At 45.9% G+C, this 63,818-nt stretch overlaps 2 protein-coding genes across 2 annotated transcripts in view; both read left to right on the top strand.

Moving 5' to 3' along the window:
• Nucleotides 1–7,993: 7,993 nt before the first annotated feature.
• On the top strand, nucleotides 7,994–44,078 carry syne3 (spectrin repeat containing, nuclear envelope family member 3). Its single transcript, XM_068595517.1, has 18 exons — nucleotides 7,994–8,027; nucleotides 11,874–12,031; nucleotides 12,812–12,984; nucleotides 13,366–13,675; nucleotides 15,632–15,787; nucleotides 16,603–16,962; nucleotides 21,583–21,719; nucleotides 25,655–25,829; nucleotides 27,749–27,931; nucleotides 29,046–29,189; nucleotides 30,175–30,309; nucleotides 30,858–31,019; nucleotides 33,842–34,014; nucleotides 34,514–35,201; nucleotides 36,276–36,419; nucleotides 37,823–37,987; nucleotides 38,741–38,791; nucleotides 41,264–44,078. Exons 2-18 carry the CDS (start codon nucleotides 11,888–11,890, stop codon nucleotides 41,441–41,443), a joined length of 3,480 nt encoding a protein of 1,159 aa, XP_068451618.1. The 5' UTR covers nucleotides 7,994–8,027; nucleotides 11,874–11,887; the 3' UTR covers nucleotides 41,444–44,078.
• Nucleotides 44,079–51,656: 7,578 nt separating this feature from the next.
• clmna (calmin a) overlaps nucleotides 51,657–63,818 on the top strand; it is a 41,175-nt gene continuing 29,013 nt past the window's right edge. The window contains exon 1 of the mRNA XM_068595510.1: nucleotides 51,657–52,026. Coding sequence (XP_068451611.1) covers nucleotides 51,942–52,026 — 85 coding nt within the window. The 5' untranslated portion in view covers nucleotides 51,657–51,941. The remainder of the gene's footprint in view (nucleotides 52,027–63,818) is intronic.

Raw genomic sequence — 63,818 nt, 5'->3', positions numbered from 1 at the left:
GTTCCTTATTAAACATCAAGCTTGTGATTGAACTGTTCTGAAGGCCTTTCACTGTCAGCACTCATGAGCTGCTGCTGACATTAATGAATGTTACAATGGATCTATCAGGGTATATTAAATGTTATTCTGATGAACTAAGTATGCCTTTGATTTAGAAACATTTCCATTTTGACAGTTCTTTCTGCCGGTAGTTTTCCAGGGCGATGTTTCAGGTTTTAAACCCACCATTGGAATGCTAAATGGATATATCATGAAATTGCTTGGGAGGGTTTTCAGTAGGGTGTTGACAACTGGTTGTTTCAAAGACTCCAATCTTGCCACACACCAGGGCTGATGGGGAGAATGCCTTTCCAATTCAGCCTTTTTAGATTTGCTCATCACACGGGCAAACTGCTGACAGCGAGCTCGCTAAAAATCTTGTATTTCTTGTTCAAAACAGTGACCATTTCTACAGCGTTGGTGTGTGGTGATTGGGGATAATTAGGGTTGAACTGATCTCTTGCTTAGAGCCTTGAGGGTCTAGAATATTCCCCTGAATTAAACCTTCAAATCAACGCATAAACATGTAAGCTGTTTTTTTAGTACCTGTTTTAACATCATACACCAACACCAATATGTGATGATGTCACAGGCTCAGAATTAACACTCTCTGGCCCAGACTTGTGCAACACATTCAATTATAGGGGTCACCTTCACAAAGCCTATTAATAACACTGGTGAGCAACAGTGTTGATATCATTGTTTGGCGTTTAATCAATGTGCATCAACTGTAATAACCGTAATATATAGTTCTGCTCTAGACCTCTCATAGAACCTACAGTGCAGAAATGAACATGTGTGTGTGCACTGCACCTATACTTAACAACATCTATCTAAAAAATAAAAAGATTCAACACATATTCACATATGTATTAGTACAATTATGTATTCCCCACACAATTCTTCTATTAGCTGCTTTTACAGGAGTGCATCTATGTTTCCTTAGCCTTATGTTCCCTCTGCTCTGTTCCCTCAGCCCTATGTTCCCTCATCCCTATGTTCCCTCAGCCCTTGTTCCCTCTACTCCCTCAGCCCTATGTTCCCTCAGCCCTATGTTCCCTCAGCCCTTGTTCCCTCTACTCCCTCAGCCCTATGTTCCCTCAGCCCTTGTTCCCTCTACTCCCTCAGCCCTATGTTCCCTCAGCCCTATGTTCCCTCAGCCCTATATTCCCTCAGCCTTATGTTCCCTCTGCTCTGTTCCCTCAGTCCTATGTTCCCTCTGCTCTGTTCCCTCAGCCCTTGTTCCCTCTACTCCCTCAGCCCTATGTTCCCTCTGCTCTGTTACCTCAGCCCTATGTTCCCTCAGCCCTATGTTCCCTCTGCTCTGTTCCCTCTGCTCTGTTCCCTCAGCCCTATGTTCCCTCAGCTCTATGTTCCCTCAGCTCTATGTTCCCTCAGCCCTATGTTCCCTCAGCTCTATGTTCCCTCAGCTCTATGTTCCCTCAGCCCTATGTTACCTCAGCGCGATGTTCCCTGAGCTCTATGTTCCCTCAGCCCTATGTTCCCTCTGCTCTGTTCCCTCAGCTCTATGTTCCCTCAGCTCTATGTTCCCTCAGCTCTATGTTCCCTCAGCCCTATGTTCCCTCAGCTCTATGTTCCCTCAGCCCTATGTTACCTCAGCGCGATGTTCCCTGAGCTCTATGTTCCCTCAGCCCTATGTTACCTCAGCGCTATGTTCCCTGAGCCCTATGTTCCCTCAGCCCTATGTTCCCTCTGCTCTGTTCCCTCAGCCCTATGTTCCCTCATCCCTATGTTCCCTCAGCCCTATGTTCCCTCAGCCCTATGTTCCCTCAGCTCTACGTTCCCTCAGCCCTATGTTCCCTGAGCTCTATGTTCCCTCAGCCCTATGTTCCCTCTGCTCTGTTCCCTCAGCCCTATGTTCCCTAAGCCCTATGTTCCCTCAGACCTATGTTCCCTCAGCCCTATGTTCCCTCAGCCCTATGTTCCCTCTGCTCTGTTCCCTCAGCCCTATGTTCCCTCAGCCCTATGTTCCCTCAGCCCTATGTTCCCTCTGCTCTGTTCCCTCAGCCCTATGTTCCCTCAGCCCTATGTTCCCTCAGCCCTATGTTCCCTCAGACCTATGTTCCCTCAGCCCTATGTTCCCTCAGCTCTACGTTCCCTCAGCCCTATGTTCCCTCAGCCCTATGTTCCCTCAGCCCTATGTTCCCTCAGACCTATGTTCCCTCAGCTCTATGTTCCCTCAGCTCTACGTTCCCTCAGCCCTATGTTCCCTCTGCTCTGTTCCCTCAGCCCTATGTTCCCTCATCCCTATGTTCCCTCAGCCCTATGTTCCCTCTGCTCTGTTCCCTCAGCCCTATGTTCCCTCATCCCTATGTTCCCTCAGCCCTATGTTCCCTCAGCCCTATGTTCCCTCAGCCCTATGTTCCCTCTGCTCTGTTCCCTCAGCCCTATGTTCCCTAAGCCCTATGTTCCCTCAGCCCTATGTTCCCTCTGCTCTGTTCCCTCAGCCCTATGTTCCCTCTGCTCTGTTCCCTCAGCCCTATGTTCCCTCAGCCCTATGTTCCTTGAGCTCTATGTTCCAGGAGCCCAATGTTTCTTCAAACTCATGTTATCCCACCCTACATTAACTCAACCCTATGTTCCCTCATCTTTATATTCCCAGGTCCTAATTTTTCCAAAAAGGTGTCTTTTTGACGCTCCAGGAGGCGTTTTTTTTTGGTGTAAAATCTGGTTTATACCATTCTGGATGTTCATAGTTACCATCAAAATATCTTTTAAAAGTGTTTTTTTTTTGCAGATATACATTTTTTTTCCAAGACTTTGCTGAACAAATACATACAATAACACAAGTATTGTAATTTATTTGGGGTTCCTACGATGACTCAAACAGGGAAAAACACTCAAACAGGAAAGGAGGTCTGGAGACAACGTTGGTTGCACAGTTTTCGAAAAAGAAAAAGAAACATGCACTTTTATTAATGTCCTTGGGGAAATTCTTCTCTGCGTTTGAAGGAGCAGTGCCCTGTGAGGCGACGGGTTAAAATATGTTTTTCCTTCAAAAAATAATTGGAAACTTTATTTGCCTGCTGATACGGACGCTTCCTTCTGTTCCTCTTTTTTAACCGAGGATGAAGACCGACCCAGCTTTTCAAGAACAGCGTTCCTTAATTTCATTGTCTTCTGTCTCAGATCAGGTGGTTAACTTTCACACTGATCTGTAGCTTTAGCTTTTAGCTTTATCCTGTTTGCATTGTTGAATTGTTTGACTTCCTAATTATAAGCCTTCTGATGTTTCTCCCTGAAACCACTTTTTTGTCTTTACAGAATGTGATATTTCTTCAGTGAGTGCAGTCGGTGACAGAGTGGGCTGCACGGCAGCGCTCACAGATTGACAGAGGAGAAGCAGGGGGGCGGATCCGAGTCAAGGGTCAATTGCAGCAATTAGCATTTTACCAGACTTTATTTCGGAATTCTTTGCACTCATCTAAATAAAGCAATCAGCAACCATTGTGGCTTTCTTTTGATAGGCCACACGGTCATTACAGTCGCCATAATTCCCCCTCGACAGCGCGCCACTTTTTCTGTCATAGGTCTAATTACTAAATCATAGACAAAAGAAATCATAGCATATTCATTACTACAGTACACGCTACGCTTTACATCTTATTCTCTCTCTCTTTCTCAGTCTCTAGCTATATATCATTCTTGCAGTATTAATTAGCTATTTTTTTTTAACATTAATACTATCTATCTTCTGTTTAAGCTCCATCCACTTCCACTTTAAACACTGCACACTCCTCGTACATCCCTAAAGAGTGCAGAGCATTTGCATGGTTTTCTTTTGGCAGGAGAAAAAGAGATGCAAATGTGTTCTATGCATGAAAAAGTCCCTTTAAGAGCCAGTGAGGCACAACCTACAGCCCTGGGAAGGAAGCTGATCGAGTGTGATGTTGCTTAACGTTCTGAAAGCTTCCGACAGCATCTCATGGCCCTTAATGTGGAACTGCAGAAAGACACAAACAGGTGCCCATGAATATGTATCACCTGGATACACAAGCTTTATGCAAAAAGGAGAAGCTACTCCCTCTCTGATTTATAAGTCGGTAGCAACAGTCATCACACGAGCTGGGATTCATTCCCAAATAGAAAATACTGACATTTTCCCCGACCTGGTTAACAGGAGCCTTCGACGTTCAGTTTTGTTCAGTTCTTTTTGTGTGTGTTATTTTTTAAGTGAAGCAGTATCTGTCACAGTATGTTTGCTTTTTTAGTTTGAAAACGCACAATTTCACATTTTCTGATAACTGGAGGAAAGCTCAAGGACTGTAATTGGGAAAACATATTCTCTGATAAACACAAACAATGATCTTTCACAGCAATGGAATTCCATGAAAAACCAAAACCAACAATGTGTTAGTCCTTCTGTTATTTGTTTTTGGCTTCCACCCTGCTCTGTGGCTCCTCGCTCCAAGCCCATTTGTCAATGCTGAAGATAGATATCAGTTTAATATTTGGAATATTCATTTATTTTTTTTTCATTTGGTGATTTCCAAAACAACTTGTCCCCAACCGTTCTTTGTTTGGGACTTTTCAGAGGGCCACAGTTTGTGCTCTACTGGGTATTTTGGGCAGTAGGACGGTGGATTCAAATAAACTACAGTGTGTGTGTTCACGGTAATGAAGGAAGATGCTCTTCAGGGCAACGGTGTGGCTCACTGGTGAGTTTTAATAGTTGTTTGACAACAATAGAGGTCTTTGGCACAGAAAAAGAAGATATAAAACATTTGGATACACACATAATACTGAGAAGAGGTCAAAGGTCATTGTGCAGGAGTCAGTGAGCTGGACATTCACATCCGACCCAGAGGGGGGTCAAACTCGTTTTAGTGAAGGAGCCACATGCTGCACATTGTGATCTCTAGTGGGCCGGACCAGTAAAATCACAGCATAATAACGCATAATTAACGACAGCATTTCTCTTTGTTTGAATCATTGGTGAAGGTTTTTAGATGATAAACTCTATTTTAAAGTCTTTCAACAATAAACATAAAGACCAAACATTCAGACATCAGTCCTCTTTTTATCGGCCTGGCTCTCCTCTGCAGGTTCCCTCGCTGTGTGACGACACTTTCATGACGTGATCCATGTTTAACATTGCAACACAATGTAATATCTCTAGTAAGATCAGCGCTCACGTCATTTGTGACTGTGGATCAGTGGTTAGCATGTCCGTTATATGAGCAGAGGTTTAAATCACAGCTCTGCTAGTTTTATATATATATATATATATATATATATATATATATATATATATATATATATATATATACATATATATATATATATATATATATATATATATATATATATATATATATATATATATATACAGAATAATAATATATGTATATGTATATATATGTATAAATATATATATATATATAGAAGAAGAAAATATATATATATAAATATATATACATATACATATATATGTGTGTGTGTGTGTATATATATACATATATATATGTATATATATATATATATATATATATATATTTTTTTTTTTTCTTCTGTATGTTTCTGTATGTTTGACACACCTGCAACAGACCAACAACCAAGAAACAAACCAAAGTCAACAACAAACATTTCTAAAACAATTAAATATTTTATTCAAAACTGAAGTAATTCTTGTGAACAGTCATAACTAACTAAAACTATCACTGACATACGGCAGCTGAAATCTCTATTCAGATCCAACTTGACCTGACACTCGAGTTTGGATGCATGCCAGCTGCAATTTGAATGAGTTGTCTGTTAGGACGGTTTGGGATTTCCATAGATAGAAAAAAGGAAGAAGACGATTGTGAGTGGAAAGAGAGGGAGGGCCGTCGCGTGTTGGGAAACACAAAGATGTCACATGGCATACTGTTTAACTGCACATTTCTGTCTTTGTTTGAATTCATTCAGTTTACTTGAAGGGTAAACTATTACTAGCTGTGTGTGTGTGATGTGTTTGTACACCTGTCCACGTGAGCTCAGAGGGAAAACGTTTGTACTACACTCTATTTATCTGCCGGCTTTAGTAAAACAAATTACTTCAAGTTTGCACGCCAAAGATATGACGATATTGAATTAATGGAGAAAATAATCAGTAGATGAATGCATAAAGAACTTGATCATTAGCTGCAGCGGTTCAAAGTGAGCTTCGGCTCAACATAAAAGCTCTGCTTTTAGTTGAATGCATGAGTAATAATAATGTTATGATATATATATATATATATATATATATATATATATATATATATATATATATATATATATATATATATATATATATATATATATATATATTACAGTCACATGGGACAGTGTTCTATTGTAACTACATGAGTACTTCTACTGAGGTAAAGGACCTAAATACCTCCACCACCAGTAAACTGAATCTGCACTCTCAACTGTAAAAGTGAACAGGTCACTAAAGTGCAACTGAACTGGACTGTGACAGTTTGTTGCCCCCTAATGAAAGCAACACACTTAATGAAAGCAATTCAACTGTGGTTTCATATATTTATAGAAGGACTGTAAACTGATATGTAATCCTGTAGTATCCATTGTCGGAGCATGTGGTCAATGGGGATACAAACGTTCTTCTCCATAAAGTATTTACTGTGTGTTTCCAATTCAAACCCTGGATGGATGCTGTTGCTGTTCTTTCTCCCAATAGGAAGAGACTCCTGCAGTTTGAACCTGTGACGTGTGTGTGCGCCTCTGAGGCGGCAGCTGCCCTGGATTAGTTCCTTCCTCTGGATCAAGCTGGTCTGCTGATGAGTTCATGTGCTGCCGTAGCACTGGAATACTCTCCGGGAGGGTTTGACGTGAACTGTCTGAACTACTGAAATACAATACAAGTTGAAATTAGATTCAAAAAGTGCTGTTATGCGTGCTTTGCATGAATAAATGTGCTCAATTAAAGCTGTTGTGGTCCCACAGCAAGACTCACTCGTGTTTGAAGTTTGCCTGTTCTTCTGTTTATGTTGGGAGTTCTTTCTTCTTCTTTTAGATGTGACTGTTAATCACATCTGGTTGAAATAATGGCATGAGGCAAATACATTTGTTTACAAATCACTGAAATGTCTTTATTTCCCTCCTTTTCAGGAGAGGACTGAATTACAAGATAAAAAAGCCCTTATAAGAAAGCTGGTTGCTCTTACAACCTCATCACAAAGTTTCCAGCAGAACTTCCCCTATTGGATATTAGATGTTTAGTAAAGAAAACATATATTGTTTATTTGTGAGGACAAACACTTAGTAAGGTACCTGTGTAATTTTACACAAGTTGTAACCCATAACAAAGTGTATAAGCATATACATTATATGGACTATTATGGACTTTGGGGCTATTATGGACTTCAGTGAATCATTGTGCCCATAAGGGACATTGTTCATAGCTGAATACATTTATCAATCCACAAACATGACGTATATGTATTTATAAATCCTTAATAAGAATAATTTGTGGTAAAACCTGTGAAAAACCCTAATAATTGGAAAATGCCTTACCTTAGTGAAGCTTAGCATTGCTGTGTTCTATCCCTAAAGGTGCGATATATTTTGACAATGTTATCTTCGATTATTTATTCATCATCATAATTAGTTAATTCAAACATTAAATTGGACAGTAACGTACCTTTTCATCCTGTATTTGAAGTAATGTACACCCACAGTGCCTGTTCAGTATTTTATTTAAAACGTTAAGGGTTATATATGTAAAACGCATTGTATTAAGTTTACTCATAACTTCTATTAAGTTGCTCTTAATATTTATTTTTTAGTAATAAATTAAGGTTGTTTCTGTTATAATGTCCTGTCGTGCTGTAATTTCCCAGCAGCCCTGAAGGCAGCATGAAGTGTGTCGCTCCAGCCGCCAGTGCCCTGGGCTCTACTTCCTGTGCCGTAACTTCACTGTACACAACACGGGCGGGCAGCGTTCACTGTCGAGGCAGCTCCCACCTGATGAACACGAAACCGTAAGTGTTTGTGTGCTTGAAAAGCCGTACTTGACCAACACAACTGCACCGTTGTTCTGCTAGCTTAACGATAACAGGCCCGTATCTGTCCACGAGCGCGGAAGCCTCTCGCGCTCGCGTTAAACTGGACGTTGGTGACCTGTGGAGGTCCGGGTCCGCGGCACGGACCGGTCTGTTGTCTCTGTTGAGGATATTTACCGTAAACCAGTTACACTGGCTCTTCAGCTATAGGTTAGCATAGCATATAGATGGTAAATACTGGACTGAAGTTATAACGAGCACGGTGAGCTCACTTTCCACGACTAGTAACCCGAGTGAGCGTAACCGCGGACGGCGGCACGTGCGAGTCAACCGGATTAAGGTTGAGGTTAATGCGCGAGCTGTCAAGCGGAGGAAGGAGGGGCGTCACTGCTTCTTCCCCTGTCACTGGTCTGCTTCTTCCTCTGTCACTGTCTGCTTCTTCCTCTGTCACCGGTCTGCTACTTCCCCTGTCACTGTCTGCTACTTCCCCTGTCACTGTCTGCTTCTTCCTCTGTCACTGTCTGCTTCTTCCTCTGTTACCGGTCTGCTTCTTCCTCTGTCACTGTCTGCTTCTTCCTCTGTCACTGTCTGCTTCTTCCTCTGTCACCGGTCTGCTTCTTCCTCTGTCACTGTCTGCTTCTTCCTCTGTCACTGTCTGCTTCTTCCTCTGTCACTGTCTGCTTCTTCCCCTGTCACTGTCTGCTTCTTCCCCTGTCACCGGTCTGCTTCTTCCCCTGTCACCGGTCTGCTTCTTCCCCTGTCACTGTCTGCTTCTTCCTGTGTCACCGGTCTGCTTCTTCCTGTGTCACCGGTCTGCTTCTTCCTCTGTCACCGGTCTGCTTCTTCCTCTGTCACCGGTCTGCTTCTTCCGCTGTCACCGGTCTGCTTCTTCCTCTGTCACCGGTCTGCTTCTTCCTCTGTCACCGGTCTGCTTCTTCCCCTGTCACCGGTCTGCTTCTTCCGCTGTCACCGGTCTGCTTCTTCCCCTGTCACCGGTTTGCTTCTTCCCCTGTCACCGGTCTGCTTCTTCCCCTGTCACCGGTCTGCTTCTTCCGCTGTCACTGTCTGCTTCTTCCTCTGTCACCGGTCTGCTTCTTCCTCTGTCACCGGTCTGCTTCTTCCTCTGTCACCGGTCTGCTTCTTCCTCTGTCACCGGTCTGCTTCTTCCCCTGTCACTGTCTGCTTCTTCCTCTGTCACTGTCTGCTTCTTCCTCTGTCACTGTCTGCTTCTTCCTCTGTCACTGGTCTGCTTCTTCCTCTGTCACTGTCTGCTTCTTCCTCTGTCACTGTCTGCTTCTTCCTCTGTCACTGTCTGCTTCTTCCTCTGTCACTGTCTGCTTCTTCCTCTGTCACCGGTCTGCTTCTTCCTCTGTCACTGTCTGCTTCTTCCTCTGTCACTGTCTGCTTCTTCCTCTGTCACTGTCTGCTTCTTCCTCTGTCACCGGTCTGCTTCTTCCTCTGTCACTGTCTGCTTCTTCCTCTGTCACTGTCTGCTTCTTCCCCTGTCACCGGTCTGCTTCTTCCCCTGTCACCGGTCTGCTTCTTCCCCTGTCACCGGTCTGCTTCTTCCTGTGTCACCGGTCTGCTTCTTCCTGTGTCACCGGTCTGCTTCTTCCTGTGTCACCGGTCTGCTTCTTCCTCTGTCACTGTCTGCTTCTTCCTCTGTCACCGGTCTGCTACTTCCCCTGTCACTGTCTGCTTCTTCCTCTGTCACTGTCTGCTTCTTCCTCTGTCACTGTCTGCTTCTTCCTCTGTCACCGGTCTGCTTCTTCCTCTGTCACTGTCTGCTTCTTCCTCTGTCACTGTCTGCTTCTTCCTCTGTCACCGGTCTGCTTCTTCCTCTGTCACTGTCTGCTTCTTCCTCTGTCACTGTCTGCTTCTTCCCCTGTCACCGGTCTGCTTCTTCCCCTGTCACCGGTCTGCTTCTTCCCCTGTCACCGGTCTGCTTCTTCCCCTGTCACCGGTCTGCTTCTTCCCGTGTCACCGGTCTGCTTCTTCCCGTGTCACCGGTCTGCTTCTTCCTGTGTCACCGGTCTGCTTCTTCCTGTGTCACCGGTCTGCTTCTTCCTGTGTCACCGGTCTGCTTCTTCCTCTGTCACTGTCTGCTTCTTCCTCTGTCACTGTCTGCTTCTTCCTCTGTCACTGTCTGCTTCTTCCTCTGTCACTGGTCTGCTTCTTCCGCTGTCACTGGTCTGCTTCTTCCGCTGTCACTGGTCTGCTTCTTCCCCTGTCACTGGTCTGCTTCTTCCCCTGTCACTGGTCTGCTTCTTCCCCTGTCACTGGTCTGCTTCTTCCTCTGTCACTGGTCTGCTTCTTCCCCTGTCACTGGTCTGCTTCTTCCCCTGTCACTGGTCTGCTTCTTCCCCTGTCACTGGTCTGCTTCTTCCCCTGTCACTGGTCTGCTTCTTCCTCTGTCACTGGTCTGCTTCTTCCCCTGTCACTGGTCTGCTTCTCAGGCTGTCAGCGTGATGGCACATGTGCAGCTTTTCTTCTGTTTACACAGGTGTTGCATACTTGGAGAGAGAAGTTATACATTAGTACAACAACTATCAGGTGCATGTTAGCTGTTGAGCCCACCTGAGCACATTTAGATTATTACTATTTTTAATAATAATAATAATTGATTTTGTTAATTGATTGTGTTAATGTTCATTATTAGAAAACACACAACTTTGACTTGGATATAATGCTAAAGCATAAAGAACATCTTTGTTGTGTTCCACTGAGAGCAGGGAGTTTCTCCTCCATGTGACCAAGTTTCAAGAGTCTGAGGCAAAACAAGGCAAAAGAAGGAATGTTGTGGTCGTGGGGAGAAATGAGTCATGCGGAAAAGCGTCCCAAGCCTCCTGGGTTTTATTTCCCTCTCAGAAATGCTGTGGTTCTTTGTGCTCCCCTCCCTGCAGACGTTTAACGGCTCTTCCCTGGCGTCAGACCCGTTGTGTTGTCAGAGTTTCCCCTGCAGCAGACTGCCCTGAGGGCACGCTGAGGCTGCCTCGCTGCTCTCAAAGCAGGCAGGGATTCCTGCAATGGTTGTACTGCCATGTTCTTGGAAATGCACAGATCAAGATGAGGGGACAGGTTATTTCAATTTCTTCCAAAAGTATGATGTACACCCAGTATGTGTACAGGAGGTCTGTGTCGTAGAGCGGCGTGACCAGTCCAGGCTTTTATCATAGAAACTACAGTTTTGTCAAATCTTTCTTTTAAACTTCACGCTCCCTGTTTTTAACACAGGTTTTTTGTTAAGAAATTTAACCTTTTACAAACTGTGTGCGAAAATCCTTCCACGCCAAGTCCCAGCATGCCCCATTCAGACAATCTTTTGGCATAAAATATGTTTTGAATCGAACAGAAACAACACATTTTTTTTGTCTGAAACTCCTTCCTAACAGGACAAAGCTTTGTTTTATTGTGATTTTTGTTGCAGATTCTGATTCTTTAGGTCCTAATTTTTCCAAAAAGGTGTCTTATTGACCGCTCCAGGAGGCATTTTTGGAGAATCTTGTTTATATCATGCTGGATGTTCATAGTTACCATCAAAGTATCTTTTAAAAGTGATTTGATGTTTTATTTTTTACAGATATACATTTTTTTTCCCAAGACTTTGCTGAACTAATACATACAATAAACACAAGTATTGTAATTAATTTGGGTTTCCTACAATGACTCAACACAAGGAAAAACACTCAAACAGGGAAAAGGAGGTCTGGAGACAACGTTGGTTCCACAGTTTTCAACGGGTTAAAATATGTTTTTCCTTCAAAATAGAATTGGAAACTTTATTTGCCGGCTGATACGGACGCTTCCTTCTGTTCCTCCTTCCAGCCCAGGCACTGGACATGACGCAGCAGGAGCAGCAGGAGTTCATGGAGAGCCTGGAAGCGGCCCTCTCCTGGATGCGGGCCATCCATGAGAGGCTGAAGGCCAACGACAACACCCAAGGGCCCCTGGATGCCCTGGAGGGCCGGCTCAGGGAGACGGAGGTGAGATAGCTCCCTTACTGGCCCTTCACTTGGGACCCTGCTGCAGTGTGCTTTCTGCTCTTTGAGCAGGGTGCACTGTCTGAGGATCCTTTCATTAAAGAGGTAGATATGATACAAGTGAATTAAGAAGGCATGGACACAGATACATGAGAAGGTGCATTAAACAATTATCAATACGATAACATAATTATGTAATCCTTAAAGGCTCTGACAATTTTAAATCCGTAAAAACTATTTAAAAATTCAAAGTATTATAGTTTCTTGGTTATAGTGAATAATGCACAAGTACATTGAACAAATAATGCTCCTAAATGTATAACTTCACTATCTTCTTTTCAGTCGTCTACAAACTGTTTACGGTCACACCTTTGTTACCTTATTGTTTGTTGCTCCTTTGGCCTTTAATGCAAGTTCCACAAAAGTTTTGGTTAAACATTCTGAAGTGGTATTTTTGTTTTGCTCATAGAAGATGATACTTTAATGAACTTCTTCAGGAAAAATGTGTTCAACATACGTGATGAAAATTATATTAAAAAGTTATCTTGTGTCAAAGATGCTTGGCAGGAAGAGTGACAGATAAGTAATGGGGTTAATGGGAAATGTGCTCTTCTTTTTGAGAAGTATTAGCAGTAATGAAACACGTGTGAGGAAGCTATTATTAATCATCACATTCTAATGAGTTCCCAGTCATTTTACCACATGAGAGTTTTTTTAGTACACTATGTTTGCATTTTAAATATTGACTATCATGATATTCTCTGTGCTCGACTGAATATGTAGAAGATCCATCAGTCGGAGCATGAGGGCCGTGTGAAGATGGACATGGCGCTGGTGGCAGCTGAGAACCTCCTGCAGAGCGGAGACAAAGAGCTGAGGACCCAAACCCACGCCAAGCTCAAAGACCTGAAAGGCCTGTGGGAGGACACCAGCACCTACATCATCCACTGTCACAGGTGCTGCCCTACTCACTGCACACCGTGTGTGTGTGTGTGTGTGTGTGTGTGTGTGTGTGTGTGTGTGTGTGTGTGTGTGTGTTGTAGGTATTTGACACACCTGGTTAGTTTGCCCTGAGGTCTTCTTTGGCCTCATTCCCAGTTAAGCTATTGTTCTGTGTTGAGTACCTTTTGCATGTGGTTTCAGGTAATTGTTGCACACCTGACAAATATTTGTCACTTTCCCCGAGTCTGATGTGACATAATAGAAATAACTTGTTTTGTCCAGGCTTTTAGTGCCTCCACACAGGGGCTAAGCTGGCTAGCAGCTAGTAGCACTAACAAAGGTAACAGTGTTTACCTGAGGAGGAACTAACTTTTCTTCATGTGTCTCACACCCAGTCGCATAGAGTGGGTGTGGCTCCACTGGGGCGAGTACCTGAAGGCCTACGAGGAGTTTGAGCTGTGGCTGACGAGCCGGCAGCGCGGCCTGGACGTCGCGGTGGAGCTGCAGCTGGGCGTGAAGGAGAAGCTCTGGCAGGTGGACCAGCAGAGGGTGGTGGCGAGCGACATCCACGGCCAGGCGGCGCTGCTGGAGAGGCTGCTGGACGAGGCCGCCGCGCTGCACAACAGAACCCAGGACCCCAGTGTGGAGCCCCAGGCCCAGGAGAGGCTGCAGGAGGCCTACAACGACGTCAGAGACAGAGCCGAGGTGAGGCGCTTGTTGGTGGAGGGTCATGGTCGCCGGTTGAAGTTGGAGGTCTTTTGCTCAACTTGGCTTCCAGCCCCTGATTTCTTCACGTTATGCTGATGGCTGCTGTAGTAGATGGGTAGTAATGAGTCTGCTGAAGCCTGTGCTTTATGAGCCAGTAATCTACTTTTAACTGTTTTGTCTGCTGTAGCCAAAATGAGCTGATATCCAAGCTGCATGCTCAAGGTTACGTCTTGATGAACTCTTCCTCTTCGTCGTGGGTCTAAAATCAGACTTAACTGCACCTAGTATTGGTTAACTCAGACTCGAATACACCCCTGGTGGTTTAATGCTCGTGCGTGTCAGGCATCAAGGTCTTGCTCGAGCTCTGCTCATGCTAATGCCAATGCTACGATTGGGGCTTTTGTTAAAAAGCACACAGGTCGTCTGCTGGTACAATGTGTGTTGTGAATAAAACTAAAACTAAACAGACACGGAGAGAGATGGAGATGAAGCCTGCAGTGAAAGCATGAGAATCCTCTTGAGTAAAACTAAAGACACATTCCTTTGTCTGATTGAGGAACTACTACTTTGTAACAGGAAGCACGGAGCTTAAAAACCACTTGCAGATGCAATGCCAGTGGCTTGAAATTTTTTTTGTTTTTGTTCGGCTCTCATTTTTTACAGACACACACACACAGACACATATACAGTACATCGTGTTGACTAAGTTTTAGTCGAGTAAAGTAGTTTTCTGAGGGATCAAAGGGAACAGGAACGTGGCGTGAGGTTTAAAGGATGAAATGTTTTTTCTCTGAGGAGATGATGGTGCGGAGGAGGTTGTGTACTTGTGTGTTTGTGGGATTTGCACTGTTTGAATCACAGTGAGCATACACTATGTGCCCACAATTCGGCGATCCCGTGGCTGAATCTCCATCGACAGCAATTATTTCAAGTTATAATAAATGGTTCCTTTTGTACAAGCAAACCCCACAGGCCCAGAACAACTACACAAATACATTTTATATTTATTCTGTGTCTGCCAGCCGCTGCACAATGAGACGGCTCTTCCTCTTCTGTTTTCAGACCGCTCTTTTTAAATGTCACCTTTTACCACTCGCCCACATTCGTCTTGTGGTAACATTATGCATTCACTTGAGCACACCAGTCTGCTGGCAAATATCTACTTTTGCCTATTTATTAATATTTACTAATACTAATAACTAACTTATATTACTTTTGAGTATGTTGAGCGTTAACCCTCTGAATCTATGGACTCTATTGAAGCACCTCCTCCTCCTAACTGGCTCTTCCCCGTTAGTCTCTGTGTTCATGTTCAACCTTTTGGAAACCGTGCGTGAAAATCCTCCCGCGGCCATTTCCCAGCATGCCCCATTCAGACAATCTTTTGCCATAAAATGTGTAATTTATCCATCTTTGAACCTAACGACACAGTTTTTTAACTGAAACTCCTTCCTAACAGGACAAGGCTTTGTTTTATTGTGATTGTTGTTGCAGATTCTGATTCTTAGGTCCTAATCTTTCCAAAAAGGTGTCTTATTGATGCTCCAGGAGGCTTTTTTGGGGAATCTGACTCATATCATGCTGAATATTCATAGTTACGATCAAAATATCTTTTAAAAGTGATTTTTTTGCAGATATATATTTATTCCCAAGACTTTGCTGAACAAACACATACAAAAAACTCAAGTATTGGAATTAATTTGGGGTTCCTGCGACGACTCAAACACAGGGAAAAACACTAAACGGGGGAAAATGAGGTCTGAAGACAACGTTGGTTCCACAGTTATTAACGGGTTAAAATGTCAAAGTCTTGTAGTTAAAGTACAGACAACATCTCTCGGTCTCACGGGAGAATACTAATCCACGTTCACGCTCCTTGTTCAGGTAGACCCAAATTTGAAGTCGGTAATGTGTGTTAAAAGGTCTCTGCTAAAATGTCTCCTGCTGTGCTAGGAGCGCCTGTCGCTGCTTCAGAAGGTGGCTGAGGAGCACCAGACGTACCAAGGCTGCGTTCAGAGGTTCCAGTCCTGGCTGCTGTCAAAAACCAAGGAGCTCACAGATCTCATGGAGAGGAAGGATACCGCCGAGAACAAGCTCAAAGCCTTACAAGTGAGACTCTCTGAAGCGGAATTAGGAAGCTGCTGTTTGATGTCGTTAAAAAAAAACATGTCTTTGTTATGTTCAAAAGGCAGAGGGAAGAGTGTGAATAAATATTCTCAGCTGCGTGACATTTACTTTTATGCTCTGAAAGTAGCAACCAAATGAAAAGTAGATATAATTGTCTTCCTGGTGAATGTTTCCAGTGCAGCGAGACATTAAAAAAAACATAAATGCAGCGGTACAATAAGTCTGGTCCACAGCATCAGACATGTAGTCCACTGCAACTGCTCCGTTTATTAAAGCTCAGATGATGTGTGTGTCTATTTCAGTGTGATTTTAATGACCCGTATAAAGTCTCTGAGAAGTAAAGTGTAGACTTTGTTTTATCTTTTAATACAAATAATTGACCACTTAAATGAACCTAATAAATATGAAATAACAATGTCATAAATATATGCATTAAAATGTCTTAATTAAAAAATGTTGCTTATAAAGAAAAGAGTGCTTACAATAAAGTTTATTTTATTCATAAGGGACCATGTACAATATTAAACATAAACATTTCCTTTTTAACGTATTGTACCAGCGTTGGCTTTTAAAGGTGCATAGTTTTGAGGAGCATTTTGATGAAGGCAGCAGCTTGTATGAGAACGTGTATGTTAGCCGTTACTTTTGTTAAGTCTCTCAGTGGTCACAAGTATTTAATGTTCGAGATAAATACTTCTTTTCATTTGAAACCAAGTCGTCAAATATTTTTCCCAACCGCGCCGTCCAATCCAAGCCGACACGTGAGTTGTGACGTGTCTTCTTCTGCCCCGCGTCAGGTTCTGGACGACAGCGTCGCCGGCGAGGAGAAGACCCTGCAGCACATCGAGGGCGTGGCGGAGGCGGTGCGAGGCAACACCTCTCCCTCCGGAGCGGAGGTGGTGATGGAGGAGGCCGAGGAGCTGAGGCTGGGCTGGCAGAGGCTGAGGCAGGGCCTGTGTGAGTCGGAGGAGGGTCTGCGCTGCAGCCTGGACTCCCACAGTCAGTACATGGCCAGATGCCAGCGGCTGGGGGAAGACATCGGCCAGCTCAGGGTGCTGCTGCAGGGACTGGACCAGGAGCTGGAGGAGGGCCGCGAGGCCAGGGGCCGCACCGACCGGACCGAGGAGCAGATGGTGGGCCAGTGGAGGAAATACACGGTAGGTTTCCTCAACATGTCTGCCGTGTTATACGTTTAGTGGAAGTTTTCTAGATGCGTGGCGGAGCCCAGCCCTAAAGCATCCCCTGAGTGACTCTAACAGAGCGTCATTCACTAAATAAACATCACGCTGTATAGAAGAAGACTTGAAACTAGAGAATGAGACATAAACTCCTGTTTGCAATGTTTACTGAGGGAATACATCAAGAGAGAAGTAGAGTCATTTATAGAGACTTCTATACAACCAGAGCAGGATTTTTTAATTGATTTTGTTTCTAATGTATGTTATACAGAGAACTGTTGACTATCAAGTACAACAAAATGACTGCTCCTCTTGGTAGGGGCGATATTGCTGTTTAGTGTGAGACAACCAGTGTGTCTACATGCACTTTAATGATTATAGATAAACAGTGAATGCGTTGTTGACAGAAAAACGACAGCTTAATTTGGAGGAGCTTTAAAGCCCAACAACAGCGTAGCTGTCGGTGCTGAAAAGAAATGTTAAAATGGAAAATTGGATCGTGACCTTGTAGTCAAAAGTCAAACAGCATCCTTGATTTTAGGATTTTAAATCCTAAAATCAAGGGATGAGGGGCAATTTAACCAAATTGCCCTGTCAGACCACAAAAAAAGAAGGAATCACTTAAAACAATGAAAATAAAGTTATATCTGTGCAAAAATAAATTATATGTAATACTAAATAGCTGCAGTGAGCTGCTTTCCTCTACACATGTTCTTGAAACGCGCTTGTAGACTTGATACGGCCGCTCTCAGTTCATGCTCCATGTTGAGGTGAGGTCTTTTTCCGGTTTTGAGAGACGGAACAGCAGAAAAGACGACTTCACAGTGACTTTGTGGAGACTTTACGGAGATTGGCTTTTGACAAAACGCCAAAAATCGCAGAGTCGCACATGCGTAACGTAATCTGTTAACCGTGAACATTTACCCAAAAGTACAGCCATTTCTCCAGTTATTTATTAATAACTTAGTTTGACAGTGTACTTTGTAACGTGTGAAGCCAGCAGCTCATTGTTGGAACAAGACACGAGCACTTTGGCTCGTTTCACTTGGAGCAGGAGAGCTGCTCTGGGTTCAGAGAGCTGCGACAGTATTTGTGTAATTCCTCCCGCTGCCAGAGGGGGAGACAGAAGCACCACACTGCTGGTGAAATATTATATCTCCTACTTTTCTACATCTTCCTGGCAAATACCTTTTTACTCCTACATTTTTCTGACCGCTTTAGTTCCTTTGCAGATTCCACTCAACAATACTAAATATTATTGAGATGTTCAAATAAATCAAATACAGTATTTTATCAATAAGGCTTTATCGGTCCCCATGGGAATTCACGAGCGACCCATCAGTTATAATAATAGGTTGGTTTTATAAAGCGCCTTTTCTGAATTCTCAAATACGCTTTACAATTTTAGGGTTAAGTGTCTTGCTCAAGGACACATTGACGCTGTGTCGCGGTGCCGGAACCACGGTCGCCCCATAAAGTTTAAAGTAATACAGGACAAGTATACAAATAAATCAAAATGAGCTCCTCCGTTACCAGCTGCAATATTAAAGCGATGAACACATTAATGTATCGATAGAACATATATTGTCAAAGCTTAATGAGTACTATTGTATCTTGCAACCTTTTCTATATGTCAGTTTCTGACACCTTTAGAAACAAAGGGGCCGAGTTTTGAAACTGACTCTTTGAATCCTCGCTCATTTCCAGAATACCAAATGTGTTTGCACTCCATCTGTCCTCCCCATCTCTGCTCGCTTCCTTTCTGTTATCCATTCTTCTCTGTGGTCTTATTTTCTGTGTTGTTGATATCTTCTCTCGCTGGCTGTCCTCTTGACATAAACATTATTCCTCCTCTCGCCCGTTCCAGAGCAGATACTTTGTGTTCTGACATGATGACTCTTGACTGGATTCCATCACAGTATATTTTACAACCTTTCTCACACTGGAAACACAATCTGACGGCCCGTCAGTGAGGCTGCTCTCTCGCTGTAGTGGATCCACTGCATGAGTGCCTCAGAGAGGTGTGGCCGAGTCCCAGTCCCATTATTATTTCTGTGTGTGTCCCTCACACCGCGACGTCCATCCATCTCTTTGTCTGGCCTAGATTGATGAGCAGCACTGTGTGGCAGAGAAGTGGGCTTGAACGTGACAAGCGTAGAGTGTAGCTCTCGTACGTTTTCATGCACACGTTAGCAGCGTGTGACGGCTAAAGGGCAGGCTGAGCAGGAGACAGAAGCGTCCTGCTCCTGTGGACCTGTGGAGCTGCTTTGGTTGGGCGTGACTGGAATGCGTAACGATCCGACGGCATCTGTCTGTCAACCGCTGCCTTCTTGACAGGCTGTCACCTCGCTCCGAGGGCTTTTTACTTTCAGTTTTGGACGTGCAGTGGGTTGTGAACAGCTCCAGTTTATCTACATTGCAAATGTGCCATTGTAGCTGAATTATTGTACTTGTGAGAATTTGCATGAAGAAGCGCTGGATAGAAATGCCAAACAGTTACAGAACATTCTTCAGTAATGGCCCTCACCTTAAATATAATTCGGTGGTGTGCTTTTATTGAATAAGTGTGTTTTAATAATTCATGAGCGCGCATGTCAATTTTCTGGAAAGAATGCAGTTTTCATATAAGCACAGCTGTGCTTTTCAGCGGACTCTCTTCACAGATGTGTCATAGCCGGCTAATCGCGGCTGCGGCTGATAACAAGTCATTGTGGCTGCGTTTCCTTTAGCTCTGCCAGTTAGCAGGCAGCCAGTGATAACAGCGCGGGCGCGTTCTCTGTGACACCTGAAGCAAACTTACTTGTCGCTCATTATCTGCAGGTGTGTCATTCTGTCCACCGCGGGCGACGGCAGGCTGTGAGCCACTTCCGGTGCTTTGCTATTGTGTATTTCTAAATGAGGCAGAGTCATTGTTTCTTTTGTTAGTTGCACCTGTTGCTCCTCCTGCTATGCAAGCCAAAATATCCCCAAGAGAAAGGTCTGTAGCCTTAAAATAAAAAGCTGAAGAGACAGCTCACAGACCAAGAAGGTCTCAAAGTACACTTTTTAAACGCTTCAAAGCCACAAAGTTCATTTTTTGTTTGCGCTTGATGCAATTATTTCATGTAGATATTCATGTATTCAAGGTCAGAACTCTGCACTATATAGTATCAGCGTGGCATTGAGACACAGGAAGGTGGGAAAGGGTCCATTAATGTTGCTGTTTCCAATGTGCAAAGTGCAAAAATGACTACTGTGCATGCTAAGTTTTTTTTTCTTCCTGAGCTGAATAACTAAACTTCTGTAACTGTGTGGCGTCATGCTGCCTTCATGCAGCGTTAGAATAGGAAGAGCAGGAAAACCTGCTGTTGTTTTGACGTATTGCAGGCATTATTCCAAGACGATTACTCCCACTCTCAGCCCTGTAGTCACAACATATAAAGAGCCTCAATTAGCAGTTTTTGTTGTTAAATGTTTGTCGCAATTCAAAGTGTATTCTTGACCATTATACATCAGTCATAGATGAGGATATAGTTCCTTTCTATTTGGTCCAATGACTGTACAAGTAATAATACAGAAACTCCCTATTGTTACCACAGGCCATTGTACCAAAACCCCAACAGTCTGAACAATGTCCCATCCATCTGACAGCCCGTTTTCCCAAAAATCCACTCTCCTACTGCAGCAACGTGGCTCATTATTATACAGAATGATGACATTAGACCTTTACGTTTGGTCCTGACCCACGACTCCGGCTCTGATTGAGTCTCACTGGCTGCCTTTATTGGTTGGTTTGGCTATGTTTCTGCATGAGGAGCGAGATTGCCCCGGCTTGGGTTGAAAACATGGGGATAAGCTAATCAAAAGTAGGGCGGGTCACGCCTTCACTCTAGTAGGAAACAAATAAATCAACCAGACGGTAAGCTAACATCATTTTGCATGCTAAGTAGCCATTTTTGTTACAGGGAGACCGTTAGGATTTCAGAATAAGGGGCCGTCAAAACATCGGCATGGCACCTTTTATTACTCTGTTTTAATTGGCTCACTCCAGCCATTTTGGCTGTTAACATTTCTTTAGTTCTTTCAGCCAAGTTAAAGTTTGTTTAGCTGCCACAAATTCCCCGAACTCAGAGTTTATGCATGAGGCTGACCTTTTGATTATTTCAGGTCCTTAAAATACGCACATGGCATTAAACTAGTAGTGCAACAGATAATAAAACCCATGGTTCAGATCGTGACATGGATCGGAGTCACGGCTCATGGATCAGATCAGATTGGGAAGAAGGAAGTAATCTTGTCATGTGTCTGTGGTTCACATGGTGCCGAAGCACGGGACCAGGATCCATACGGATGGACAGAGGTCCGGTGGTCCGGTTCACCTCTACATGTGTATGTGTTGATATTACTGATGTGGCACCTTGCATGGTGGCTCCTCCCATCAGTGTGTGAATGGGTGATGATGTCATGTAGTGTTAAAGCGCTTTGAGTGGTCAGAAGACTAGAAAAGCGCTCTACAAGTACAGGTCCATTTACCATTTACATCACACAGCAGCTTAAGGAGTCTGCACCCTTGAAGTTGCTGTGGCTCGTGCTCACCTGTCCCGTGTTCGTGTCTTGCAGGGTGTGAGGAATACTCTGGCCGGGGAGGAGTCCCAAGTGGAGCTACTGAAGGCTCAGCTCAAGGAGCTCTTCAGGTTCTCAGAGGACTCGCGCCACCTTTCTGACGGCGTCCTGGCTGTTGTCAAAGAACATCAGAGGTATGTGACCGAAAGCTACTGTATATTGTATTGTAAATGGTTATAAAATAGGAGATATCTTTGTGTGAATGTGACTACACAGGCTCAGGCATGAAAAGTACTCTAGAACCAGTAAATACAAGAGAATCTGGAAGGAAAGAACCATCCCAGTAGTCATTACTCATCAGGGAGGCTCCACGATCGACTGATGAAATAAATACAATGATCAGTCTTCTGTGCAGAGAATGACAGAAACCCAAGACCTGAGAATGTGGTCAATGAAAGAGGAGAAGAAGAACACAAGCCAAAGCAAGCGACGCAGTTTTCAAAGTAAAAACATTTTAAGAAATATTTTAGGAAATGTTTTCAACTTTAAAAAACATTTTGCTCAAACTTTACCTGCTAATGACATCAAGGAGTGCTTGGGAATCAGGTCATCAATAAATGTGCTTCTTGTGCATTTTAACAATACAAACGACATTAAATACTATCTCACAGATGTGAATTGTATTTCTCTGCAGCAGGATGTCCTACTTAGCGTTTAGTGCTCCTTTCAGAGATTTGCGAGGCTTAATGGAACGTCTAGTTTTTGATATTTAATGCTCAGATGCGAGTTAGAGCCGTGTGTTCCCTTAGCTTGAGGGGTAAATATATTCAAGTGGTAGTCTGGTTGAAATGACTAAAATAAGTGAAGAAAAATAAACAGCTGCACAAGTTGCTCTGCAACGTGTCCCAAACCATTAGGCATCCCATTTGTGACTTTTGTTGCTTTACGCATTAATGCCCTTTTTGCCTCTGGTTCTTTGAAATGGTGGCAACACTTAATTAAATGGGTCCCTTATTTCCAAATAGTTTCCAAATAATTTGTTGAGTTTCCTGGGAAGATTTACACTCCTGTTCAAAAGTTTGGAGTCAATTAGAAATGTCCTTATTTTCAAAGTAAAGCACTGATTTTAAAGGAAGATAACATTAAATGAATCATAAATACCTTCTCTACATTGTTAATGTGGTAAAACGTCTGTTCTTAATGAAATATCTACAGAGGTGTATAGAGGCTCGTTTACCATCACTCCAGTGTGTGTTTGATCATCGTCTCAGAAGACTAATGGATGAGTAGAAAGCCCTTGAAAACCCCTCTGCAGTGATGTCACACAGCTGAAAACAGCTCTGCTGGTGAGAGAAGCTATACAACTTTTGTGCATCACATTTGTGGGTTCATTAAACTCTCAAAATGTCCAGAAAAAGAGAACTTTCGTGTGAAACTCTCCAGTCTGTTCTCGTTCTTCAAAGTGAACGATGTTCCATGAGAGAACTTGAGAAGAGCCTGAAAATGTGTCTGGGTGACCCCAAACTTTTGAACGGTTAGTGTATGTGTTGTGATGGTAATTGTACAAAACATTAACCTTTAGAAAATGAAGTTTGGAGATTCAGACGCATCAGTTTCAGTGAGTTTGGTTTCGTTCCATTCTCTGCTGCTGGTCCTCAGCAGGTCGAGCAGCATTGAGTTGCTCTGCAGCAGCATCTTTCATCTCACCCTGGGATGCAAGGCCGGTATTTATTGAAATAGTTGTGTGCATATGTTCCTTGACACATCTTTTCTGTTCCTATCTATGAAGGAAGTTGCTATTCCAGACAAGTTTTATGATCTCTGTAAATGTTAGCTTTCAATACTAATCCATCTGATATGCTTGTTCAAAAGACTACTCCTCCCTCATTAAATATCCAGAATCTATACACATGCAGCTATTGTTTGTTCAACTGCTGGACAAAAGAGGCCTCTTACTTCAGTGTAAGGTCCATTCTCTGTGTTTCATGTGTCCGTAGCATATTGGACCTGAACCAAATCACAAGATCACACAAAAACTCATCTTAATAGTGATTAAATTTAGTTCAATTCAACTCAATTCATCTGCATAGCCTAAAATGAGAAATTTGCCTCAAAGGGATTTACAATCTATAGAGAAAACGAAGAAAAGAAAGAAGTAAGTAATGCATGTGTCTGGAGCCGATCAGCGTCCTGTGAGGAGCTACAGGTAGCTTTGGGGGTGTGGTTTAGGTTCAGGTGAGATGACACGAGAGGCGGCTGTTGGTTTAAAATGATCAGGGCTCCTAAAGAGGTTAGCATAGCTGCATTAGCATCAGCGCTATCAGAACTTTCCTCCGTGGAAACGTTGTTTTCCAGAGAGGTTTCCAAAGTGTTTGTCCTTTAAACAAGTCATCGTGTCATAAACCCTGCTGGTACCTCGAGCTGGTGAACTGAGAATTAAGAGGAGCAACAGAAGACGGTGAAACACACACACACACACACACACACACACACACCGCTCAGCACAATGAAGGTTTGACATCACAACGAACGAAGAACAAGAACCAAAACGCATGTTTTACTGCAGGGGGCTTTAATATATGCCTCCCTATAAATAACTGCGTCGTCCCAGTTTGACAGTCCTTGATGTCGCCTGTGAAAAATGCTTCCTTTGTCAGGAGGCCGTTGACACCGGTTATAAATAACAACGTGGCTTGATTTCTTTCTTAAAGTTCCTCTCGCGTCCACTCGTCCTCTCTGTGAGCATGGGCTCACGTGGAAAACATTTGCAAAGCAGCTTTTCAAACCTGAGTTGTTTCCGTCTTTGTCTTCCTCTTCACACTTTGTGTGTCTTGATGTGTTACCCAGGTAACGGTGGAGCAGTGCCAAGCCAGCAGCAGCATTGCTCCACAGCGCCTCTAGTGGCCAACACACTGTAGGGCAACTTATTGAAAACAATACGTCTAAGTGCCTTGATAATGTGTTATTCCAAAGATAAAGTTCCATACATAGTGCTCATAGGTTTGCTGAGATCAATGTATCATTGTACTAAATAGTAAAACTAGTGGTTTTTGTACTTCCAGAGAAAACAAAGAAAGAGGAAACGCTTCAGATAAAATTATAAGGACATCTTCAAACCGAAAAAACAAAAACACAGGTTTATGTCAGCAGCTCTGCTTTGAGACGGACTATTGCACATTTTACACAATGAGGGACGAAAGTTAAAGGCAACAAAAGCACAACTTGTGTTTGTGCTTTTGTTGCCTTTAACTTCCCTCTAAAAGAGCTGCAAAACCCCCAATTGTGCTGGTCGGGCACAACAGAAAGAAGTGTAAAGAAGCGTCACCTGTTCATGACAGGTGACTCGGTGCGGCCTCAGCGGTCATATGGACGCGTACCGGTCCGCTGTGGAGAAGATGGAGCTGGACCAGGACACGAAGCTCTCCATTTAGCGGTCTATGAGCTTTGGGCTAGTGGCTGACTGACAGGACAGCTTCCTTCGCCTTAGAAAAAGGCGGAGGAGCTTAGACCTCCGAGTGAGCTCGGCGTTAAAAGGGTGGTTTTGGCTCCTCTGACACCTGAAGGCCTCGCTTTAGTGGATTTCTGGGCACAGCCAACTGCTAAGAGGCTATATCTGGTCTGTCCCGGGTTCAGCTCAGGATGTTTCTGGAGGGAGCTAGAAAATGTTTCTGGGGAGAGGGACATATGAAGTACCCTGCACCCTAAGGATGGACAGACAGACATGATGAATGTCAAAAACACACTTCTTGACATCATAAATGTGGCTGTTGATGAACAGACTCTGGGCTTCTGACATGTTTCCAGTGGCAGCCGCATGCTGTGTAAAGTTGTTGTAGAGACTGAGTGTTACTGACTGATGTAGGTTTGATGCTCGGCACCGTTTTGATTGGAGAGAGAACCCGATGACACCTGTGAGGAAACTTTTAATGCAAGCTACTTGTGGAGAATTTTGACACAAGCCTCTCGCTGGTTGAAGATTTACTTCAACCAAAGGTTTTCTTTTGGTGAATATCTTTTGCTTCATTATTATGTCTCACATATTTAAAGTCCTGATTACAGCCGGTCAGTCGTTGTGTAATTGCTCCGTAAGGTTGCGTGTGCTGAATGTCTTTGTGTGTTTGTGTCGCAGTGTGAAGTGCAGAGCCACGAGGCTGTGTTCAGAGTCCGAGTCCGGGCTGAGGAACGTCCTGCGGGACCCGCTGCTGGTCTACGCACAGTGGAGCCACATGGTGTCTCAGGTCCTGGAGGCCTCCGCCGAGGTCACCGACTTCTCCCACATCGCCATGCTGGTCCAGAGCATCGAGGTAAACACACACTGGTTCTTAAAGCATCACACAGCAACGTGAGAGGCGTCGTGATGGACCCACAAAGAGCTCTATATTTCTAAAATCTAAAAACAAAGGATTGGTCTACTTGGGGATGCTGCTTGGTTTCTCCCAGTAAATCATGATTTCAAAGCTATTCTGGTATAAATACCAGTTAATAACACTGTTAATAAAAAACATAACTTGTCTGCTGTCAATCATTCTCCTCAGCCTGTGTGAATAAATCACCATGTTGACTTAGATTCTTTAAACAAATTAGGGGCACCATGTTGGTGATTGAGATCAAAAAGGCTGAATAACAAATCTATTTTTCATGTATTTAATGGTTCTCTAAAAGCAGCAGGGGGAGGAACAGCTGTTAGCGGCTCGCGTCTCTCTCTGTAATTAGGGCCGAAAGCGAAACCATGAAAAGCAAGAAGTTCTGTTAGTCAGTCGAGACCGGATCGTGACCACACACACACACACACACACACACACACACACCCCTAAGTACATGTATCTCGACAGAAGCAAGCCACTACTTCTTAACAAGTTCTCCCTATTCATTCTCAAGTCCTCATGAACTTGAACTATGACATTCAGAGCATTAATATAGCGTAAAATAACCATCATCTTTGTAAAGCTATGGAGGAGGAACGAAGCCTCTCTCCCTCTGTGTGTTGTGATCTAAGCTGCTGTGTGCTTTATTTATCGTTGCCTGTGTTTGCGCTGATAGCCATCGCCATGTTGAGAGCCTTGTAGAGGAAATATGTGCCCTTTAATTTCCAGTTAAAATCTCACATGCAACACAATACAGAAGCAAGTGCTGCTTCTCAAGCGTCGAGGGTGGTTTAGGTGTTAAGTGACCTCTGAAAGCCTCCACTGCACACCAGAGACCTGAAGCTGGGACCCTAATTATAAACCAGACATCCCTCCAATGTGCTCCAGCTCTTCCTAAACACACAGCACATGCCAGTGATTTCTGTCATCTTTGATGCGCTGTCAAATGCATATTTCATAAAGCTATCGAATGTGATACCAGGGAATTAGTGCAGTTAATTTCCTCGCTCACAAAGTCATTTTAATTGGTCTGCAGCCCGATGGCAACATACTTTTGTTCCATCAGAGACGCAGCGGGAGTGCTGACGGACTCACTCTGCCTCTCTCTCTCGTGCTCAGTAACACAATCACATACACGAGGATGAACAATGTCACTCAGCACTGTCAGGATGCAGTGTGGTTAACCGAGGAGACGCTGCACACACATTTACGCCCTTCTAAAAGAAGATCAGAAAGATTTATGACTCTTATAATTTATTTTACATGTAGACTTGAAATTATAAAAGTCAAATCCTGTGTAAGAGTTGCGTCACAGTGGCAGCGCTCTAGTATTCTTCTATTCTGGTAAAAAATCCATATGAAGTTCTGTTGAAGTTTTCAGTCAATATTAAATACATGCATGAATATTTAAATATGCCCATGAAACAAAACATGACGCAATAAATATAAATAGTTGTATTTTTTATCAATTCTTTATTACTTTTCTATAGTTCAGTCGACTTTTATGTATTTTCTTTGAAGTGGCCAATGTAAAATTCTGAAATTAAAGTTCCCTAAAATAAATCAAATCTGGCCTTTTTAAAAACACTCTTTTTAGGTATTTAACTATATTCAGTCATTTATATAATCATAATCATTTAGATTATTTGACTCATTTATTTAAGGATTCATGGTCATATTTCTTTGTGCATGTTTATATATTTAATATTGCATGAAATAGATGTGATCTGAACATGATAGTAAATGCACTAATATATTCATGCGGTCTCAGTGGCGGCCCCTGCTGGTCACAGTGTGCAGCCTTTAATCGAGGGTGAGGCTATGCGCTGGGTAACTCCGTCTCCCTCCTCCTCTTCCAGCGTCTGCTGAAGGCCAGCGTGCAGCTGCAGGAGCGCCTCGGCCTGCTGCAGGTGAAGGGCGAGCTGCTGAGCTCGGTGTTCGGTCCCGAGGGGTCCGACAGCCTGCAGGGCGAGCTGAGCGCCGCCGTCAGGAACCGAGAGCTGCTGCACGCTCAGCTGCTGCAGAGGAAGAGCAGTCTGCAGGTACGAACACGCTGCTGGCATCCATTAGTCAAGGTCATCACCTCTGAGGGCCCTATCCCTAACAGTCACTGCCACTTTCACACCAATGCAAATGTCTCGCGTCCCTTTAAGCCCACGGAGTGTTGGTGTGACATTGAGGCGTGGTCCGCCATATTGTAGGTGTTATCTACAGAAAGAGGTTGACCATCAAATCCCTGGTAAAGAGCTGACTGCAGTATGTTCCTATTGAACATAGTATATACTCCGCTACAGGAGTTGGTGCTTCAGGCTACACATGCCTGTAAGGTAAATACAGGAGGAGAAGAAGAGGTGGGTGAACAGGTTAACCCGAGCTGCTCCTGCAGGCTGAGCCCGCGGTGAATGAATGGGTGTGACTGCTGGATAGTATCGGCCATGTTTCATTCTGTGCAGAGACGAAGACGATAGAAATATTTATCCAGGAAGACGCCGGCGGCAGAAACAGATCAGTCTGTCCTTAATCCATTTATAGAGACAACCCTCAAGCAGATTTACTAGCATGCATGCATTATGAGGTAATGTCATACTTCATAATGTCATACTTCATAATGAGATACTTCATAAAGAGATACTTCATAATGAGGTACTTCATAATGAGGTACTTCATAATGAGGTACTTCATAATGAGGTATTTCATAATGAGATACTTCATAATGAGGTACTTCATAATGAGGTACTTCATAATGAGGTACTTCATAATGAGGTATTTCATAATGAGATACTTCATAATGAGGTACTTCATAATGAGGTGCTTCATAATGAGGTACTTCATAATGAGGTACTTCATAATGAAATACTTCGTGCGGGCGATCGTTAGCGATACATGTCGATGAAATCTAAAAATTACACCACATCTCGTTATTCACACACACACACACACACACACACACACACACACACACACACACACACACTCAATAATTACACGTTATCAGCCCCTTCAGTCAAAGTTATCAAATTTCAAATTTAATTACAAAATGGTGTTTGAAGGATACGATGAAGCAGCGAGCTCCTCGTGCAGACTTCCTGTGTGGAGCGGTGAGAACAAAGACCGGCTGCATCACAGCACTCGTGATGATTCCTCTCTCTCTCTCAGGGCTTAATCTCAAGGACCAAGGACTTTGGCGACACCCAAGAGCTGATACGCTCCAAGCTGGCCGCTCTCCAGAACCATCTGCTGGCAGCCGACGGCCTCCAGCCCGACATCCTGGCCAAGAAGAACCAGTCGGACCAGTTCAGGGTGAGTTTAATCCCAGACTAGATCCACTCAAAATGTCTGCCGGAGCTCCAGCTGCTCTGAGCTCTTATTGTCGCCTCCTGCAGATTTGGATGAGTTCAGAACAAGTGTCATGCGACTTCTCAGAAGTTACAGATGAACGCTGCGGTACAAAGATCAGAAAATTTCTGTTTGATCATATTTATTAAATAAATGATCCTCATAGCCGTTTGTGAACGCTTGCTGTCGTGTTGTGATGTGTTTGGCTACCTTCAAGCTGCCGTTCAGTAATGAAGTAAAAACTAGTGTATTGCAGCTTTTATTTTAAAGTAATGTTACCAGAACAATGTAACAGCACTCTGGAGCAACAGCATGTTAACATACATACATTTATAGTTTATACAGCTGGTTTTTTTTTTTGAACAGGTACTGTTCAGTAGTAAGGGTCCCTGTGAGGGACAAACCACAAGTGCACTGAACATCTAGTGATGTGAGGAAAGTTCTCCTCTTTGAGAGAAGAGTAAAGATCCAGAAGTGATGCTGCTTTAAAGTGCTCTGCATGGATCAGACCGCGGGGTCAGGAGCTTTGAACATGCGTGATTAACTTTCAGTCTGGACGCGGAGCCTGCTGGTGTGTGAGCGCTTTGTTGAAGCTTTTGACGAGCTGCTTGTTGAGAACAGAAGCTACAAAACAATACGTGCTTTCATGTCAGGCTCAAATCGTCAACACGGAAGCGGGCGCGCAAAGTAAAAGCAGTGTCGCCGTATTTCATTCATAGCTGCGTCTTATTTATTTATTTTTCATGTTTGATTGACCTCACACGAGCCGGACTGAGAGAGCCGTGAGACGCCAGGTCTGAGAGAGATTTAAATCGATAAACTCCTCCCAATGCAAAAAAACCCCCAAAAAAATGCAGTTAACGCATGATCAAATAGTTAACGCCATTAAAGGATTGCCAGATTAATCTTGCGTTAATTTGTGAACTAACAGTTGCCTGTGTGTCCTCAGGTGATCCTGAAGGACCTGGAGGACTGTGAGGCCCACATCACGGCGCTGGAGACGCTGGACTCGTCCAGTCAGAGCAACCGGTCTCAGTTGGAGAGGCTGTATGCCGAATGGAAACACCTGCACAAGACCGCCAGGGTGAGAGCACATAAATCCATCTTTATGTAAACGAAGGGTTAAATGGCCACTCATCGTCATGAAACGAAACCCTCCGTTAGCTCGTAGTCTGGAAACTTCACTGTTCTGGTTCAAGCTTGTTTCCAACAGCAGCAGCGACTTCACAAGCTGACAACAGTTCAAATGTGATGATATGATTTAACAACATTTTCTCCATAATCATCTAAAAAAAACTCCTAAAATGACACTAAAACATACTGAAAGCACTTTACTGTTACTGTTTAATAAATCTTATATCAGGTAATCATAAAGAATAGATACAAAGGATCGCTTTACATGATAATTGTTTTCATCAGGTTCTGTTTTTCATTCTTTACTTGAACAAGCTGGCCGGCTTGCTTTCAAGTAACACGTGTGAAGATATCCAAGGTTGTCCTGGTGATGCAATACGCACCACGGTCAACTTTTACTGTCCTCATCCCGTCCTTACAGCCCAAGTTCCTGCAGTTAGGAAGAGGCCGATGTCTCTCTCTCTTTCTCTCACTCTCTCCCTCTCTCTCTGCTGGCAGGTGAAGGTGCAGGAGAGCGAGCAGAGCATCTCAGACCACGAGAGCTTCCACGACAGCCTGCTGAACATTGAGAAGTGGCTGATGATCATGAAGCAGAAGCTGGAGTCCTTTCACTGCCCCCCGGGGGACTGGAGCGTGGAGGGCCGCCAGCACGAAGCTGAGGTGTGTGTGTGTGTGTGTGTGTGTGTGTGTGTGTGTGTGTGTGAATCTGAACTGTTCCTGGTTTCATGAGTTTGCCAGTAAAACAATCATCCTTCTGACAGTCTGACTTCCACAGAGGAATCTACATTCCACTGGTGTCGGTCTGTGTCCGCCTGCGAGTGCGTTTCATCAGGGTGCATTATTCTAACTTAGCGCTGCAGACTGCAATATTGCACTTTGAACATAGTAACAGTGTTTTAAATCGACGCAGCAGACTGTTACCGCTGTGGCCGATCAGACAGAACCTTTGCTGTTATAGTAAAGATGGTCCAAGGGCCCGTAACACTGAGCCAATGGTGAATGGACCTGTGCACAGCGCTTTTCTAGTCTTCTGAGCACTAAAACACGACATGACATCATCCACCCACTGATGGGAGGAGCTAAAGCTCCACCTGCTCACAGGAGAAACTCACTTTCACACACTGTAGGCGCAGCTACAGGAGCAATTTTGGGTTCAGTCTCTTGCCCAAAGACACATCGACATGGACTAGCGGAGCCGGGGATCGCACCGCCGTTCCTCTGATTGAAGGACGACCCTCCTCACCACTGATCCACTGGTTGTGTGGTCGAGCGAGAGAGACGGGCAGTGGGGATCGCACCAGAGAAGGAATGATCAGTAAAGTGGGAGTCAGTCGTAGGTTGAGTTTGAGCATGAACACACTCCTCACAGCACAAACACACTGAATGTAACACGCACAAGGTCCTCAGTCCACTTTAATAACTGTGTATGGATGTAATATGGTCGTTTGCTGCGGCCCTCATCCCAACACTGTCACGAGGAAACTGCCTCTTAGATGGAAGCGAGGTACACGGTCTGGTTCTGCTCGTGGTTGAGCAGGAGCCTTGGGGCTCCAGACCTGCAGGTGTCTGGCTTCATCAAATCCCTTCTTCTCATTTCATTTCCTTGTGTTGTTCTCTGTACCAGAAGGGCTGTTGATGGGAACCCCACAGAGACTCTGTGATGAGAGTGACCGTGGTCGTGCTGACCGGCCTGCCGTCTCAGCATCTTTCATTAACACGCAGCCTTTGTCATCCTGTTCAGGAGCCCCGCCCTTCTCAAAGCCGCTCAATGGATATCAAATGTTTGCCTCTGTGTGCAGAAAAGTTTCCCTTTTTTGGGGGAAAAAAGTAGCACCCGTCTTATCAGCCGAAAACAGACACCCAGAGTATACCGGGAAGGAGAAACCCATTCCAGCAAAGTCACACTGTGGGTTCAGTGTGTTTGCACACTTAACAGCTGCTCCAGAGGAATACGTGAGCTTCAGACACGCCGACAGGAAATGAAGTGTCGAGGTTGGAAAGGAAGAATCCTTTTCTCTCTTATCCAGCAGTGACGGTCTGAATCACCGCAGCTGAGCCAGCATTAAACGGGAATGTGTAGTGACTGAAGTATGTAACCTGAAGCATGTGATTAAACCCTTTCCAGTCAGGTAAACCAGGACGCACAGGTGTCAACACACACTGCTGGAGTCTGATGTGTGAGTTTATTCTCAATGGCCTCCTGTCTCTCCTGTAATAATCCCGCCATAGAGAAGTACTTTCCGTGTGTTGTACCAGAGGCAGGTATCTGTAGACTGCTGCCAGTCACATAGTCCCACGAGACGTCTCTGGAGACTTTGATGAAGCTGATGCACAGCAAATGAGACGCATCTTTGTCATTCAGATTCGTTTAAAAAAAGAAAAGCACAACCCTCTGTTATTGGACACAAAAGGAATATTTACGTTTTAGCTTTTAGTGTCCTGAGTGTTTTCTGATGCCGGCGTGTAATCTGGTGTGCACATCCCGGTGTTACTCTCTTTCACTGATTTAACCTGAAAGAAAGGATCGACAGCTGATTAGCAAAAGACCATTCTGTGTCTGAAAGGTGGAGGCGTGTCCGTTAATTTGATTGGATAGAAATTCAAACATTTTAACCGTTAAACTGTGGAACCAATTTTGGCTCCTCTTTCCCCTGTGTTTGTGTTTTAGTCGTCGTAAGAACACTAAATTAATTACAATACTTGTGTTTATTGTTTTGTATTTGTTCAGCAAAGTCTTTAAAAAAATGTATATCTGTAAAAGAAATCACTTTTAAAAGATGTTTTGATAATAACTATGAACATCCAGCATGATATGAGCCAAATTTCCCAAAAAAGCCTCCTGGAGCGTCAATACGACACCTTTATGGAAAGATTAGGACCTAAAGAATCAGAACCTGCGACAAAAATCACAATAAAACAAAGTCTTGTCCTGTTAGGAAGAAGTTTCAGTCAAAAAACTGTGTCGTTCGGTTCAAAAATGGATAAATTACATATTTTATGCCAAAAGATTGTCTGAACGGGGCATGCTGGGACTTTAAATGGTCGCGGGAGGATTTTTGCACGGTTTCTAAAAGGTTAAATGACATCGTGTCATCAGACTTTTACTTTGAACTCTTCTAACGAGCCCTCTGAGTGACGGTTGCTCACAGGCTCATTGATGGAGGCCCCTGTGCTACACATTGATGCCACAAAGATAAATCAAGTAATTTGGAGAAACTGTTGCTGGAGAGACTTCATTCCAAAACCAAACGTGTATGAAGCCGCCTGCTGTGTCCCATCGGCTGAGCTGCTTTGTTGTTTTCCTCTGCAGCAGCTGGAGTCCCAGACAGACGAGTGACATCCAGCAAAGTTGCGCTGTGACTGAAAATAATGACTCTGGTTTCATTTGTGACACGTTTTAGTCCAGTGATGCAATGTGTGGCAGCGCATGACGCTCACTGTGCGTAGCTAAGACTAAAGGGCTGCCCTGTCCTCGTCCACAGAGAGCCCTGGGAGAGTTTCCTGAGAAGGAGCTCCAGCTGCAGCAGATGGAGGTCCAGGGCCAGGGGGTCTTGGAGAGGACTTCAGAGGAGGGACAGGTCCACATCCTGCGAGACATGAAGCGCCTCAGAGAGTCCTGGTTGGCCCTGTACAACACCAGTCTCAATCTTCACAGGTACCTGAAGTATTTACTCTTTGTATTCTTGTGTCTCCGGTATCAGCTGTTGCTGTTGTTTCTACTGGTTACACATTGGGGCGGGACAGGGAGATCAAGATTCACAATGAGTGGAAGAAAAAGAGCTTTTATGGTATTTATTTAATGCAGACACTTCATTTAATGGTATACATGATGTTTTATATCAATACTTTATTCAGTCAGAGTTGTTTGGCCCAAAGTGACAGAAGGGGCGGATGTCCAAGGGTCATGAAAAGTTATTCTGTGTTCACGAAGCAAAATGAGTTTCTCTTGTCATCCGTCTTGTGAAAACGTCTGTTTCTTAGGTCTAGAATGAACATTCAAGCTGGATCACTGTGTTAACATATAAGGATGATGGTGCTTGCATATGAACAACAAGAAGGATAGTTTTACATCAGAAGAAAAGCTGGTTAAAGGCTGGATACATTGACGGAGCATTGCTTCTTTCCTTGTGTTGGTCCCTTTCTTTCTCTCGCAGGCTGCTGAACAGCTCCACAGAGCACACGCCGTCTGACACCTGGAGGGCTGGAGGCCTGTCGGCAGCCAGCGCGGCCCTGACCACGGAGCTCGGTCTGGGGGCGGGAGCCGGCCGGGGCGAGGTGGGAGGCTCCCGGAGCCAGAGAGGCCGACAACGAGACGCGTCAGCTGGGATGTACGGAGCCTCGGCCTACTCTGGGCCTGGAGGGGGAGGAGGAGGAAGCCTGGAGGAAGAGGAGGAGCATGGGGGGATGACCCTGCAGGGGGGTCGGATGCAGGCCCCCGGGGAAGGTCAGCTTCTTCTGGCGGGACAAGACGACGAACACATGAGCCCGTCAAGGTCGGGCGAGGACAGAGGGCGCTCCTTTAGTGGAGACCAAGTAGATTCCTCCGCTTGGAGAATTGGCAGCAGAGCAAGCCAGAGAGGTCCTGCTGGGAGCCTCGACAGTGATGCTGCAGCAGCAGCAGCAGCATCAGGGGGCAGCAGCAGCATCTTCGTTGCAGACGGAGAGGGGGCGTCGCTCACCTCAAAGGTCAGCTATGGTGACGGGCTGAGAATGAGCTCTGGGGAAGGCAGCATGGAGGCAGGGGAAGGCCTGAGCACGGAAGGAAGAGGAGGAGGAGCGTTCATGCTGTTCAGAAGGGACCCGACCAAGCAACCACCAACACCACCAACTCAACACCCGACGGTAGGCTTGTGTTCACACTTCCCCTTAGTTGAGTTCATGCAGCAGCAGTCTGGTGTTCTTCTCTGTACATTTCATGTCCTAGTAATGTTAGAAGTAAATGATCCTTCACTGATGCACACAGGAACATGACAGGGTTGTGGATTCCCTTCCTTTATGTTGTGCTAAATACTTAAATACCGGCTGTTGCAAACCAACTCACGATAACAGAATTACTCAATCACCCCCAAACTGATCCAGAGTGATTCAAGCTGCTGAGTGTTTAACGACGGTAACGCTCTCTGGGCCTCCACGTCGCCTTATTCAACAAACCAGAGCGGTCCAGCTCCGTGGCTCATTGTGTGTTCTGATGACTCAACAGGAAGTCTCCACTTTCAGTCATGTAGAATCCACTACGGGGTGGAAAGTGAAAAGGAAATGTTCCATTAAACCCAGGCTGAATCTCACACCACTTACTCAGTAATGAGCAGGGCCCTCCTTCAATCAGAGGACTAGCGGTTTGATCCCCGGCTCCGCTTTGCCATTCCAGTATGTCCTCTGGCAAGACACTCTCCTCCTGATTGCTCCTGTGTGCTGTGCAGTGGCTGTATGAGTGTATGAGTGGGTCTGAATGGGAGTTCCTCCTGATGGGCACGTGGAACCTTCTTCGGGCTGATGTACACACTCTGTGTGTGTGTGTGTGTGTGTGTGTGTGTGTGTGTGTGCAAATAATAATAATAATCTTCATAATATCCTGTCGTGTGTGATGTGCAATTATTTCCAAATTCCACTCCCGTGTGTATGTTTAATGTTGGAGAGAAGAACGTTTGTGAAGAGTGTGTGTGATGCAACACAACTTCCAAAGGGTTCAGGTTTATAAACTCCTGTAGTCTCAACATCCGGCTTTAGTTGCAGGACGTCGGTGAGCTCTGAATGGCTGTCATCACCGCTGCAGTCTTGTGTGGCAGAATGTATGAAATCAAAAGGAAAGACAAGAAGCAGACAGGGGACAGACTGCAGCCACCCTTTCTGTTCTTCAGTGTGGGTGTTAGTGTGTGTGCGCACGAGTCCTCTGAGTTGTTTGGGTTCTTCTTCTAGGGGGGAGCAGGAGAGTACACATCCAGGAGGAGGGAGTTTGAGGCCTGGCTGTCCCAAGAGGACAAACTGCTCTCTGGGATCTTCAGCAGCAAGGGAGCGTCGCTCAGCGACGAAGAAGTCCAGAGCCGACAGGACACCCTGAAGGTGAGCCCTGCTGCTGCTGCTAATGCTGCTGCTGCTGCTGCTGCTGCTGCTGCTGCTGCTGCTCTTCCTCTTCCTCTTCCTTTTCCTCCTCATTATACGGGGATACCTTTGACATCAGACTGAATCCCCGCTGATGGTGATGTAATAACAGATTCAGTGAAAGTGCACTTCCAGTGATTAATGAGGTCAAGCACCCCGGATCCCATTTGCCAGATAGCCTAATGGATGATAATATCCAGAAGAATGTGCTCAGGGAAACGCGCTGTGCTGTAACTGATGGGTCTGTCTCCTGTGGCTCTACTCGTACTTCCGTCTGCATCAACGTGCCCAGAGGTCGGTCCGTGAGTCATCTTTAAAACACGCTTAACCCTACGAGAGCTCCATGTGTAAAACTTGACTCTCTGCTCTAACAGAACGTCTGGTGACATTGAGGAGAGCGCATTAATTATATATTGTTTTTTTACATTAATAAATTAGAACAATTGTCCAAACCCCTGTTGATTTAATTCATTATAGACAAATCTCTACGCGTGCCACATAGCATCGCAGAGGAAATGGGGGCATCCAGCCCCATGTCATGATTCATCACCGCCGATTGGCGCTGCGATCGATAGCAGCGACTCCCACGGAGTCATTTGTCCTGGGAATGAAAGCCCATTGGTCCAACGTCAGTCCAACGTTAGTGGCCGTTGGAGGTTTTTTGTCCAGTGGGAAACGAGCTTAAGTGACTAATGCGGACAACATTTGAAGAAATGGGTTCAGTATTAATGGAGAACGCTGCAGCCGCTGAACGAGCTGTAATGTCCTCCTCCACTTCTCTCCATCACTGAACATCCACTAAAAGTACTTTACTGTTATTATTGATAGTGTCTGAACACATCACACTGCAGAGAAACTAGAGCTCTCAGCTAAGCAGCTGCTCCACGATGACATTGTGGAAAACATGTGATTTGTTGCACCTCATGACCCCTGCACTGTCTGTCCTGTGTCCTGCTGCACCTCATGGCCCCTGCACTGTCTGTCCTGTTGCACCTCATGACCCCTGCACTGTTTGTCCTGTTGCACCTCATGACCCCTGCACTGTCTGTCCTGCTGCACCTCATGACCCCTGCACCGTCTGTCCTGTGTCCTGCTGCACCTCATGGCCCCTGCACTGTCTGTCCTGTGTCCTGCTGCACCTCATGACCCCTGCACCGTCTGTCCTGTGTCCTGCTGCACCTCATGGCCCCTGCACTGTCTGTCCTGCTGCACCTCATGACCCCTGCACCGCTGTCCTGCTGCACCTCATGACCCCTGCACCGTCTGTCCTGTGTCCTGCTGCACCTCATGACCCCTGCACTGTCTGTCCTGTGTCCTGCTGCACCTCATGACCCCTGCACCGTCTGTCCTGTGTCCTGCTGCAGGCGCTGAGGGCCGGGCTGCGCTGTGGGCAGGACCAGTTCCACATGTTGCTCCAGGAGAGTCCGGGCAGAGAGGATGTGAGTCTGGAGGAACTGCGCTACCGCTGGATGCTCTACAAGTCCAAGCTGAAGGACGCGGGAGACGTCAGGCTCAGGGCCAGCGCCAAGGTGAGAGCAGAGTTGACCTTTGACCTCTGAGGAGTCACTTTGCACATATAGATTACGCTTCATCGTTATGCTGGAATGATCCTGTCGACTCTGCAACTCATAGGATAGACTATTATCATTCAAAACATATTCATACATTGATGCTATTACAATATCAAGATGCCCCACACTCAGAGATAAGGATCCTTGGTGAAGTTGATACGAGACGCAGAGGAACAGGGTTACACCTCCTAGATCACAGATGAGATGTAGGTCGAAGGCTCTTCAATATAATGTCTCCAGTGAGACATTATATTGATATGGTATGTTCTTGTCTTGAATGATTCGAGCTGCTGGGATGCAACAAAACTATTGGACTCATCATCATCATCATCATCACACAGAAACAAATCTTAAACCCAGAGCACAGATCAAGTCCTGCTCCTGTTATGGTGCTATAATGTGTTTCGCGGGAGTCCCTTCAGTGCACTGCTCTGGTTCTCCACACGGGGGCGGTGCAACACCACTCAGAGCGTCTGTGAAGTAGCTGCTGCTCAGTGGACTTACTGGTGTTCTCCAGATGTGCTGGAACCAGATGAAACCAAATGTTTTTACAATCTCATGAGATTTTCTATATTTAACAGCTAGTTTCACTACACAACACTACACAACACTAACACGTACGAGTCAGCAGTCAGGAGCTCCTCTGTGTGTGAGTGTGATGATTCAGTGCACACGGCGAGGTGTGTAACTCTGTGTTGTGTATCTCTGCAGAGACTCCAAACCAAACAAGAGGAGCCGGCTTTCGCTGCCAAAGTGCAAAAGGTAACACCAAACTATGAAGTGTTTTTAAAAAGATGGAACTAGCGAGGAGTGCTGGTGGAAAGAGAGCGGCACTACATCACATACACAGCATGGGATCAGATCATCAGCTTATTGTCTGCATGCCACAATTATCTAACTGTGTATTTCTTGAGGAACAGATTGAGTCTGTAACTAAGTGAAAATGAACTTTGTAATCTCCAAGAGTCCAAACTGATGTCTGTAGCACTGTCCCAAACCTGTGAAACGATGTGCACCTGAAGGCAGCACAATGAATGATATCAAAGTCTGTCATGTTCTGTCTGAGTATTCAGCATTATAAAGACCTCACTCCTCTGAAAACATGCCGAACAAATAGTTTAAACCTTCCTCACTAAACATCACGCTCTAAAGTATTTCATGTAGATTTCATCGGTCTTGTGCTGGAGGAATTGGTAATGCGTTCCTGCATGAGAAGCCCCCCAAACATCCCTCTCTCTCCCCTTCCTCTCCAGGAGAGGGGGCCGGTTGTTTTATTGACTAGATGCTCTGTCTCTAGTTTTTCTTTTCTTTTCTGGTTCCATGAAACAACACCACCCACTTGTTCAACAGCGACTTCTGACTTTACTAGAATAACTGGTGAGTGTGAGTTCACGGCCGCTGTGAGCCTTTGTGTCTTTTGAACATAACGGTTATTCATCTTGGAGCGACGGCGTCTCCGTGAGCTCGTCAGCTGTACAGTGAACATCCTGTCTGCTCTCAGCTGTCAGACGCTCTGATGCTGCACAGTCACAGAGAGGAGTCTTCATCAGCTGGGCTCAACGCTCTGCTATCACAACCCAAAGGGCTGATGAAGCTATACGAATAAGACAAAGACGACTGGTAAATGGTGCAATACACATAATAAATGAGCTACACACTAGTTACACTGTATGCTTTGTAAGTTATTACACTTTAAGTCATATAGCCCTCAGCAGATTTATTCATAATCATAGATTATTATATATAATTAGCTAACAAAGAACTTTCCTGTCCGGCGTCGTTGGTGGTAGCTTGCCAGCGATCAAACAAATGGATGGAAAAGTACATTATTGTGTGTTGAAGTCATTCCTCCACCAGGCGCGTGCACCAGCGCACGACGAGCCAATCAAGGCAGAGGAGGGCGGGGCTTCGCGAAATGCGACTAGGAGTAAAATATTAAACTAATTTACATAACAGATGAGAGGGACGGTCCACATTTCCAAAGGAAACTTTAATAACTGGAGTCTGATAGAAAGTAAATGAAGTGCTGTCGGCAGTTGACAAACTAAATGATTCCACTCGTGTGACGGAGAGCAGAACATCACATGAAGACCTCTGTTCATCTGGCTCTCACGTTTATGTTTATGTTCCAGACCATACCTAGCCTCATTCACAGGAAGCTGAGCCTAAGACACACACACACACACACACACACACACACACACACACACTTATCTTTGCCCTGTGGCTGTTTGCTATACGCAGGTGTATGATTAGCTAGTTTCACTTCCTGTTCCATCAGTCATTAACTTTTCCTCCAGGCTGGTGTTTAACCACCTGATGGTGCTTCTTAAGGGAACAGCTGATGTTATGATGCTTCTTAAGGGAACAGCTGATGTTATGATGCTTCTTAAGGGAACAGCTGATGTTATGATGCTTCTTAAGAGAACAGCTGATGCTGTTATGATGCTTCTTAAGAGAACAGCTGATGCTGTTATGATGCTTCTTAAGGGAACAGCTGATGTTATGATGCTTCTTAAGGGAACAGCTGATGCTGTTATGATGCTTCTTAAGGGAACAGCTGATGTTATGATGCTTCTAAAGGGAACAGCTGATGTTATGATGCTTCTTAAGGGAACAGCTGATGTTATGATGCTTCTTAAGGGAACAGCTGATGTTATGATGCTTCTTAAGAGAACAGCTGATGCTGTTATGATGCTTCTTAAGGGAACAGCTGATGTTATGATGCTTCTTAAGGGAACAGCTGATGCTGTTATGATGCTTCTTAAGGGAACAGCTGATGTTATGATGCTTCTAAAGGGAACAGCTGATGTTATGATGCTTCTTAAGGGAACAGCTGATGTTATGATGCTTCTTAAGAGAACAGCTGATGCTGTTATGATGCTTCTTAAAGGAACAGCTGATGTTATGATGCTTCTTAAGGGAACAGCTGATGCTGTTATGATGCTTCTTAAAGGAACAGCTGATGTTATGATGCTTCTTAAAGGAACAGCTGATGCTCGTTACCCTTCCAGGTTTTAATGTTTGGGAGCTTTTGTTTTACTAAACTGACGCTGGATTCGAGTGGTGACTTCTGTTGCTGCTGTCGCAGGCTGAAGGCTAACGGCTCATTTATTTGAATCAATAACAGTGAACCCAGATCAGCGGGTGGGGGGGGGCCCTCAGTGGATCAGAGGTGATGAAAATGCACCAGTAGGTTTTAACGTGTTGTTGTTGTTGTTGTTGTTGTTGCAGAAGCCCGGCCTGTGTCAGCGGGTGTGTCGATTGGCTCTTCCGCTGTGGCTCCTCCTCCTGGCTCTGCTGCTGCTGGCCGCCCTGCTGCCGCTCATGGACGGCAACAGCTGCTCCCTCTCCAACAACTTTGCCCGGTCCTTCAACGTCATGCTGCGCTACGAGGGCCCGCCCCCCACATAGGGAGCCGTGACCTCACGCTCTGACCACGGCTCATGGAGGAGGCGCCCACCACTGAGGCCGCTCTCTGGCTACTTCCACACATATTAATCTTCATTTCATAAACTCTTCAATACCATCGTGTGCTCGGGTTAAGGGAGTCCAGAGGAGCACGCACACCTACAAACTACAAACCCCACATTCTCCAGATGTACCAATAATGACCCGTTAATCATCAAAGTATCTCCCAAAGAGCAGGCATGAGTGCAATAGGACTACAAATCCAATGCTCATTATAAGACTTTTATTTTTGGCAGTTTTAAATATGATAATCATCTTTTCTCTCATTGAGAAGGAATCCAAGCTGAACTGTCAAGTTTTCAACATGAAACACAGCCATGAAAGTGATCACGTTGCTCACAGTGAATATTCACAACGCTTTACTCGCCCGACTACGTGCGCTTCATTCGCGTCCGAAAGGGGGCGTGGCTTATCTCTGTGAAAAGCAGTGACTCTTTCCTCCATCCACCATTGAAACGACCACTAGTTCTGCTTTATACTTGTTGAGGAATAAACGTAGGGCCACCACACGCCCGGGTCTGGGTTCATAATATTCCCCGGAGCCGCTCACAGCTGCTCCTCCAGGACGTCTGGATGGAGCCGCTTCAGGCCGACCGGCAGCAGCTTGATTCAGAAATTTGCGTTGTTCGCAACCATCCACAACTTTTTTTGGTGTGAACGCAGCACAATAATTCTTGTTGCTGTTGCATATGTCAGAGCACAACCACGAGGGGTGAAGCAGCACCGGAGGAGCTGCTGCGATGCGCAACAAGCAGCAGGAGACCCAAACCAAAGACGACAGCAGTGGACTGGAGCAACGCTCCACCGTCAGCTGCAGCTGGATCATGACACGCAGCAACGCTACACAACTACAAAGGCAGCAACGCTACACAACTACAAAGTGCAGCTTTCTCTTTTCAATCATTGGGTTTCATCTTTTTTTTAATTTAAGGTCATAAAAAGTACATTGTGTGTCGCCGGTGTTGACGTTGACCCCCAGAGCAGCGTGGCTGACCCTCCTGAGGTGACGGGGAACACGTGTGTTCCCTTCATGGTCTCTATGATCGCTGCTCTGACTCCAGGCGTCCTGTAGCGTGAGGCCCGGCAGCGTGTGGGCTGGAAGCAGAGCCGCCCTGCAGCGTCCCAGCAGAGCCCGCCGGCGACCGGCCTGTTGGACACGTCTCCGGGGTCAGGGGTCACCAGCCGGCTCGTATCCGGGCCCAGACCCCCTCTTCTGACCCGGGTTATCGTTTACCTCCCGAACCCCTAGCACCAGGAAGAGTCTCCTTGTTTTTAAATGAAGGTAGAAACAAAAAACAAACCTACACACCTGTGTCTAGAGGACTGGAACGCAGTGTGACTTCCTGTTCCTCAGCCGGGCTTCATTATATTCATTATATTCATATTCATTATAGTCATATTCATGTTATATCTGAGGAACAGGGCCCAGACGGTCTGATTAGAAAACATAGTCAGAGAGGATCCTCTCATCCAGTGTGTGTGTGTGTGTGTGTGTGTGTGTGTGTTCTAATGACACGGTGTCATAAAGGCCGCAGCCAAAGCTCTGAGTTATGTGGAGACGGAGCGTTTTAATAATTGCTGTTGTAAGTATTTGCAGAATGTTCTTTGAAGAACCATAATGTGTCCGTGGAACGATGACAGCACGTCGTTTGTGTTGCTGTGTTGATCCTGTTGGTCTGGTTTGTGGGTCTGTGTGTGTGTGCGTGTTCCTCCTGAGAGATGCTCGGCTGCCTTCCTCCTCTGACGGGGCTGCTTTGGCGTCTCGGTTCATTTTTTCAGCCCGAACCACCAGGAGAACATGGAGGACGTGAGAACCTGAAGAACATGTTCTAACAACGTTCTGTTGTAAACTGCTCAGTTTGGTGAAAACCCCAAAATAACTTGTTTTGTCGTTCACACTCTTTCCACACACACACACACACACACCGCCCTCTAAATACACACCCGCTCACACACCCTCACAAACAGTTTCCTCGCGTGCGGGCGATTATTGATTCATCATGTTGCCGTGGCAACAGTGAGCGATAGCGCGGCTCCGAGTCTTCTCGTGCAGCGACGCGCGAGTCTTTGATTTGACTCAACTTTGCAAGAACTCCAGCATGTTTCTGACCTCATGTCAACCCGTCCCAGCGTACAGAAACACCTTGTCTCTGCTGATGACTTCTACTGTGTAAACATGCTACATGCTACATGTAGCATGGCCTTAAAGCGTTGCGTCTCGGTGCCACGCCCTCCTGTGTTCGTCCGGCCTGCAGCTTGTCGGTGTGGTGCTGCTGCATGGCGCTGTGCGTCCGGCCTCCTCTCCTCCAGGCAGCACGTCTCTGTCCACTGATCCACTCGTGAGGGACGTGAACCTGGTGAGACGAGCGGTCCTCTGCACTCAGCTCGTGACCCTGCAGGAGGAAGACGGTTCACTCGTTATGCAAAAAGCCTCCGAACGTTGTGTCTCTCACACAGACGAGAGCTTTTTTCTAAAAGTATTCTATTTTATTAATCTTTTAAAACCTATTATTCATGAGAGCCTGTATTTAACCAATGCTGTTTTTTATTCTGATGAAATAAATGAATGCAGTTTGAATATTCTGTGCTTTGTTTGTTTATTACTAATGTTGCCAGTGTCTTATATGTATACCCTGCTAATCTACTTCCTATCTGTAAATTAAGCTAGGTTCAATATTTATAGATCTATACACACACACACACACACACACACACACACACAAAACAACGGGATGTCCCTTTAGAGATAGCTTGCATGCTAACCATGAAGTGTTAGTTGGTTATAATGGACATTGTTTTGCAGATGGGAAACATGTAGAGTAAAACCTTTGTTAAAGACGTTTCATTTTCATCCTCTAAGTACAATAGAAATCCCTTATGTTATGCATCGCAACAACAACCGACCAGGAAGAGATTTAAAGCGCTAAAGCGGCCCATAGCTTGATGCTAACGCTAGCTGTTGCGGCTAGCTTCTTCACGATATGCCAGCTGGGCGAGCTCGAGCCGTCCACATCGTCCTGTTTCTGGGTGCTACTATACTTTGTGTTTAGAAACCAACGTGATGAACATGTTCTCACATCTTGGCATCAAGCTAGCTAGCAAGCTAGCTGGAGGTATGACATCATTTCATGCAGGTGGAACCCTGTTTAAAAGAAATCTGGGAATATTTCCTCCCCTGTGCATGAAACGTTTTTCCTCCCTTAAGATCCACAATAAGTTGAAAGCGTGCTATATTCATCACTCTCCAGTTGGACATGATTTCCTCCTCTCCTCCCAGAGTGTTCGCTGCCTCCCACGCCGCTCTCACCTCGTGCTGCAGCCGGGCGGCCGAGCTGTGCTGCAATCTGGAGCGCTCGCTCTGCCAAGCGCACGAGGCAGGAAGTGGCAGAGCGGCCTCTCTCCCAGAGAAGGTTCCTGTCCTCGAGCTGCAGAGCTTCATCAAAATGTTTCATGGGACGATGAAGATCAGGAAGGTGACGCGCTGCGTCCCACGTGTTCCTCTGTCTCATTCACCAGAGAGGAAACGGAATCCATTATTCTGGTGCGACGGTCTCAAACTGAATGAATGACATGTTGGAGCGCTCAACGACGTCTCATGCGGTTTGGGGCCCGACCCCAAGCTGCTCTGTCATCACCTTCTTCATGTGTTCTGCTCTTCGTCATGAGGCGCTTTGTGCTGGAGACGAATGAACGCAGCGAATCAGCTGTTCTGGATGAGAGCTTAATGAGAGACATTGCATCATGGGAAGTCAGGTGTGGCCTCTGAAGTCCCTTCATAGAAACACAAGACTGAACTTCTGGAGGCAAATAAACAGTTTTTTTTAAACCAGAGAAACATTCCTACCAGGTGAGTCCACTGCTCAGGGGTCCTCTCTTCCTGTCCTCATGTCTTCATACTGAAACAGCCTTTAGATCGTCCTGGGATTATAATCTCTATTTTTGCACACACTGATACAGATCTTTTAGGATTAGTAGGTCACCGAGTCAAGCCGTCACATATTTGTGACGATCTTGAGGCCACTTGTTTATGACAGCGGGCGCCATAAGAACACTGCGAAGCTTTATTTATTTTCTGAATCAGCGGCTGCATGAGATTTATCATTCAGCCAGAAGTAATCTCTCTTGAATTATAGAGCTGCATCTTTTTTTAGTGCACATGCACGTCAATCATTTATGATGCACCCTTAATCCTTAATATTCAGTCAGAGTCCGCATCGCGTCCCACGTCCCAGCATGCTCTAGTCTCGCAGCGCAGTGTGGAGACTCGGCTTCCTGCTCATGACACACTGATCCATCACCTCAGAGGTCTGGAGTCTGGTCCCCATGGTGGTGCCACTTTGTCCAGGGTTCCACAGGACTTCCTGTTTGCTGATGGGACGCCAGCGGGGGGGTCGTCCCGTGCTGCTGCGGGACGACCAACAACCACACGGGGCCTTTGTGTCGGCCCTGCTGCCCATCCAGCCGGGCTCACATGACGACGTCTCAACTCTGAACACATTGGATGTTTCTGTTGCTGAAGTCCTTCTGGAGGGAACTGGGTAGTCATGGCAACGAGTCACTGTGCTGGTGTCCTTCTGCTGAAGGACTCATGAAGGACTCATGAAGGACTCATGAAGGACTCATGAAGGACGCCACCAGTGTGACGGACGTCTGTATTTTCTGTCCAAACAGTTTCCGGCGGCGTCGAGCTCGGCTCCACGTCAAAGGTGAACGTTTCCTCAACAGGTTTGACTTCCTGTGTTTGTGTCACATGTCAGAGGTTTGAGCGCTCAGAGCCACCGTACATACAAACACTGGCTGAGTACAGAATACAGAGACGTTAAAGGGCCAGTGGGAAACATGGAGGAGGGCTGTTGGTAGTTCAGTTTATTTTATATAGCCCCAAATCACGAATGCAAATGATCCTCAGAGGGCTTTACAGTCTGTTCACATCAGATCAGACAGTAAAAACACTTTCACGGGGAAAAGGGCAGACTATGTTTAATCACTGAATACTCACTCAAAACCAGAATGAGAACGATCACTTGAGTACTTAGAAAAGCTCCGTATCAAATTAAAGTATTATATTCCTCTCATGAACAGCCATCGATGTCTCGTGTTCCTGCAGCAGCAGAGAGGACGCCGCCGCTCGCTGCAGCCGTTCATCATCAGGAGGTGATGCGTTCAGGAACTCTGTATTAAACAATAAGTAAAGATGCTGGTGCTGATAAGCCATGAGCTTATTGGTGCTTTTTAATGTTGTGGTGTCATTTATTACACACACACACACACACACACACACACACACACACACACACACACACACACACACACACACTCTGATGGATCATCCTTTATAAACTTGTCTAAGAAATGTCATTTATTTTATTATGTTTATAAGAGCTCTGCTCTATGTCCATAATAACTCTGCTCTATGTCCATAATAGCTCTGCTCTATGTCCATAATAACTCTGCTCTATGTCTATAATAACTCTGCTCTATGTCCATAATAACTCTGCTCTATGTTTATAATAACTGCTCTATGTTTATAATAACTGCTCTATGTCTATAATAACTGCTCTATGTCTATAATAACTGCTCTATGTCTATAATAACTCTGCTCTATGTTTATAATAACTGCTCTATGTTTATAATAACTGCTCTATGTCTATAATAACTCTGCTCTATGTTTATAATAACTCTGCTCTATGTCTATAATAACTCTGCTCTATGTCTGTAATAACTGCTCTATGTTTATAATAACTCTGCTCTATGTCTATAATAACTGCTCTATGTCTATAATAACTCTGCTCTAAGTCTATAATAACTGATCTATGTCTATAATAACTCTGCTCTATGTTTATAATAACTGCTCTATGTTTATAATAACTGCTCTATGTTTATAATAACTGCTCTATGTCTATAATAACTCTGCTCTATGTTTATAATAACTGCTCTATGTCTATAATAACTGCTCTATGTCTATAATAACTGCTCTATGTCTATAATAACTCTGCTCTATGTTTATAATAACTGCTCTATGTCTATAATAACTGCTCTATGTCTATAATAACTGCTCTATGTCTATAATAACTGCTCTATGTCCATAATAACTCTGCTCTATGTTTATAATAACTCTGCTCTATGTCTATAATAACTCTGCTCTATGTTCATGATCATTCAGGCTGATTTGAAAGTGAAATGACTCGTGAGTCGTCATGTCACGTTTTGATATCTGATCAGAGTTTCACTACCAGCTGGTTTTAAATATGTAAAACACACACTGTCATTTGTATATGACCTTTATCAGTCCACACACACACACACACACACACACACACACACACACACACACACACACACACACACACACACACACACACACACACAGAGACACACACACACACACAGCTTCACAGATTCAAACCAAGCACACAGGGTCTCCTCTCTGGACACTGAACCAGATCTGTGTGCAGTCAAGTGATGCTTCCTCACTGCATGTGGTGAGAAGACTGTGTGTGTGTGTGTGTGTGTGTGTGTGTGTGTGTGTGTGTGTGTGTGTGTGTGTGTGTGTGTGTGTGTGTGTGTGTGTGAGTGTGTGTGAGAGAGAGCGAGAGTGTGTTCAGGCAGTCACACAACAGATGGACAGGGAGATGGACACCATGGAAGGGAAGGGGTGTGTGTGTGTGTGTGTGTGTGTGTGTGTGTGTGTGTGTGTGTGTGTGTGTGTGTGTGTGTTGAGTCATGAACCCTCCTGATGTGCAGTTGGTGATCATTTCCCTCTCGGTGGCGTCTGAATGGGTCTGAAGACCTGCAGGTCTTTCTACCGCTGGCCTGGATGCTGTCGGCCGAAGAAGAAACCTCATTGGTTCCCTCGTCTCTGCTCCTGGGACCCGAGCCAATCAACAAAGTACCGTGACCTCATACCGTGACCTCACACCGTGACCTCACACTGTGACCTCATACCGTGACCTCATACCATGACCTCATACCGTGACCTCATACCGTGACCCCGCACCGTGACCCAGAGTCTCAGTATGACACCTGACCTCTGAACATGCACCTTGTGTGCTTCCAGAGGAGAGCACTACTTTTTGTGGGTATTAAACATTGCACCTTTTTAATACGTGCAAGACAAAAAAACATCATATTTCCATCATGTTCTCCTCAAGCTTGTTCTGTCATTCCAGCGTTGACCCTATTTTTAATAACCTCTTCTTCTGAATGGTTCAAGCCACCGACTGAAAGGTGATGGCCTCTCGGCGTCTAGAGGGAGGGAGGGAGGGAGAGAGAGAGAGAGAGAGAGAGAGAGAGAGAGAGAGAGAGAGAGAGAGAGAGAGAGAGAGAGAGAGAGAGAGAGAGAGAGAGAGAGAGAGAGAGAGAGAGAGAGATCACGAGCAGTCTGGATGGAAATGCATCATTTTTCAGATTGAAAAGGAAGATTCTTTCCTCACGGCTTATTGCTTCTGTTCCTGAGTGTTGGTGTTGATGCTGGAGGCGAGCAGAACCTTCTGGATGAAAACAATAAGCTCTCAAAGCTCCAGAGAGCTTTCGTCACCACGAACCACCTGCTGCACAGCACACATGTCCCTCCATCCACATGTACCTCCAGCAGGCCTGGACCCAGATACAGTTAAATATAGCCTGCCCTGCCGTGTGTCATCTGGCTCCTGATTGGCTGAGGGACCTCCAGGCAGTGACTCAGTGTGAGGAGGACCAACCTGGTCAGTAGCTGCAGAGATAGAAAGATGGATGTTTCCATATGTCTGGGGTTACGGCTCACTTCCTGTTTATGTCTTCACTGCAGAGTCTCTGTCACAGCCGAGCGATAAATGACATGATGTTCCCGACAAAGTTGCAAAAAATGTGCAACCGTTCCCTCGCGCTCCAAGAACGTGACGAGTGTATTCAGCACCGTGACTCATGAGCAAGGCAGTTACTGTGAATGATGCGTGTTGCTTTGAGTCCTCAAAGCACCAAAGCAGTGACAGGAAGTGACAGGAAGTGACAGGAAGTGAAGTCTTTGCTCTCAACTTATTGCCATGAAAATGATACAAATAATCAAAGTCCCCAGAGGATGAACCCCAACGCTCTTGGTGATGCCTGACGTTTACTTTCTTGCCTTTTCACAAATCACTTCTAGTGGATCATCACATCCCCCCCGACCCCTCTGGTGTCTCCTGACCTCCTCTCATCTGTGGCATTCTCTGCATTCCCCACCAGCAATTATAAAGCTAATGCACTCACAGGAAAGAGCCACACACACACACACACACACACACACTCACACACACACACACACACCAGCGTGGTCAATGAGCCCACTGCAGCGTGTGGTTACATGCATACAGAGGGTGGAGCAGGAGCTGGAGGAGTTGTTCTGCGTTCTGGTTGTAAGACAATAGATCATGAGAAGTGCATTGTTCCGGTGGAAGTACCGCCGCCATTTGATTATTTGCCGAACGGCCGGGTGCAGTGAGATGTGCCAGATGGCCTTTAAAGCGATTACTCCAGATGATATCTGCTGCCGGGTCTGATTTCAGCTCACAAAGATTAGGATCCACTTTCAGGTTGACTCGGTGGCTCAGGGGTTCCAGTCGGTGGGGAAGATGATCACTTCGCTCTCTGGGATGTTTACATAACATCTGCCTCTGCTGTGTGTGTGTGTGTGTGTGTGTGTGTGTGTGTGTGTGTGTGTGTGTGTGTGTGTGTGTGTGTGTGTGTGTGTGTGTGTGTGTGTGTGTGTGTGCAGGGTGCACCGAGCAGGAGAAGCAGCCTCCTATCTGCCACACGGCGGTTAATGTGGGTCAGCATGCGATCGGCCCTCTCATCTGTTTGTATTTATAGGAACCCCGCTAGTGTGTTAGCTTGTGTTAGCTTGTGTTAGCGTGTGTTAGCTTGTGTTAGCGTGTGTGCGCTCCTCCATGTGGGTTACACTGAGGCAACATCGGGCACATGGTGCTTAGCTTCTTCATCCAAAGCAACTCACACTAAGTGACTTTTACATGTCGCTGGACTTTTTGTGGAATTTCGTGAACCTTCCCAGAAATATTATTATTATTATTTTTTGGGGTTCCCCTCTGAGAAGGCAATCAGAAGATGGAGCTGAATAGACAGCTGGAGTCAGAACACAGGGGGGTTCATACGACCCCGCTTGAAAAAGTCCAGACAAAACCTTTTGGTTATTTCCAAACTCGGCACAGCGAGTATTAACATTAATAACCATAACCTCATAGCTCGGCTCGCTCTGCGTCTCCGTTCTTCTCTGACGGCCGAGTAGACGATTCCATTTGACAAACCTGGAGACGGAAGAAGAAGAGTTGACCTTTGAACTCTGCTGTCAGATGTTGTACAGACTTATTAATATCATGAATAACTCCTCTATTAATGGGGAGCTGGTTTCACACCATCAACCTGGAAGCTGTCTCACACACCTCTCCAGGTGGACTCGTCTGCCTGAAGGCTTCGGCCTGCTGCAGTGATGTGAGCCTCCCGTGTGGGACGCAGAGCAGAGGCAGCGCCCAATGGCCTCCTGCTCCCTGCAGGATGAACCGACAGCCAGAGCTCTGCAGGAGGAGGACGCCTCCATCACTCATGCAGCCTGAGGAGGCCTCCTCCTCCAGTGAAGCCACAACACAGTCCTCACAGTTTTGACATTTTCATGCTGAAGAAAAGATACAAATATGCAGAGAGTTATTATGTCTTGAGCACAGATGACATGAGTTTACACATTGGTGTCAGTTGAAGAGCTTCTCATAGATGTTTCTGTGCCACATTAGATGATCATGGTCATGTGCAGCTATTGAACAACCCGTTTTTTTCTTCGTTTCAGGGAATTGTGAGCGAACAGAAACATAGTCATACATAATGTATTGCATACACGCTGGCCCTTTAAGAGCCTAATCACAAAGTCTGTGTTTGCATGTTGAACTTTACTGTATTTATATCTTATAACAATGTTACGAAGCTGCAGAGAGAGAGAGAGAGAGAGAGAGAGAGAGAGAGAGAGAGAGAGAGAGAGAGAGAGAGAGAGAGAGAGAGAGAGAGAGAGAGAGAGAGAGAGAGAGAGAGAGAGAGAGAGAGAGAGAGAGAGAGAGAGAGAGAGAGGGGGGGGGGGCGTGGCCTGGATCAGCTCCATCCCACCTCGGAATACCAACCAGGTGCTCGGCTCCTTCCTGCCCGCTCCCCGCTCCTCCCCTCGGGCTTCCCCTCAGAGCTCCATCGCGCCGCCGCGATGTGACGGAGAGAAAACCCGCAGTGAGCAGCAGCGAAGTCCCGCCGGAGAGCGACAACCCTCCCGCGCGCAGCCTCACCTCGGCACGAGCCCCGGGCTCGCGTGGCTCTCGGTCTGCGTCCGGACAATAAGCAGCTCCTCTTCCTCTTCCTCCTCCTCCTCCTCCTCCTCCAGCAGGGACTCTGCGCGTCCTGTCCGGGATCCCGCAGCAACTCTCCGCGGCTCCAGATGGCTGGACACGAGTGGGAGGACTGGTTCGAGCGGGAGGAGTTCATCGGGCAGATCAGCGACATCCGAGTGCAGAACCTGCAAGGTAGGACCCGCCACGTGAGGGGACCCACCGGGACCGAGCGGGGAAACTTTCTGCTGAGGCTCCACACACGTTAGTGTGTGCGTGCGTGCGTGTGTGTAGGTGTGTGTGTGTGTTCCATTCATGAAGGGTCGTTGTGTTTAAAGGGCCCAGCATGCAGGCAGCGGGGTCCTGGTCCCTGAAGGATCTCCCTGCACTGTGTGAATCTAGTTATCATGTGAACTGGAGCCCACACACAGGGAGGAGGTTGATTTGACACAGAAACAAACACACCAAGAAAAACCACAGAAGAAAGATCCAAAAAGAAGACTTACAAACTAAACAGAAACTATGCTGAAATGACAAAACATGTCTCCAAAATTTAAGAAAAGCACAAAATAATGTATCGCAACAAAAACCGAGGGCTGCTGAACTGATATGGCTGGTAATCCATAACCCTGTTTATCATAAATACTTGATGTTTAGCAGCAGGCTGTAAGAACAACAGGAACCTCTGGGTTCTCTCGTGAGCAGCACATCTTCTCACAGCTGGAACGACGACCTCCATTGATCAGCCAGATGGGCAACGGAGTTGATGATGGACCACGTAGACCAGGTCTGCAGGGTCTGGGACACAAGGAGCAGCTTGAGATAGTGGTCTGCTGTTCATCACAGCTCCTCTGTAGACCTGCAGGACCTCACAGCTCCTCTGTAGACCTGCAGGACCTCACAGCTCCTCTGTAGACCTGCAGGACCTCACAGCTCCTCTATAGACCTGCAGGACCTCACAGCTCCTCTGTAGACCTGCAGGACCTCACAGCTCCTATGTAGACCTGCAGAACCTCACAGCTCCTCTATAGACCTGCAGGGCCTCACAGCTCCTCTATAGACCTGCAGGACCTCACAGCTCCTCTGTAGACTTGCAGGACCTCCCCCACCAAGTGGAGGTCCTGCAGGAGCTGGTGATGGTCTGTGATGGGCTCCTTCCTAACTCCTCCCCCTCCTTGATACTATATCCTGTACTCAGCCTCTCCAGTGGAGTCATTCCTGAGACCAGAGCCAGACCCTGATGCTCACTGGTGTTGTTGGCGGACCAGTGAAACACTTTGTGCATCAGATTGTGCTCCACCGCACGCAGCCGCTGGACATATCTAGCATGATGTCACATGGTCTTTAGTTATGCACACAAATATGAGCCAAAAACAATGAAATGAACCCCAGGAAAGTGAGTTACATAACTGAGCTGAGCAGGAGGGATGTTGTTTAATATAAAAGCACGCATCAGTGATTCAACTATTTTAGATGGGAGCCTTGCCAAGCTGTTATCACCAGAGTTCTATACTTGTTGACATGTTTTTAGATATGTGTATTAAATATGTAGAATGGATATGTTGTCAGTTAAAAGTTTAATGGATTGCTTCATTTAGAAATACAGTACATTACTGTTAATGCACCATATTGTGTCCAGGACTGCAGAGTAATGACAAAGCTTTTGGAACAAACGAGTTATTGTAGCACACGGGACACATTTAAAATGATATAATAAAACTCCTGTGAGCTGCAGGACCGGCTCTGCTGCTGGACCTGGACTGTGAGAGCTGCAGGTCTGCCAAACAGCTTTACACAGATTAGAGGAAGACTCACAATAACTGCTCTTTAAAGTGGAAGTAATTGATTTAATGAGTGGAGAATGAAAGCTTTGTAAAGCTCTAACCCAGTTCATCCCAAAGCCTGAGAGAGGCGAGCAGTACATGTCCCCGTCCTCCTGTTGGGCTTCTGGGGGGCTTTTCCCTCTGGATCGGATCCGGCTGATGCGCTGTCGCCGAGCCTCGATCACCTGGCGTTCATTTGATTGTTTCAAGGATCCGCAGACAGGTTGTGTGGTATGATATGTGGTTATTGTAATCAGCCGTGGTACAACATGGATATGGTCCCTCGATGTCTGATGCTGCTTGAAACATGAGCCCTTTGCAGGGTCCAGCACCTGCCGTCAATCATGTTCTAATTGCATATATCGATAAGCCCAGAAACACAGAACAGCGCCACCCAGTGTTCATATTTAGTAGTACAGCATGCTCCCATGTGGCTCCTACACACCGGGCCCTAATTGGTAACGCAGGCAGACATAACACTTCAAACAAAATACAACAAAGGAGACAAAATGTTGAGTCCAGTACAGAAATCCATTTACACCCCGCGGAGCAGCGTAGTGTTGTTCCTGGCCTTCTAATGCTCCAACATCTTGTTGTTTGTCTTTGGATATGAAGCACAGTGGGATGAGTTTTACCACACACTTTGCAAAACAAGCGTCTTTCGCAATATCGGCTCATGTGACCAACTCATACGCATGAAGAGCAAACTCCCTGTTCCCTCAGAAAGTTGAGTTCTTCTTCGTGTTTCCTTCCATTGAAATCATCGCATTCCTCCAATGAGTGTTTTCGGGCTCAGCAAAGGCATCCAGATCGTGATCTGCTGTCGGTTTCCTAGCTTCCTCGGGCCGGTCCATCCAGGCTACTGTGGCCTCAATGCACTGTGCCACCAAACAGAGGGTCAGAAAGAAAATCTAGACACAACGCTCAATGAATGCGACCAGATCCATGAAGGGAGCTCTGTGGTTGGTGGTTTCCATTATCCCATGAGCTGTGGTCCTCCATTGCTCCCTCAATTTGAACGGCAACTTCTACATAGCGGCTCTCATGTTGACAGCCGCTTCCTGCACGCGCTGCAGCTCCTGCAGAACGTTGCAGCTCCTGCAGAACGTTGCAGCTCCTGCAGAACGTTGCAGCTCCTGCAGAACGTTGCAGCTCCTGCAGAACGTTGCAGCAACCACACGCTTCAGGTGTAGGCTTGAAGCGCTTTACTATCTCCAGCTTTTCTGCTTGCCAGGACAAAACCTTTTCCATGTATGTTGCATATCTCGTACTGGTTTCCAAAGTGGTTTGTAGACGACCCTCAGCCGCTGCATGGGCACGCTCCCGAGCCGTGTGCTGGCAGCTGCGCACCAGCTCTCGCGGCCGTCCTCTTGTAAACTGTTCCAAGTAATGTAAACAATCTGCTCTTCCTGCCTTTTCCTCCACTTCCTGTTCAAAGGCTTTAATACAGGTTTGTAGTGTCGAGGGTCCTCTTCGAATAGGGGAACATCTCGTGGTCGCAGAGGTGATATTTCACTTTGCCTGAGCATGATGTCCAGTGTGTCTGCAGGCGGCATGTGACTGATTCGGTTTGTGGAAGGCCTTTCATCGTCCTTTAACTAAGACGCTGTTAGTTGATGCTGAAAACGATGCTTTCCCAACATATTGGTTTCCTGCTGTTGTTCATTGGAACTGCGTTGCGGTTGTGAAGTAGGTTTGACCCGTTGCTCCGTTTCCTTTGGTCCCACATCCCCTGACAGAAGTTATCATGTGGCATCTGCCATTTTGTCAAGTCGTTTAGCTTCTTTCCTTCTCCTTCCGGCTTGTGATCCTTTGCCACAGGGTTTAAGCTGTTGATACATTCCCTTCTTTACCATTCAAAATAGAAAGCCATACCCTCTGAGGGGCCATACATATATCTTTCCCGCTCAGAGGCCTGAAATGTCGCCAACATTGCGGTGGAAGCAGCTAGCTCGGTGTCTCTTGTCCTCCTTGGCTTTCCTTTAAAGCTGCTGCGTGAAGCGACCAGTGCAGCTCTCTTTGCCTCATCGGGATCCTCCCCAATTTCACACAAATGTCCTTTATTGGATGAAACCCACCTGTTTGTATCGGCAACACATTCATCATTGAGACAGTTCTGCATGCAGTCTGCGTCCTCACACACCTCAATGAACTCTGAAACGCCTTGTACCTGGGCTGTATCACCCTGAGCTATAACACATGGTATCTCTTTTCTTTCTTTCTTTTTTTTTAGTTAACTTTGTTTTTCCGCCATTTTGCAATGTTTCTGATTCACCAGCAAGTATGTTTGCATTTGTGTTTCAACACCGCCCACCACACTGGGTCTATCAGCCGCTCCCTTTGATCTGACGCGCTGTTGCTGGGCCTCAACCACATGCCCTTCATTCCATTGTTTCAAGGATCCACAGACAGGTTGTGTGATATGTGTTTATTGTGTTCAGCCGTGGTACAACATGAATATGGTCCCTCGATGCCCACAGCTGATCTGATGTTGGAACATGACCGTGCTGTGAAAGCGGTCAGAACCATGGGTCCTTTCCAGGGTCCAACACCGTCGATCATGTTCTAACTGCATATATAGATAATCCCAGGAACACAGAACAGCGCCACCCAGTGTTCATATGTAGTAGTATAGTATGCTCCCATTCGGCTCCAACACCAACCATCACTTCATAATTGCTTATTTCCACAAGCGGTCCAGGTCCTTTCAGTCATCTGGGAAGTCTTATTCAACTTTTCCTCTCCCCATGTTGCACACAATAGTGAATGGGAACTCGGCTTCAGTCTTTCAACCCCCAAACCTTCAAGGGAAGGTCTGCGTGATGCTTCTCACCAGCACTGGAGCACATGAGCTCTCAGACAAACAGATTGCATTCCTGGACCTCGACCCTGGGGGGTATCACTGGACTTCCTGGTCTCATTTACCTGCTCAGATCTTTACATCAGCAAGATTCCCAGAAGATGTGGCGACGAAGGCGCTGCAGGACGTTTGTCTTCTGTGGGATGTTTGAGCTCAGCTGGAGGGCTGCTGGTCTCACATGGGCCACACTGTCAGTGTGGAACTCTTCAATGGGTCTGAACCCTCATAGTCTGGGTCTAGTCTAGGTCTCCATACACTCTAGACTTGGTCCTGACTTGGTCTCGGTTTAGGTGGTCTTCTCCTACACTGCTCTAGAAGCAGAGCAACTGAGCCATGCAGTCCTGGCTGAGAGCACGAAGAAGATACAGATAATAACAAAGGACATTTGTTATAGTTCTTATCAAAATGTCATAGTTTTTAGTTTTCTTTTAGCCCCAGTATTTTTGATTCAGTGGATTTGAGACATTCCTTAACCTTTATTACTAAAATAACATCATGCTGTATAGAAGAAGACTTTAAACTAGAGCTTGAGACATAAACTCATCTTTACAATGTTTACTGAGGGAATACATCAAGAGAGAAGTAGAGTCACTTATATAGACTTCTATACAACCAGAGGAGTCGCCCCCTGGTGGTCAGGAGAGAGAATGCAGCTTTAACACATGAAGCATAGACTTCTATACAACCAGAGGAGTCGCCCCCTGGTGGTCAGGAGAGAGAATGCAGCTTTAACACATGAAGCATAGACTTCTATACAACCAGAGGAGTCGCCCCCTGGTGGTCAGGAGAGAGAATGCAGCTTTAACACATGAAGCATAGACTTCTATACAACCAGAGGAGTCGCCCCCTGGTGGTGAAGTAGAGTCATTTATATCGTCTTCTTTACCACCAGACACTTCCGCCCGGTTGAGATTTTAATCTGGTGAAATTAGTTTTGACTTTTTCAGGTCAAACCAGCAGACTTCTGTTGTCGAGTCAACGTTGACTTATTTTACTTCAATCCTTCTAATTTAACTTTCCTGGTTTCCTTAATTAACTCACATAGTTGACGGACGCCAGTTATGTAACAAACATACGTATTTTAACCCAAACTAGACCTAACCAATGACTTGCGTGAAGCTTCAGGCTCGGTGAAGCTGCGTATGGAGTGTGTTGAGCCTGCAGTGAGCAGCCTCTGGAGGCTAGCGGAGCGGCACGCTGACCAGCCGTCTGTTCCAGGAGTTGGGAACGAGAACACGCTGTCCTAGATTTGAGTCAGAATCAGTCCACATGAATAATTCTGGTTTATTACAGCATGGGCCTTATTTGGAAGTGTTTCCTAGTGTCCTGCTGGTACTACGAGCACTACACCGACCGGACTGTGTGACTGCGATGTTCTCCGACCTCAGAAGGGACTTTGGTGAGGACAGCTGACGGTCTGCGTTCTTGCATCGCGCTCTCCCCGTTGGCTCTTGCGCGTACCCTCGGTCACATGACCAGCTTCTGGACCTGCTCATCTGATGTCACCGTGTGGGCACTGGGTGTCACTTGCAGCGAGCACCCTCCTTCTTTCACACGGGATACATTGGATTGTGTGCGCTATAGGACAGTTGACAGGAGGCCGGCTAATGAAACAACATTAATAATATTGATCATTTAAATGAATGAACCATTAACGTAACCCATCCACTAACATGGCACAAGGCCTGTATGACAGATCAGTCCGTGTGCGTGTGTGCGCGTAGCCCTGCAGCAGCAGCAGCAGGTACACAACCTGTTGTGTGCCTCTGCTGGAGTGTGAGCTCCATGCAGATTCTCACTGCATGCTGCCGCTGAGCTCCAGCTCTTCCTGTCGACTCGGGCTTTTTCTCAGCCTCTTGAAGACAGAAGAACAATAAGAAAACCGGCTGAAGTTCAGGCACAACCTGAGGGCTGAGCGTCTGATGCTCAGCAACCTGCAACCTGCGACCTGCAACCTGCAACCTGCGACCTGCAACCTGCGACCTGCAACCTGCAACCTGCAACCTGCAATCTGCAATCTGCAACCTGCTGCAGAACACGTGATGAGAGGGAGCTGCTCTCTGTGGTATAACTGGAGTCCTGATCACCATCACACCTCCCACACACACACACACACACACACGCACACACACACACGCATAGATGTACACACCCACACACACAAACACGCATAGATGTACACACACACACACACGCTAACACACACACATACACACACACACATGCACACACACACACAAACACGCATAGATGTACACACACATGCTCACACATGCACATACACACACACTCACACACACACATACACACGCATACACGTACTCACACACACACACATACACACGCACACGCTCACACACACACACACCCACAAACACACGCTCACACACACACGCTCACACACACACACACACACACACACACACACACTGGGAGAAGAAGCGGTCAGTGAAATGAGAAGCGTTCCTCTTGCTGTGTCTTTGTGTTGTTCTCTCGTTGGATGTAAGATGTATCAGAGTGTGTTGACATCTTTTCTGTTGGATGAGTCATCCTGCTTTCAGAAAGAAACAGTCATCCAGTCATCTCCCCACGCCGCTCGTTGAAACCGCGTTGGTGGATCGCTGTGGCGACCAGAGCACCATGGAGGGAGACGGGAGGAGGAGTGTGTTCCTCTCCAGAGCGACGTGGTTCTCTTCAGGAGGATCTGAACCTTTCCCTCTGTGCCGCTGCTGCAGGCAGGTGAACCTCACCAGCCTGATCCAGCAGGCGATGGAGGTGATGGAGGTGATGGAGGTGTGTGTGGAGCCAACGGTCCTCTGCAGCTCCGTATTGCACTAAACTCTTAAGCCCGCCCACTTTTTAGCGGTCCAATCAAATGCAAAGAGGTCTGACAACTTGTATAGCAGTGATGTCATAGAATGAAGCTGGATTGTGATTGGTCGGAGAGTGGACACTATTTGAGTCACTAAATGACTGAGTGACTCTCATGATGTCATCAGGTCGTCGTAGCTTGAGGCCTGCATTTCATATTGCTATTACTCATGCTCAACTTTATATTCAACCTTTATCTGGAATATGAAGAACATCAGGAAGAAAAGAAATAAAAATAATCTTCCAAAAAGAGCTCAAGGTGGAGGAAATGACCAAAGTAGAACGGGACAATCAGGAAAGCGTACGCTATGTGACTCTCGGCAGAGAAAAGGGTGATAAAGTCAGCTGTTTGTGACGGCAGGCGGCTGGTGTCCCGTCCTGACCTTTGCCCCTGCGGCCTCCAGCACACAGTGTCAATCTGAAGGCCCTGCTGGTCCCACCCGGCCTGCAGTCTGGCTCTGCTGTGGGTCGAGCTGCTCCTTTCTGACTGTTTTCTCACGGTTCCCTTACTTTTAGACTTCAGTGGAAACGTGGGGTAAAGTTCAGTTGAACCGCCCCGGTTCAGATCAGGTAGACCCCTCCTCCTCCTCCTCCTCCTCGCCATGTGGAGCATGGCTCCTCCCCCTGCGAGGCCACGGGGTCGCTGCGGTTCCTGGAGAGGTTTAAAAAAAGAACGAGCGCATTTACCAAGATGTTGGGAAAGAAATCTTTGTCAGTGCACCGCGCTGCGCTCAGCTGTGAGGAATCGGTTTCACACAGGATGAGACTGCAGCCTCCTCTGAGGGGAGTCAGAAATATATTATATTATGTAACGAAGCCTCAGGGACGGAGTTAATACCAGACATGTTAGCGGGGACAGTAATTAGCTGGACGGTGATAACGGAGTTGGCTGAATGTCATAAGAGCTCCTCATTACAAGCTTAGCCCCTCCCCCATCACAACACACTGTCCATACAGCAATATGAATAAATATGGAGCCAGTCTCTCCATGGTGAACTTGGATTACTTTGATGCGGAGGAGTCTTGTTTTCTGAACGCTTCCACAGCAGATTCAGAGAGATGCTGAATCTGAAAATATGAGCCGTGTGTTTATATCCGACTGAGAAGACGCTGTGGCAACATATCTGTGTCTCAATCCTGTGCATGCCATGAGAGAGTTATGATATTTACTTATTATATTTGCGCAATCAAATCTATCCTGACCACAAGAATCTTTCTGCTGTTGAGTCCTTAGATTGCACGTGTAAAATAGACTCTTTCTGTGTGTGTGTGTTGTTGTTGGTGTCTTGGAGACTGTGTGAAGGTGTGTGTCCGTGTGTACATGTCCAGTCCTGCGCAGTAGAGTCATATCTGCATCTGCTCTTAGATGCGGTAGCGATAACGGTGTGTTCCTCATGAGGCCGGTTCTCCCCTGTTGACTCCTCTCAGCACCTGTGCTGCTCGCTGCTCTGAGAGGCTGCTGCAGCCCCAACATGTCCAGGAGGCAGCAAGCCCCCTTTCGGGGTCCTGGAGGTTAGAGAGAGGTGGTCTGGGGGGAGGGGGGTCTTCTCTTGAGTTGAGGCGTTGCTGAGGCAGAGCTTTTCCTCAACAGGTTTCAGGTGTCCACTTGGTTTACAGCAAATAAGCTTTTCTCTGCAAAAAAAACCTTCAGGGCTCATATTTACTGAGAGGAAGGGGGATTTGTGATGAGGTAGCACACACACACACACACACACACACACACACGGACACGCACACACACACACACTGATGATCCATGAAGCTGTCGGCCTCATTGTGTTGTCTCAACTCAACACTGAATCCAGGGTCTAGAAACACTGTTGAATGTTTTCACACCCAACTTATGATTTTACTTTAATTTGTTCCTTTGAAAACAAACTCCTCTTCTCCAGCACATCTCTCTCTCTCTGCGTTGAGGTTGTAGCTGAGCAGGAACCAGCAGGCCGTCTTCCAGCTCACAATAAAGACAGGTTCTACTTCGGGGAGCTGCTTTCCAGCAGGAGTTTCAGGGCTGTCTTTGTCTTGCGTGCGTCTGTCTGAGATGCTGGAATAACAGGAATGTGGTGACCGCTTGTACTCTGTATTTACTAGTCGACAAGCATCGGTTCTGACGAGTGAAGTCTATGCTTCATGTCTTGAAAGCTGCATTCTGTGTAATATCCACCAGGGGGCGACTCCTCTGGTTGTATAGAAGTCTATGCTTCATGTGTTAAAGCTGCATTCTCTCTCCTGACCACCAGGGGGCGACTCCTCTGGTTGTATAGAAGTCTATGCTTCATGTGTTAAAGCTGCATTCTCTCTCCTGACCACCAGGGGGCGACTCCTCTGGTTGTATAGAAGTCTATGCTTCATGTGTTAAAGCTGCATTCTCTCTCCTGACCACCAGGGGGCGACTCCTCTGGTTGTATAGAAGTCTATGCTTCATGTGTTAAAGCTGCATTCTCTCTCCTGACCACCAGGGGGAGAATCCTCTGGTTGTATAGAAGTCTATGCTTCATGTGTTAAAGCTGCATTCTCTCTCCTGACCACCAGGGGGCGACTCCTCTGGTTGTATAGAAGTCTATGCTTCATGTGTTAAAGCTGCATTCTCTCTCCTGACCACCAGGGGGCGACTCCTCTGGTTGTATAGAAGTCTATGCTTCATGTGTTAAAGCTGCATTCTCTCTCCTGACCACCAGGGGGCGACTCCTCTGGTTGTATAGAAGTCTATGCTTCATGTGTTAAAGCTGCATTCTCTCTCCTGACCACCAGGGGGCGACTCCTCTGGTTGTATAGAAGTCTATGCTTCATGTGTTAAAGATGCATTCTCTCTCCTGACCACCAGGGGGCGACTCCTCTGGTTGTATAGAAGTCTATGCTTCATGTGTTAAAGATGCATTCTCTCTCCTGACCACCAGGGGGGGTGACTCTTCTGGTTGTATAGAAGTCTAAACTTCATGTGTTAAAGCTGCATTCTCTCTCCTGACCACCAGGGGGCGACTCCTCTGGTTGTATAGAAGTCTATGCTTCATGATGAAGATGTCACAGCGCTAAGAGACCGCAGCACTAACCACCAGTCAAAGAAGGAATGTGTGCAGGTGTTATTATAAAGGATTGGTTGCTACATCTGAACAAACATGTCGTACATTCTGCACACAGAAGAATTCACAGGATTCTATGCAAAGCGCTGCAGCAGACCTTTTGTTCCAGACTTCCCAGGGGGCCTTCATTTGCATAGACAAAGTAGCTGATGTTTGGCTGCAGAGAGACAGAATCCTGCCTCCTTTTAGGCTCACGAGCAGAGACGGCTCCTCAGGTTGAGGTCAAAGCAACAGAACAGCTCAGTGGACCGATTTAATGACAGGCTGTTTGGAGAAAGTCTTCGCGAGAGGTCAATACAGCTTTTGATTCATTGTGCTCTTATGACGACACATTTTTCTGTTTCTTGTTTTGCCTAATTATAGTTTTATTTTTCGTCATTGTTGTTTTTTTCTTCCTTCCTTTCCATCCGTATCCATTTATTCTCAAACAGCGAATTACAGTCAATATTAATTGGCCAATGTTTGATACTAACTGTTGGAATGCGAACAAGCTGGTAGACATGATAGAAATGTAAGCGTTAGCATTGTCATTGTTAGTATGTTAGCATTGTCATTGTTAATATGTTAGCTTTGTCATTGTAAGTACGTTAGCAAGCGAATGTCGGCTGTCTTAGTTCAGCCTCACTGAGCTGCTAGCATGACTGCTAACGTCATGCTAACGTCCTTCGTCCTGTTCCCTGACAATGTGTGATGAGCGGTTAACAGGTCATACGAACACAGGACTTTCACCATGAGACCGCTGTTTGTGTCCCATATGAGACCCAGTCTACATTCACTTATTTTACTGTCATTTTGTTACTCCGAGCCAAGTTATGGAACGTAACAAACACGCTTTTACGACCCAGCCGGGATGTTATCGTAAAAACCTAACCGAGTAGTTTGCTTGTCAAAATTTAACCAAGTACACATACAAACTAACAAAGTAAGTAAACCTACGTTGGAAGTTTATTTTGAAAGGGCACTATGCATGTAAAAAGTAGAAACTGACACACTGTCCCTGAAGCGACCGAAGCGGACAATAGAGAGGGAAGCGGAGAGTAGGAACACCGACCAACAACTGTATTTGACCAGTTCCTTACGAGTGAGTCTGTGTTGCTGTCAGGAGTTCGTAACGTCACTCATGTTGAAGCTGTCAGCGCTGTAGTCTGACTTAAATGTGCTCCGGCCCACTCAAGCTTCTTAAAGTGGATTTTGAAACACACATTGCATGAAATGAATGGAAAGCAGTCGCTGCAATAGTGGCTCCATCCGCAACTCAATCGCATGTTTTGCAATACATTATTCCGATTGTATAACATGCCTCCTCTGAGCAGCAACTAAGAGTGCAGTGAGCCTCGGCGTAGGTGTGCTGAA

Source organism: Clinocottus analis, unplaced genomic scaffold, assembly GCF_023055335.1.
Source record: "Clinocottus analis isolate CAN_PGR_092001 unplaced genomic scaffold, fCliAna1.0.p SCAF_30, whole genome shotgun sequence".
Lineage (NCBI taxonomy): Eukaryota > Metazoa > Chordata > Actinopteri > Perciformes > Cottidae > Clinocottus > Clinocottus analis.
This window is presented reverse-complemented; position numbering and strand designations above follow the sequence as displayed.

Excerpts from the sequence above, each read along its gene's own strand:
- syne3 (XM_068595517.1), top strand. The coding sequence starts at position 11,888 with ATGACGCAGCAGGAGCAGCAGGAGTTCATGGAGAGCCTGGAAGCGGCC. Across the intron at positions 12,985-13,365 it reads TACATCATCCACTGTCACAG|TCGCATAGAGTGGGTGTGGC; the intron begins GTGCTGCCCTAC and ends TCTCACACCCAG. Across the intron at positions 30,310-30,857 it reads ACCTGCACAAGACCGCCAGG|GTGAAGGTGCAGGAGAGCGA; the intron begins GTGAGAGCACAT and ends CTCTGCTGGCAG.